The sequence below is a fragment of the Pseudochaenichthys georgianus genome, chromosome 24 (genome assembly GCF_902827115.2).
Source record: "Pseudochaenichthys georgianus chromosome 24, fPseGeo1.2, whole genome shotgun sequence".
NCBI classification, from domain to species: domain Eukaryota; kingdom Metazoa; phylum Chordata; class Actinopteri; order Perciformes; family Channichthyidae; genus Pseudochaenichthys; species Pseudochaenichthys georgianus.
In genome coordinates, this window is record NC_047526.1 from 20,306,737 (window position 1) to 20,378,825 (window position 72,089).

Here is a 72,089-nt window from a genome sequence, read left to right on the forward strand (position 1 = left end):
TGCCATACAAGATACAAAGTCAAAAGTCAGGAAATAAGAGTAGAATAGAAAACACTTCGTTGGGAACATTTAAAAACATCATACTGTATTACATCCGGACACATTCAAACAAAGAAAAGGACAATCAGTTAATTATGGTACAGCACAACATTAAGTACACATCAGACATAGCCAGTGATAATGCCATTGTAAAAAGAAACAAAAAGAAATAACCAAAATCATACTTCAGTATAAACAAATATGTCATTCTGATTTTACATGTGTGAGTTGTGCACCTTTAAATATGTTAAGCTTTTTCTGCACAAGCCCCTATGTCTCTTCCCTCGAGGGTATTAAAAACTACATTTTGTTATCTGAAACTAAATTGAATGAAAGGAGCCAGTGTATGCAAATTCACAGTGTAGATTGAGTAGGAAGCCTGGGACCCATGGACTCCTTGCTAAGGATATTTGCATGGGTGCGATTGGACAGGTTAAGGGCAGGTATTGTGATGGCCGCCCCCTTTGCAAAGCATTGTGTGCACAGGTTGGCTCATTTGAATGATTTTTAATGATGGCTTCTGGGCCTGAGATGTCACCCCACCATGCTTTCAGATCCAATATTGGGAAGGCCAAACATGCGCATTGTTATGGTCTGTGTGCAACCGCTGCTGTGTGAGAGTGTTTGTCTATGTGTATGTAAAGGCCCGTGTTGGAAAAGGGTTGATCCCAAGCCAAATAGGGAACTTGATCCTGTATGATTATGTGGTTAAATAAACCCATATGTTGACTTTTGCTAATATATTTATATAAACATGCAATGATGTAAACATTATACTGCAGTACCTTTTAAATCCAGCATAAATATGAGGAACATTATGACTTTTGCATTATTTTAAACCTGCTTGCTAATAATCTATTGTAATGGTCAATGATATTTAAAATGTGTCATGTTGTTCAAGCAATTCACTACTTATTTTAATTTAGTTTCATAATTATAACATTTAAATTCTATAAGCTTTTTTAAGGACTTCATATGTGTTTTTGTGTTGACTCTAGTTTGGACCACCTGTAAAATACTCCCAAGTTGTAGGTTTTGCATTTGCCCAGGGGGTGAGGTCCTGTGAAAGACTTTTCCTATGATGCCTGGTGCCCTTGGAAAATTATGGAAAGCATTACCTCATACCCACTGCCAACTTTTGGGCTGGACTTCACCCCTCACCCAGTTGCACATAAGCTTTGTCTTCTACAATTACACCAGGATTAATCTGTTTTCAGATTTGCATGCTGTTGTTGACTAATTTGCAATACTATGCTTTCACTTAATTCCCTAAACCATGGCCACCCACTTGCTCTCTAACATTTTGCACATCTTTTAGAATTATATTAATATAATTCGGTTACAGAGGAAAACAATTATGATAGCAAACCGTACTGTTTATAAGTCATTCAATTATACCATTTCTACATCATTTAAACAAAGCATGCATCCACTGATCCGCTCATTCTTCTAGCAATCTGTCCATCCATCTGTTTAATACATCTAATCAGCACAACATTAGTTCTCTAAGATATCCTCCTCGCCCGCCACTGATTCATTCTTTCCGTGAAATCTGTGACCACATTATGAAGGTGTGGAATGAAACCCCGGCTTTTAGCCAGAAGTAACTCATGCTTAATTCATCTCTAAATGGGATTGAATTATCAAAGCAGAAAGACTAAATAAATAAATATAAATAAACAAACATATTCATCAAATTCATATCGCTGATGATCACTGTGCTAGAGACTTTTGGTTTTTGTAGGTTATGTTAAACCAAAGTAATGCCAGCTTCTAGTGGAACATAATGCATTTCCATTACATATCAGTTGCTCGTTGCCGCCTTTTGGTTTTGTGTCCTAGAAACATTTTAGTGATGCAAAGGAAGAGTTCCCTCTCTGTCACCTGTGTGACCCTGTAAAGTGAGCATGTTTGTGTCTGTTTACCTGTGAGTGCATGTGTTCTCTGTGCGTGCAGTTGTTTATTTTGACATGTAGATGTGCAACCAAGACTTCAAAACGCAGGAAGTGGAATTTTAGAGGGGAAACCTCCACCCACTTTGAGGCACACGCGCACCAAACACGCACATAAAGAGACGCAAACTCTTAACGAAAGGGGACATTTTGCGACAATAAATAATAAAATAAAATACTACTGATATGAATGATACCCCTCATGTTTTTACATGATTGCTCCTTTCAATTAAAGCTTTTCTTGTCAAATTGCCGGTTGTAATATGAGCCATTCATTGTGAAAAGGTTTTTACAATTACCTAAGCAGACGTCTTTCTTCCTTCTGCTCTATTTTTAGATTGGGGTGACACCCCAAACCTCATATTCAATTTCACTGGTGCAGATGTGAGAGTGCATATTTCACCTAGATCCCTGATATCAGATTATGTTATGACATTTTCATCTTCTTCTTTTTCATCGGCACGCAGGTTACTAGATGAGATCAGGACAACATAATCTATCAAAAACCACAAATGCACACACCTGCTGCTCACATATGCGCGTGAACATACTGTATAGGACATGTAGAAATGCAAAAACCAAGTCAGAGATAAACATGTACACCAAAACAAGTACTTCCCTTTCGTGGTAGGCTATACGTTTCTTGTGAAGATAGTAGGAAAAAATGATGTTGTTTATTGTGTTTGTGTCTGGGTAAGGTGTGTAGAGTGTGGGCTCAGATGGGTTGATCTCTAACCATAGGGCATAACCTTTGACAAAAAATGGTTTAGAAATTCACACCTCAAAATCAGGATTGGCAATGTATTTTGTGCAGACACACTGTCATCTAATTTCATTGCACTTCATTTGAACTCTTCAAATCTTATTTAAGGTTGTGCAGAGAGGAAAATCTCTTTACTAATTTGTCTTTGTTCTTCAAATGAATTAGACATGGCAAATATGCATTTCAAGTGTTTCCTCGTCCATTAAAGGTGGGGTAGGTAAGTTTGAGAAACCGGCTCGAGATACACTTGTTGTTATATTCCATGGAATGCTCTTAACATTCTTAAGTGCTTTGACAAAAAATCCATAAAAAAATGTCTTCTGTGGAAGCCGTAGTACTGTAAAAAGCACGACCAATCATTTTAGCCGGCAAGGCTAAAATAACTGGATGGCCTCCCTGCCTGTCAGCCTTCCATCTGTGCACAAACTTATCTCGTGCCCTCATTGGTCATGTGCGCATTCGTGTGTGTTGGAGGAGGGGCTCTGTAAGGAAGTGGCAGATTTATTCCAGCTGTGTATTTTCAAATTCTAGCGCACTCGAGCTGGTTTCTCCAAAATTACCTACCCCACCTTTAACCAAGACAGCATTACATTGATGATTTTTGATAAATTCATACTTTTCATGTCCTTCATACTTTTCTGTCCCTAAATCTAATATCAGTTGAAAGCTCTACAATAATCAACTGATTGGAATTCACTTTATATCTGACATACATGGTGTTTCATGAAGTCTGTTGGGGAGATCCTCACCTCAGGCCGCATTAGAGGGAACTGCAACAGGAAGTTACGTCAGCAGCAAACAAAACAATTGTCTGAAAGCAAGTTTGTATTTAATTTAATAATTAGGTTGCTAACCATCGAGCCACAGAAAACCAAACTTGGAAATTAAATTCGTTTTTATACCTCAGTTTTAATTTATCTTTTTTTTCCGGGCTTCAGAATTAACCTGCTGTTGTACTTTCACCGAGCAACACCAGCCGCAGCCGCAGCAGCAGCAGCCTGGCAGTGAGACACATGTCACAACAGTCTGTGAGCCGAAACACATTTACGCTCAAGCCGAGAGAAGAAACTTAATTAATTAACTTAACAAAATGTCAAGGCACAGAAATGTTCGAGGTTATAACTACGATGAAGGTAGATACCCTCAACTAGGTGTTGTTAACCATTTAGGCGTTACGACAAGGCCTAAAATTCGTTAGCCTGCTAAGCTAACATGTACTGTTGTTGATTGTAGCTTTAGCGGCTAATACTAGCTACTTTAGCTGGCAAGATAACATTGCAGTCGTGTCACTTGGCCCCTTTCTCAAGACACATTGCTATTTAATACTGTTTTCTACGTATATCAAGGTTTCGGAGATAGGTTACAACGTTAAAACATGATGTGATGTGCCTATAACTAATCATCTTTATAAAAGTTCACGTTAGCTGACTTTGCTTCGCTAACAGGCTAGCTGTCCAGTGTTTTGAAATAAACGTTACAAGCTTCTGCTACTTTATTGAATATGGTATATTGAAATTACCTGACCGTATTAATTTATTAAGCCTAATAATATCTAAAACATACAGTGAAGTTGATGGAGATGATTTACTGTTTGTTATACATTCTGTAAAGTTGCTGACCACGCAGAGTGACAGCTGTAACAATGACTCATTATCTGTATTGCTGCATTATATATCTATGCTTGTGTAAACTGAGAAAATGGGAAAACATTTTAACCTTAATTATTTTTCCTAGACTTTGACGATGATGACGTGTATGGACAGTCTGTGGATGATGACTACTGTATATCACCAGCAACAGGTTAGTATCATTGGAACCAATATTATAGCTCAGCAAGGATATGTTTCCTAATGGACAAGATTCATCTGTAAGAACATTGATTTGTAAAATAAAATGACAGTTAAAGATAACAGTTATTTTTCAAGTAATGAAAATATCTTTCAATAAAGGATTAGTTTAAATTCTGCAGCATTAACCCGGTATCATAAATATTAGTTTGAAAGTGTCCAATAAGGTATTTGTGTTTTATACAGCAAATCAGTTCATCTACTCACGTCAAGAGAGGCAAACACCAAGGGAGCAGCCGTTGGAAGAGGAAGAATATGAAGATGACGTACCCATGTCCCCTACCGTCAGCCTCAACCTAGACCCTCTTGATCAAGGTAATATTATGAATTCCCTGCAACGGTCTGACATATGATGGAGATTTTCTGACCTTTACATTTGTTCTTGAAAATGTGCTCATTGAAGACATAATGTGTCTGTTAAAAGTTAACATTTTTTTAATGTATTATTTATTTTCTGGATTGCTAATGAAATGTCTGTCTAATGTGTGTGTTGTTCTTTATAGCCAAACTGTTTTCCTGTCTGGATCATATGCGGACTGTGTTGGGAGATGCAGTGCAAGACTCAGTCCTGACCCAGGCAGCCATAAGCTGTGGATTTGACCCACAGAAGGCCTTGGATGCAGTCCTCTCTGAAGATGCTAAGACAGCCCCGGTTACCAAAAGCACCAATGAGGAGACAGCTTCAGCCGCAATAGCAAGCCAGGAGAAAGCGCCGCTTCCACAAAGAATCAAGAAAGAGGCCGTTGCTGAGAAAGGTACGCTTGGACCAGATCAAATTATGAAAATGTTATGAGTCAGGGATTGTGATCAGTGATCCGCTGTGAATTAGAGAATGGTTAATTTTGACATTTGAAATTTGTCCCGACTTATTTCTCAAACAAAGCGCAACATCTGATAAAGTTATTATCCACTACGGAAAAAAGATTCATATATTTCTTATGAAATTAATTTGTTTACTTTTTATTTTCTTCTCATGTAGCCACTTAAATAACTAGTTCCCCTTTTTTAAGGAATAATAATCAATTACCTCTTTTCATAATGAATACCAACTGTGTCAATAATTTGATCGTTTTGAATAGACATCGCTATGCGAAATAAAAACACCCCAAATGTAAGCATTTATCTTGATGTTCATGTGTGCAATGACTAATTTCACTGATGCAACTGTTTAACAAAGTGCCTTCTTCTGTTTTTCTCCCTCTTATTTCCGGCATGATTCATCTGACTCCTGTTCTGTTGTCCTCCTGTCTCTTCTCTTCGACAACTCTAATTGGCTTTTGTAAGGTAAGGAGCCCACACAGACATTACATCCAATGCACACAAACCCCAGACTGATTGTCTCAAACAACCGCATGCGCAAGCAAGTGCTTTGCGTGACTTCAGACCGCAATATAAGGCTGACCCTGTGGTTAGCAGCTCTGTAAATCTAAATGTTATCAATCAAAACGGGGGTTCAGGTATTGCCAGTCTGGCACAACTTATGTCTGAGCATGAGCACAAGAGTAAGGCGACAGGAGTAGGTGACGCAGGGCGAGGTTTTGGAATTCCCTCATTAGGTGCTCTCGCCATCGGACATAATTCACCTCCGTCAATTATGTTCAATCAGAAGGGTCTTTCATTGGGAACACTGGCATCTTTAAACATGACTTCAGCATCTCAAGGCCCAGCTCCATCCCTCCTCTCAGTTTCCCTCAGTAGTATGTCGCTAATCAACCCCAAGATAACAACTGCAAGCTCTTCTCTGGCGGCTCCTCCTGGGTTTGGGAGTCTAATTTCTGTCCTCTTGAGCAATCAGCCCTCAGTGGGAGTTGCGATTGGAGGCAAAGCCAAACAGGCTGATCCTAAGGGAAGCCCATCCTTGGCTGATTTAATCCAGGAATATTCAAACCGCAGCCCGACCCTCAGTAACTCCTTTCCTACTCCCCTGAGCTGCGTAACTTCTGCGACGTGTCAGGGGATGGCTGCATCAACACAACTATCCCTGTCTGGGCTCGCTTCACAGCACCAAAACAAAAATACGCTCATTCAATCGCAGTCGCAGAGCACTAAACAAACAGCAAACATTCTCCCCTTTCCTAAACAAACCAACAATACTCCTGGAGGCCTTGTTGCTGGGACTGTGTCATTGTCTCAGCTAGAACTGCAGCATCAAACCAACAGTTCCTTTGCTTCCCCTCAACCCTTCAGCGGTGAATCTCCAGCAAATGCACTGAAACACCCACCTGGCATCTCTGAGCTGCCCTCTTTGACACATTTGGCGACTGAACACAAAGGCAAAACCTCAACCACCTCAAATGGGTCACAGTATCCCCTCAGCTCTCTCCTTTCACCAGCAAAACTAGAGAGGGCTGGTGTGTTAGCAGAAAGTACTGCAGAGGGTGGGACCAGGCATAAGGTCGACCACAAACCATACCACCAAAGCGTCAGGCCACCTAAGATGAAGCATGCTATTGATTTGAGTGCTCTCATGGCCCAGTCGGATGGAGCAAGCCCTTGTCACTTCGACAGCGACCCCCCTTCACCTTCTTCTCCAAATTCTGTTGCCACAGGACTGGATCCTTCAGTTTTTGCACAACCATCAGTATTTGCGATCACTTTGTCGATTCCAGGCCGCAGAAAACGGAAGAGGAGGATTAATATATCCAAGGGAGGAATAAGAGTTCAGAGGACAGGGAGTGGTTACCAGGCCTTCCTGTGTGAATCACAGGACAAATCCGAGGAGCCGCACTCACCACTCTCGCCAATTGTACCATTCGGCTTCGAATCGCCTTCACCTGACGACGTTGTCCGTGCTAATCATACAAAAGCTTTCACCAGGTAGAGGAGAGGAGGAAATGAAAAGCACTTCAGTCTCCAGGTTGGTGCTAAATTGACTCGTACTGGGATGAGAACTGTTTTTTGGCAGTTCCTCCACCAACGGAACTAAACCCAACGTTTTAACGGTGTCCCACTATTAGTGGTGTGGTTTGAAGAAACGTTTGGGACCAACAATACGACGGAACTTGCTGCTGATCACTGCGTCATAAAAACAGTATTACTAAAGAGCCAATGTATTTCTTTTTTTAAAGATTCAAACGACTGCTTGAAGAACAACAATAGTCTTTTAAGTCAAGCAGGATAAACTACTCCTTGGCATTTTGTTTCTAAACACCAATAGTATTTTAAAAACTTTTAGATCTCCTGATTGAATGTATTTACTTTTTTTTTACTTTTAAAATTTGAGTCTTATTTTTCTACGCTTATATGGCAGTTGGCTTTTTTATCCATTTTTTTTGTGGAAAGTAGTTTATTCTTAGCCGTTCTCTTACTGAATGGCCTCTTTTCTAGTTTTGATCTGCATGAACCCTCAAAAGAGAAAAAGAGGTTCATTTAGTTTGCAGGTGTGCTGCAGCTATTGGAATATGGATCAGTTAACCATTGTTCTGGTTTACTGCTGCATGTGTTTTAGATCATGGGGTAGACATTTTGGTTTGGAGAACACCTGGAGATTTTCCCATGGGGTTGCGAGAACAAACACATGCACGTGCATGCACACACAACACCACAGATACACACACAGACAAGTGAACACTTTTAATTTTTGACATTGAAGCAATACGTTTACTTTAAATGGAAGCAGTGTCATATAAGAGTGCAGTGAATGGAAAATGAATGACTTCACTGCTGAGGTGAAAGAGGTTTTACCTGCTCTTAGAACAAGCTTTTAATATTACGATGTACAAATGAGTTTATTTTACACTGGGTGTGTCATGAAACTCTGCCAGAGGATTTGTACATTTTGAAATAAAGATGACTGATTGTACATGCTCTGAAAGCACCTGTCTCTGGGTGTGTCTCTGGTTGTGCTTGGGTTTGCTTCTGTGTGTCTGAGTGTAAATATGTATCTTTGTTGTATTGAACCTATTTGACATAACCAGTTAATAGTGCTCCATTCCCTTTTTGGATCTAAAATGAGTTGAGTATTTATGTTTATACAGTGGTAGGTCTATATTTAAAGATAAACTATTGGCCATACAATATTATGGAGTCGAAACAAGCGCATGCCAATTTTAAAATATAAAAAAAATTATCTGTATCTTGTATGCATTTTTTTAATGTTGGCCCAGGGTTTCTCGTGGCATGTCTAATTTTTTGTGTGAGTCAAAGGTATTGGTTTGCATGGTGAATCTTGTCCTTTAAGAAAAGCATGGTTAATACCTACGATTAGACAAGGACCGGTTGTTTTATAATGGGGCTGTACCAAATAGTTGGAAGCCTCATTTGTATTCTCAATCTATATTCTAATTCCTCTTTTTGCATGATTATTCGTTCTGCGTAATGAACAGGTGACACTTATGTTATTTGTTTTGTGCTATTAGTAGAATGAGATTATATTGGTGACTGCGTAGGTTTGTTTCCAATGAGTCCAACCAAATATTTTTGATAACTCCACACCATTTAAAGTTTAAATTTCAACATTATAAAAGAAGATAGCATTTTTTCATCTAGGAAATATTCTGCTTTAATCCAACACAATGTCTGGCCTACTTGCCGCACACCCCTCTACTAATGGGACAATAACACAAACATAATAGCTCCAACAAGAAAGATATTTGATTTACTAAAAAAAGACTGATTTAATTAGATAAATAACTTCATTTAAAGTGGACCTATTATGCTATTTTTGAAACATATATTGTAGGGCCATACCTATACAAAACATGTCTGTGAAGTTTTTTGCTTAAAATACCAAACAGATCACCCATTGTAGCCATGCCTCATACTGCTCATACCCCTCTTTTGCAGCCCTGTTAGAGAAACGCAGATGTTGGGTCCTTGGCTTGAAAAAAGAAAGAAAAGGAGGCGGAGCTAATGCCTGATCAGAATTCTACCGGAGATAATGTTAAATTCTGCTGTGATAATATGCCATCCTGTTCTAAACCACATCAAGGATTATTTCTGAAACAGTATGGAGCTCAAATGCTTTTTCTCTTGCGGGTTTATCACAAGGTGAGTTCCTTTTTGTATTTCCTGCTTTTTAAACACATGTGCTCTCCAGTACAGGTTAGCTCTGAGTGTTAGCGAGGCTTGCTAATGTAAACAAAGACGAGATTACGTCCAAAACACGTCAGGCATTGTTTCTGATAGCAACTTTCTGTGGGTCCGCTGCCGATTTGACGTCATATCTGATCAAATCTGTATCCGCTCGTTGTACACCCGTTTTTAAAAGATGTGGGTACGGAGGAAAAGAGAGGGTTTTATTTTCTGACGCCGCGTGAGTTCCCCAACGCACCGGGGACACATATTTATGTATAAAAGACATCAAAAAGTGCATTTTGCATGATAGGTCCCCTTTAAATTACGTTTTGTTCGAGGGATCTTTTTAGGATGATGACGTAATAAAATATGGTGACAAGCATTCAAAGCTTCATTTAAAAACCTCAAAAGAGGCTTCAAATGTGAACAAGCCCTAGTAGATATTAACAACATGTCTTAACAGCTGTTATATACACAGTCTTGTTAACCCTCAAAAACTCCCGCCTAATCTTCTGACTGTCGGTACACTTTTGGTCAGTATTGCATTTATGAGACAGGAGGAGATGATAAGGGCTGATGTCACTCTTTCATTGCTGTTAAGTTATGTTCTTTGTCTGTCTCATTGTTGTTTTTAATGTGTAAATGCTCTTTGAGTGAAGGTGTAGATGTGTGTAAACTTTATACAGGTGCTAAAGAGATGAGTGGATTGGACCCTCGGGGTTTCCAAATGTCTGTGTGCCTGAGGGAAGTGTTAGATATTACAAAGCAGATGGTGGCAATAATGACAAGTCAAACATTAGACGTCTAACAGGTTTCTGAGTGTATGTGAAGTCCTGGGAGGATTATAATGATTGGAAATAATAATGTCTATTAGAGATGTTGTGGTTCAATTTTCGCGATATGTATCTTCATCTTTCTTAGTTGTGAAAATCTAGAATTGAATAAGTTATTAACAAGTGGGTTTGTCCAGCAACAGTTTTGTCCTTTTTTCTCTTAAGGCGAGCCAGTGTGGGTTTGAGCAGGAAGCTGCACTCTTGGAGAAAATGTCACCCCAAGCACACACCGAGCAACCGATCATCTTACGCTCTGTGTCTCACACACCACCTACGTAGGAAAATCTGATCATGTTAAGACTTTTCACAGCTTTGTCAAAGGCTTTGACAGATCAAGTCATTGTGTTTCTTTACAGGCTCTGCACCTCTGCGAGGCATACATGTTGCACAAACAGTGTGGCTGTGATGTGGTGTCAATACTGGAAAATACCATTTAATTCACAACAAGTGGTCAAAGAAAGTGCGTGCATTTGGATTGACATGCCATCAATAGCACCACTTTGTTGTGGTGTGATATATGTACAGGAAAAAAAGAGAGAAATGGCATTCTTTAATGGAAAGAAGCAGCTTTCTTATTACAAAGAAATATAAGAGTTGATTTCTGCAAGGCACATACAATCTTAAAGGGCTCTATAAAGCAGCAATACATTACTTTGATGAAGGCATGCAAAGTCGCTTTACAATCTGGTTCATTTATCATCTACAAGTTGTGGCTGTGCTGCCGGAATAAAAAAAAGAAGTTCTATCACAGCAAACAATGTATCAATGGAAGTCCAACATTATCGTATTTTAGTCCGTTTTAGATGTTTTTGTGTCCACTTGGGAGCATTGTAGATTATAGAATTCACCTTTTTATTGTTTGCAGTTGCCTTTTGAAGTTGGAAGTTAAGCTTGTGCTGACTGAAATGAGTCCCTACAATCACCACTGGCCGATTATAATAAGTTATAGTGAGGAGAAATTGAGATTAAGGAACTTTCTTTTGTTAGATTATCACCTTTGCAGCATTATGGCAATTTGGTAATTTTCACACCTAGCAAAGGTAAACTTGTTAAACAATTAATAACACATTAACACGGTCATTAATAACTTGAAACAGAGAAAAAGAAAGTCATTTTGGGATTGGGGATAAGTAAAAGACCAACAAATATTTAACAAATATATTCGACTTTTAGCTTGATTCTGACATATTAAACAGTAGGGGCAAGATGTTCTCCAATGTGCCCTTAAGGATATCTTGTCTTTATATCAGGGTGGACGATGATGACACGTCTTTCATTAACGTCACAGTATAATCACCAATGACTTATAAGATGGTTGATCAAGTTGTTCCAGTTTTCCAGCTTACAGGTGGCCTTTCTTGAAAGCTAAAGACTTAATGTTTATTATTATATCTTTTTATAAAAAAAAAGCAAAGCAAGCACTGGACTATATCAGTAGGTTTTCAGCAGAGATCTGAAGATGAAGGGATGCACCACATACTTTAAATTGGTTGACTTTGTTATTCATTTTGACCTTTACACTAAGGTTATCGTGCTGTAAGTCAGACATAAATCCTTCACTAGTTCTAAATCTAGTTTGAAATCTGTAAGCCGTGGGTGAGAGTTCTCAGTCATGTTGCTGTGACTGAAGCTTCAGTCTGCTAAGTAGATGGTAGTGTGCGAGTCATCCTGAAAAGGGGTCATACATTCCTACCCTGAGTGTTTCCCTCTGTTGGCACAGCTCACTTTTTAAAGACATATTGACCCAGATGAAATGCTCTCATGAGTCAAAACGTGCCCCCCACACTCACTTTTACCCCCCAGGAGATCTATGAAGAGTTGAATTATGTCTTAAAAAATGTATTGTCTTTTATAGCCTTTAGCGGCCTCAAGTGGTTGGGAGCCTCTATCCAAAACATATTTTCAGATATAATTTTGTTTCTATTGTCATGGCCATCAAAGAAGTTCATTACAGGGAAGCTTTGAAAGGTATACCATCTGACTGCATTTATTTTCATCTCTTTTTGGTCTCTTATGCTCACTTTAACAACTACCATGCCCTGGGAGCCTGTCAATCACCCAATAACCTGCTCTTGCACTCTTTACATGAGCTATTTTAGTTTTGCTTGCCTACTTGTGTGTGTGTGTCAGTATTTGGACGGAGGGGAGGTTTTGTATTTGCATATCCTGGGCGGACTCCTCTTATCCGGTGCTCAGTTGGGCCCTCAGGCCAAGGTGTACAAATTACTCACACACTCTTTAGTCATCGCAAGGGTCCCGTATTCCAGATAAATCCTGGATGGGAGGAAACCAACTGTTTACCTGCCAGTCGTAACAGTGTTAAGAGATCCTGCTCCAAGCCTCATAACCTGATTGCGCTGTTTAGCTGTTCTCAGGCCGCCCTCCTTAAAGCTGCCCCTAGGCCAGCCTAAAAGAATTGATCAGGCTCGGGTTGTTTGCAGAGGTATTACACTATTTGGACAGATCGGCAGTTCTGGTTGTTAAAAAGTTGTTTATCACTAAAGACCCCGAGGGTGTTCCTGTCAGTTTCACCCCAGGTGAAAATAAAGAGGTGATTGAATCTTAAAGTAAATGCAACATCCTTCTGCTACTTAATGATTATTTGTTGGGGATGCAGATGCTTCGCTTATATGTTTGGGTTTATTTCTAACATGTAAATTAGGTGAGGTGAGTGTTTAATCATCTTATCCTTAGGGCGACTGTGGCTGCGAGGGAGTGCGGTCGTCTTTCAACCAGAAGGTTGTGGGTTCGATCCCAGCCCATGCAGTCAACATGTCGATGTATCCTTGGGCAAGATACTTAACCCTGAGTTGCTCCCGATGGCATAGCCAACGGTGTGTGAATGTGTATGAATGTTAGTTCCGAGAGTTAGGTACACTGCTCTGTATGGATGGGTGTGAATGGGTGAACGACATGTAGTATGTAAAGCGCTTTGAGGGGTCTTAAAGACTGGATAAAGCGCTATATAAGTACAGTCCATTTACCATTTACCATATCCTAATGATCTTAAAGTGTGGTGCAGGGCCCTACACCTCGTAATGGGTTAGCATTTTAGCCCTTTTCAGGTTCCATCGTCAAGTCAGTCGTTTTTCTAATACGTTTTTGGTGCCTGAAATAAGGTCTGTGGTTAAAACAAGCTTACAATATATTTCTACGACATTAATTGCGGCAGTGAATACCCCACTGGTGAATGTCTGAAGCTTTTACATGTCTAAAAAAAGGCGGTTGCTAACAAGTGGTCAAATAGGACCATGGCCATATAATGCATTTGTGAAGTAGTTGATATCATGACGTTAGCTTTTGACTTCTGGCTATTGTCTTTACGCTTTGACTGTTCGAAAAGTAGAGGTAATATGTGGAGATAATCCTGCTGAAAAAAACGTGTTATCATAAACATGTGAACAGATCTTATTCTATACAATATCCCTTTTTGGACAACATCCATTGACTCTTTGTCCCATGAGCTTTTGCGATGCCAACTTCTGAGTTGGTTTACAAAAATACGTAATCACTGCACCACTCTATTGTGTTAAATGTGATCTAATGAGTTCATTTTATGCACAGCTGATTCTCCATAGAAGTGAATTGCAAGCTGTCTGCTGTTAGTTAGCTACAGGTGGTAGAAACCCCACTGTAGCGAAGGACATGAAAAGGCTCCAGCTGCAGGAAGAAGCAACATTCCCCAGAGAGAACTTTGACTGACTGCAGGCCATGTAATGACAGCGATTGTGCAGATTTTAGTGAAGACTTTGGTTGAAACTTTAGGGAGCATTAAAACTGTTCTTTGTAGAAAAACATGTATCAATCGTAATTTTGTCGTGTAACTTTTTTATTGAGAATATCTTTAAAGCTTTGCCTTGGTTGTCCCCCTCTCCCATTTAAAGATGCATCACAGCAGCATGTGAATGTCATTGTTCTATACACTATAAAGACTCCTCTGGGTGCAGAGAGCTGCCTCAGTTGTGAATCAGCGTTTCAGAATGAAGGGTTTTTTTTCTAACGCAGAGCCAGTCATTTAGAGAAGGATTGGTTAGAGAAAGTCCATTAATAATTCTGTTGCTTCACATCTAGTTTCCTCTCATTTTCCCTCAGGGTATTTTTTATGATGAAGAAACTGCATGAAGCATACAAGAGCGAATATAAGAATAGTTAGCTTTATTAAATGCATGCTTAAAACCTGTATAATATAGAACAATATATTTGTAAACCTGAACGAATGAAACTTCTTAGCAGTATTTTTCGTACTTTTCTTCCTTGATAAACATCCTATGACTGAAATATTGTATCGGTGAGGAGAGTGTGGGTGTTTGCCCTGTTTTAAAACTACAACAAATGTAAAGGCAAAGCGACAAGACCTGCACTTGCTGAACTTGCTAAATTGACACCTCAAGACTCATTCTGGGAAATGCTCTGTCACCCTGCTCTATTTACGTGGAGACGGGAGGCAACGGCCACTTCTGAAATTAACCCTTTCTGAACCAGGACGTCAGTGCCAAACACATGCACTCAGGCGCTCAGGCTTGGCTGTGCAGCCCAGTCTAAATGAATCAGTAGCAGCGTGATATGACTGGGACCGGTGGCCATTCGGGACTGCGATGACAAAGCAATGACCTCAGCACGTCTCCCTGCTGCACAATATGTACATCAGATAAATGGAGGCTCAAGGTGCAACTGATTGTATCATATCCTAAACCTAAAAATATGTACTCTATGCCAGTAAGGGCAAACAGCTATGCCAAGGGAAGTACTCATAAACTATACATTGCAGTATGTCTGTCTAAATCAACATATATTACATTGTATTTTACAATATGTGACCTTTTCTGAGGCATGCGTTGTTTCAAAAAAATATTGTGGAAAATCCCCATTAGTCATACGTTATTTTGCTGCTATGGGGATGCATTATCACTTTTATTTATAAATAACTTCATTCCCAGGGCTAGAAAAGCCACAATATTGAGAATCAGGTTGGATAAATCCTTAATTTGGTGCTTTTACACTGACTAAAAGTGTAACAAACAAGAAAAAGGGACTTGTGAAAATCTGCTTTTACTTTTCTTTTTGTCTTTATACAATAATTGTCTTTACTGAGACTCAGATACATTGTTTGGAGACTCTAGCGTGAGAAAGCATTCAGTGTTATCCAGATTATGTGAGATAACATCAACCTGATAGCCAGCCATGTAAACCCTTTATCACACCTTGAAGGTCATTTCTATTTGCCTTCTTTGAATCAGAAAATATGTTTCTCATGTCATGGGTACTGGCCACAGTGAGTCATGATTGCCTTTTGTTTGTGAGCAAGTGTATAGTTGTATTCCTCTCTTCCTTGTAGCTAAAAGCAGAGACGTGTCCCACAATAAACTGGACTCTGAAGTCGTCCCCAAAGTGGCCCGCATGACCATCTCAGGGAAGAAGCAGACCATGGGCTTCGATGTTCCAAGGTATCTAACACACAGCTGTACACAACATTCTCATTAAACAATGCAGAGCAATTAAGCTGAAAAGGAATGTATTTATCGTTTTTTTACATTTATCACATTACACAAACACAGCCGAACATTCCCCAACATTAGACATATGGCACATTACAAAATTATGCTTAAAAAGTTTGCAGTTACAAGTTTAAAGTACAGACCAAGAATATAATTACATTTGCAAATTAACAAATTCAACAAAAATAGAATACAAGCACATCCACATACAGAGCAGAGTACAGCTTACAATTCTCCAAATAGATGAACTACATTCAACATTTCCTCACAGTATTTAAGTGAAATATTTTCCCTTTAACCTTCCATAGCTTCTGCAATGTCCCCATTTTTTATAATAGTAGTTGTATTTAACATGAAAGTTATATAGTCGCAGAGATGAGCTGTGTTTCATTGTGATTCAACTCCTCCACATTCTCCCCTCAAGTGTGAATGGTGTTGTCGGGACCCCTGAACGCCCCACAGCAGCCTCGGCCTCCGAGGCCACGCCCAAGCGTCCAGAGACTCCATCTAAAGGCTCAAATGGAGACGAGCCCTCCACAGTTTCCACCCCGGGACGCTCTGGAAAGGCCCGGCAGACGATCAACATCAAGGAAGAACTGGAGAAGAGGCAGGGCGGAAAACCTCTGTTAAATTTGGTGGTTATAGGTAGGATGCAAATATATAAAGACACTCGTACTTTAGAATTTTAAATCAGCACGTTAACCTGTTAAGCCCGAAGGTCCCCGCCGACGGGGACCCTGATTTTTTTTATACACACTCACACAAATATTTTTAATATTTTTTTAAGAATCTTTTTTTTTATTTACATTTTTTTAATTTTTTTTTTTTAATGGAATGAATACCTATAGTGATTATTCAATGTAATACAATGATTTTTATAGTCTGGTATCTGAAAAATGTCAAATGGCACTGATGGGCCCAAATGGGCCCAAATGTGCCCAAAGCTTATTCCGCCTGGACTTTATTTTCATAAACCTCTCTAAAAAGGTCAAATGTCATTTGTTTTGCCTCAATCTTGATACAGGGTACTTATTATATGTTATAATTTGGATTCCTAAAGCTTTTAGGCTACTAACCCATCATTCAAGGTTGGTCTTCACTATAAGTAATGGGTTTTCTTTAGGCGGAGACAGGAATTTACATTTTTTTGCTATGTTCCATCTGAATTTACTCTGACACAGAAACATCTATATTGATTCTGACACTTCTACATCCAACTCACAGATGTAACCTTGCTTTGATAAGAAAGATTATTCATATAAACCTTTTAGAAGTGAAGTTACAGTCATTTGTTCTGGGCATGTCATTTTCGAGCCTGAAACCTGAAAAACAGGCTCGGGGTTTAACAGGTTAAGGGATCAGACCAATAACAAGGGATACACAATTAGATTCTGCACAAACAAAATTATAACAGAATTATTCTCATTATTTCTTTAACACCTATTATCCTACATATTGACCTACAGTGAAACAGTGCTGTTTGAGTTCATTCAAAATACAATTACAACTATCATTGTTGTATTATTGGACTTTTTTGATACATTAAACACTAAAGCTAGAGACTAAGGTGGAGTTCTTTCTCTAGACATTTAAAAAAAAACGTTTTTCTTCTTCAAATAGTTTCTTTCAGCATATCTAATTGTCCAGACATTGCAACATATCTGTTGTTAAAGAAAATTGAAAATAAGCTCTCAGTTTTTCCCACCACATCCCCAAATGTGTGAATCTACGCCATTTTGTACCCAAGTCTAATGTTAGTAGTAGAAAATGAGGCGAACTGCAGACCAGTGCAGTTGCTCAGTCATGTTCTCTCATTCTCAGTTCGACCAGAATAAGTGACTCTGTAGTTTCAGAAGTGCAGATGATTCTAGTTTCCCACAGGCTGCGAAACCTCTCGAAATACCACGGCCCTCTCCCTTCCCCCTCTCACCCTCCATCCTTGTTCCCATTTCTGTCAACCTCCCTTTGTGCAATGCAGCTTCTTCCTTCTACCAGCTGTGGCTGCCCTTTGCAATACCTTATCTCCTCTTTTCCTCCACCTGTCTTATCACTCTTATTACACTCTTCCTCTGTCCTCACTCTTCATCCCTCCCTGGTGTCTTCTATCTTACACTGAGCTCCTTTTTCTCTTTATCTCTCTCTAACATGACTACATTATCATTCTGTGCAGGTCACGTGGATGCAGGTAAAAGCACTCTGATGGGCCACCTGCTCTATCTGCTGGGCAACGTCAACCAGCGCACCATGCACAAGTATGAGCAGGAGTCCAAGAAGGCGGGAAAGGCCTCCTTTGCTTATGCTTGGGTCCTGGATGAAACTGGCGAGGAGAGGGACAGGTACATTTAGAGCGTGAAGTTACACACACACATCATTATGCACGGAAATGACAATTCCCTGTTGCCACATTGATTACAGCTAGACAGGAACACTTGATTACCTCACTGACGTCTCTTCCTGTTGTGTGCTTGGACTGATAAGGAATCATGAGTCAAACAATATGTCCCTCACCCATGAGAAAAAACAAATCTTTTGGCTTTTCAGTAGATGTTTGCTTGCTGTCTATGTTTTTTAAATAACAGAGTGAAAGGAAAGCATTAAAAGCCAGAAACAGAAAGTGACTTGGGTTGTACTCCCTAATCAGTACCTTCTAAAGCGCATGCGTAATAAAAAAAAAGCATCTGGACGGAAGCCTCGCCCACTGGAAGACATTGCAGTCGAACTGAAATTGACTGAGGGTTTAAATCTACATGACCTTAAAAGGAAGTCCAACTGCTCAGCAGTCAATCCACATCCAATTCATCGTTTCATTTATAGAATGAAACCTTACTTTAACTTCTACTAGAAAGTGTGTACACGTGAGAAATGTTTTTTTTTGTGGGTGAAGTGATTGTTGAAAAACAGCCTTCTCATGTATCTGTGTTTGCTCCAGAGGTGTGACGATGGATGTGGGCATGACCAAGTTTGAGACGGACTCAAAAGTGGTGACACTAATGGATGCGCCCGGACACAAAGACTTCATCCCCAACATGATCACAGGAGCTGCACAGGTATTTCAAATATAAGTGTTCAAGCAGCCTGCGCAATGCATGTTCCCACACAGGAAATGAGATATCTATCGCATAAGGTGTTGGTACGTTTAGAGGAACGGTCAATGAATCATAGAATTGGCGCGGTGTAAGAAACCCAGTGTGTAGTGTGGTTAACAACCTAAATAAGTCGGATCTTTTAGCATTTTGTTTTGTTTTCTGATGCCTTGGATGGAAATGAATGTTATAATATCACAAAAACAGACTAACACCCCGTCTACACTACAGGCGTCGAAAAATGCTTTCAACGCTTCGCCCATTCACTTGAATGGGGTGACGTAGTTGATTTTGAATCTTCGCCGAACTGCATTGTGGGGAGCATGGCATGGCTTTGCAAGCATCACGAGCATCTATCGACATCAAAAGTTGAGCAATGTTCAACTTTTGAGGCTCGATGCTTGGCATCAGCCAATCAAATCCCGTGTATGCAAATCTGACAGTACAAGGGCTAGCCAATCAAACCGCGTGTATGCTGGGAGAGACTACGCAGGTCATTTCCTCATATTCAAAAAAATGGAGCGGTAGTGAATCACCCGGTGCTGTATGATCAGTCTCTGTTCATCTACCGGGATACAAACCGGAGGAGCCAGGCATGGAGGGAGGTGGCAGAGACAGTGGATGAAACTGGTAGGTTTTCGCCTGTTTGGGGATTTTATATCCAGTTTACTTCGTTTTAACATTGCTATTGCTTTGCATCCCGGGGGCGGGCGGGAGATTCCTGATTGGTTGTTGGTCGCCTTGGGCGCGAGAAATCGCCAAGCCTCAGACACGCCCAGCTTCAAGATTTTTTGATGCCTGTAGTGTAGACGGGCCGTAAGAGGAGCAGGGAACAGATGATTACAAAAAACTAGAAAGCTACACGCATACGTACAGTCCCTTACTCTACATACCAGTGCGCATTGTATGTAATGCATTTCTCTGGTTAAATAAATGTCCCAAAATTAAAGTAGATCCTTTCCCTTTAGATATACCATGAGCCGGCCACACCCGTCAGCGGGATTTGAAATAACTTGTGCGGTTTTGGGTGTTGGTGTCAAAAGGTTTTTTTTTGCACCATGGGTGTGCTTGTCTCTCCCTGTTTGAGCCACTAATGTAATTTCTCTTTTAACCATATGACTGTCCTCAGTGCAGACTCATCATGTAGTGACTAAGCGTTTTCTGCTGCAGTATTGTGACCTACTCTGATGTTAAAGATGGTTTCACAGCTCACCTGTCCTTCCTGTTGAGCACTTGGTCAAAACGGAAAAAACCACATTTGATATATAATATAATGTAAAAAATAAGAAACTGATTTCATGCATGTTTAATGTTATTGCTTAAATGTTTGAATGTATTATTGTTCTGATGAACTTCAGACTTTACATGGAACATGAACAGTTCATCTTTTGTATCTGTTTTAAAATATAACTTCATTTTGACTTTTTACAATTGTATCTAACATCCTATTATTGGTATTTATAGTCAGAAAAATGCAATTAATCACAGATAGTTTGATATACATTATTGAGAACATCCTCTTGTGAAATAGCAATTTATTTTACAAAATCAGATGATGTTTTTAATCCATAGGTTAAGGGGTCTGATTTGTTTTCTTCTTCCATTTAAGCAGTATTAGTTGTCCGGCTAAAGACTACAGGAACAACTTTTTAGTTTTTCCGACATCAGCTGTTTGTGTATGAGTGTAGTTTGGAAACAGATGGACGCAGTTCTTATTTTCCCCTCCCATCTCTCTCCAGGCCGACGTGGCGGTGCTCGTGGTGGACGCCAGCCGGGGGGAGTTCGAGGCAGGCTTCGAGGCAGGGGGGCAGACCAGAGAACACGCCCTGTTGGTACGCTCGCTCGGCGTCACTCAGCTCGCTGTCGCTGTCAACAAGATGGACCAGGTCAGACCCAGCTGCACTCAACTGACGCACAGTGGGGAAGCATGTGTGATTGACTGTTTAACACATGGATATATAGAGATGTTCTTGCAGGTGAAAGTTTGAAAAAAATGAAAGCAATGTGCTTCACAAACCCCCCTTAAACAGTAAAACACAGGCAAGCAGCAGAATGTCTTAAATTACATCATAAGCAGGGGTGCACATAACTTTTTTGCCCTGGTTCTCAAATGAGCACCTGGAGATGTTGCTTGGTGCTCATCCTTAAAATGAAATCAACCGTAACTTTTGAGGGGGTCTTGACTTTATTTGCCAGACACACGGCACTGAACACATGTGCAGAGGTGAACACAGAACACACATGCAGAGGTGAACACAAGACAACATTAGCACGACCAGTAATCCTACAAGCTGTCATCACTACCCTCCTGACTGTTCTCCTCACTGTCCTCCTCTCTGTCAGACATGGTAGCTGATGATGTAGGCCTACTACTTTCTCTCTGGTTGAGTCTGCGATTAGCTGCTTGCATCCACAAGTCAACAGCTGGTTTTGGGTCGAAAGTCTCTGTTGTCATCTTAGACAAGTGGATGTAATCAAATAAGTATGTGAACATAACCAATAACCTACCATAGCCAATAACAAATTAATGTAACTTATTTTATTTTTGTTGTTCATTCATATCTTATTTTACCTTAACATTTATTTATGCATTTTTTTTTATCTCTCCAGTTTTAAAGGATATTTGTGGTTGCTGTCCTATAGTATACATTTGAATGATTTCAAACCTGTTTATCCCAATAATTATAAAGGAGTGCCTTGGAAATATACATAAAGACCAAACCGTTTGAACTTAGACTAAAGTGAACTATCTAAACACTCAGAGTCCTTTACCTCACTGAGCTGTAGTTAACTTATCAGCCTCTCAGTCTGACTGGGAGGACTCTCCCTCCACATTATTGTTGAAACATCTTCTTCTTCCGTTAGAGCAGCTAGCACCAGATTCTAATAACAACAGCGCCGGAACCGGTGCACCCTCCCTCGCTCACTCGCTCGCTCCCACGCATGCGCACCTGCGCACCAGTTATGTGCAGCCCTGATCATAAGGGAAAAAAGCTGATTCATAGTTTACCATTCACAGATGTTGCTCTGAAAGAAATGAACCCTGTTTCTAAAGACTTGCCACCTTGCGATGTTAGTAGAAAAGAAGGCCTAAGGGAACCGTGTGTGTGTTTGATTGCATTCGTGTCTTTTTGTTTACTATAACCACGAGCATTTCTCTCCGCAATGTGTGCCAAAGGGGAAGCTTTCTGTGTGTATTTACTTTTTTCTTTATGTGTATATTCAAATCAGGTAAACTGGCAACAACAGCGTTTCCAAGACATTACTTCCAAACTTGGACATTTTCTCAAGCAGGCAGGATTCAAGGTGAGTTGGAACCAAATCACCCAATCCTACATCTCAGGATAACGAGCAACTCTGTATCGATATATTAACTAATTTCTTGTATTTCCTAGCTTTTGTTTGATCAAGTGTTAACGTGTTTTTCCAGGACTCTGATGTTTACTACATCCCCAGCAGCGGCCTGTCAGGAGAGAACCTCACCACCAGGAGTTCAGTGTCGGAGCTCACATCCTGGTACTCTGGCCCCAGCCTGATGCAGCAGATTGGTAATGCAAGCTGCCTAAAGCATTCACCGCCTTTTGAAAATGTTAAAAAGATAAATCAAATCAAATCAAGTTTTATTTATATAGCACATTTATAAACGATTTTTGGTCGAGCCAAAGTGCTGTACATATAATAAAAATAGCCTAGAGTAGAGACACTTTACAGCAAATACAACAGCACAGATTGTTCAGAATATCAGTATGAGAAAAACGACACCCTCTATCCTTAGAACCTCACATCGTACAAGGAAAAACTTCCAGAGAAAACCCACAGTTTAAGGGGAAAAAATGGGGGAAACCTCAGGGAGAGCAACAGAGGACATACTAGAACATATATACTAGCACAAGCTGTAATTCAGCCCTGTTTTCATCATCCGTCTCTTTAAAATATATGATCAAAAAACACCTTTTCACAGAAGTGATATAAGATGTTTCTAAGAATGTTATGGTGCTTTAAATCCAGACAGGCTGACTTGAAGCTGAACACAGCCATGTTGTTTTTTTACAAATGTTGGGGTGGAATTTTACTTGAAACTGACTCGGCAGCACTGATCGACTTGTTGATGCTTCTTCAGAGTTTTGTGAATGGGTTACGCTCACGGCCAATCAGGCGCCTAAAGCACATTTCGTCTAGTAACAATGAAAATGATTCACCACCACCGGTTAGAAGGCATCTGGTAATATTATGTAAACTTTCTCCATCTCATTGTTTTCTTCCTCTTTTTTTTGTCCTCTCTTGTTTTCCATCTCTGCTGAAGACGCCTTCAAAGCCCCTCAGCGATCTGTAGAAAAACCGTTCAGACTGTGCGTTTCCGATGTGTTCAAAGGTAAAGTCACTGACGCATACTTGCAGTTTATGGGAATGTGTGCACGGCCCTTGTCCTTTCTCTTTTTCTAAATTAAAGCTGATGGTGCATTTTTTTCTTCCCAGACCAGGGTTCAGGCTTCTGTGTTACCGGGAAGATCGAGGCTGGTTACATTCAGACCGGAGAAAGAATACTTGCTATGCCCCCCAATGAAACCTGCACGGTCAAAGGTGTGTATTAAAGGTGGGGTAGGTACGTTTGAGAAACCGGCTCGAGATACACTTTTTGTTATATTCCATGGAATGCTCTTAACATCCCGATAGCAATGAATATCTTAAGTGCTTTGACAAAAAATCCATAAAAAAATGTCATCTGTGGAAGCCATAGTACTGTAAAAAGTACAACGGCAATCCAATCGCCCTGTCTGTCAGCCCTCCATCTCGTGCACGCACAAATGTATCTCGTGCACTCATTGGGCGTGCCGTCATTGGGCGTGCATTGCAGCAGTACTTCAATGACTCGCCAGCAACAGGCGGCCACTTTCACCAGTCTGCTGACGTCATGTGCGCGTTCATTTGTGTTGGAGGAGGTGCTCTGTAAGGAAGTCTGAAGGAAGGGGCGGATTCTTTTCGGCTGCGTACTTTCAAATTTTAGTGCACTCGAGCCGGTTTCTGAAACTTACCTTCCCCACCTTTAAATAAATCCATATGAGCATGATGGCTCACTTTGGTAGTTCACGTTTCACTTTCATGCAATCCTACAGAATTGTCTTCATAGATGGCAATGAGAAAAGGGCACACAAAAACTTCGAACACCATGTCAAAAACATATTAGTCATGAGGGCAAGTAGCAGTTGCAATGAACTGCTAAGATGCTGGCAAGGATGCGTCTACACTGGTGTAAAGACTAATCTTTTTTCTAATTGTTTGAGCACACAAGGTATTGTTTCAGGTTTGGACTGTGTTCAAAATGTCACAACTGTTTAGTATTGAGCTGAGTTTTTCACTTTTGTCTGTTTTAAAAACATTTCCATATTGGCCCAGTTTTAGTTTAGGTAGGGAATGATTCTGAAATGTCTCTTCACCCCAAAATACACTACAAATTATATTTGTATTAAAGAAGAACAACCAGCACAGGGCACATCTTCCCACATCTACTGTAAATGAATCTCCTTGGCTTTGCTGTGTACATTGTGTTTATAAAACACTTTTCAAAATGTGTTGAGAATATTTTAATATTGCTTATTTATGTAGTAAAAGTTGTTTTAACCGCCTTCATCACAGGTCAGTATTGTAGGCTAATTTTAATTTCCCAGAACATGTCATATTGACTAATGCCTGTTCAGCCAGTTTGCTTAAAATTAAAAGTTTAAAATCTACATACACATACACTGGACTGGACCTACCTGTGTCACTCTAAATTTAGTCAACATCTAACAGCAAAAAAAGCAAAATGCACGTAAATGCAATGCAATTAGTCACAACATTTGAATACACTTAGAATGCAGTCTTATATGTTATAAGGCACTCTCTCAGGCAGAAAAAGTTTTTGAGCAAATAAGACATCTGCTACAAACTCACCATCTGAGTGCGCCTTTTTGTGACTCTGAATGTTGTTATCTGAGTGAATGGTGATACACGCTGCCATCCTGTGGCTGCTGGGTGGCCTACACTCTGTGTTTTTGCTGCAGGTATCACTCTTCACGATGAGCCTCTAGACTGGGCTGCAGCAGGAGACCATGTCAGCCTGACGGTCACCGGCATGGACATCATCAAGATCAAGTAAAAAAATATCTCCAGTGTGTATTTCATATAAGCTTAAGGGTCTGATTTGGACACAATATATTTACTAGTGATGTCTGTTATGTATATGTCTGGTCTGCCCACATGTTGCTGCATATTTAGTGATAACTGCTTCCTTCCAGAGTGGGCTATGTGTTCTGTGATCCCAAGGAGCCTGTACGAGTGTGTACTCGGTTCAGAGCCCGGATCCTTCTCTTCAATATCGAGGTCCCCATCACACAAGGCTTCCCAGTGAGTGCAAGCAAACACAGTCATAAACCAACTGTTTTTTTGTAAGCATCTATATTGGATGCTGTGTCTATTTCATTCTATGTGCATAAGGGATGTGCATCTCCATCACTGAGTGCGATGCGCATCTTGATACGTTGCCAACGATACGATACATTAACAATACATTTGAAGCACCGAGTGATGAGATACAATACGATTCACCCCTATTGCGATACAGTTCGATACGATTTGATTCAACATTATGCGAATCGGGGCGATAAGATGCGATTCAACACGATGCAAAATAATGATACAATTCAATATGGTACGACAGAGGATTTAGTTGTATTCCTCATATGCAGCAAATCATAAATCAACAAAAAAGTGCTTCACATATTTGGTTTTCTCTACTAGTACTGCGCATCCCATTATGCGGATTCTTTTTTACCTTAAAAAAAACATTGTATAACACCTCACAGTTAAACCATTTAAGGATGCATTGCCCAGAATTAACAATGTGCAAATAACAGCTACCATAGTGCAATGCCCATACAGCGGCCAGCCTGATGTGCATAACACTCATTCATAGGCTAACTCACCAGTGAGCAGAAAGCAGTGGTTTCTATATGAGCAATAAAGAATACAAATAACCTTTCACAAACAGGTCTTTCATAACTGCTTACAGTAAGTAAGACATTTAAACTACACTGAACAAAAATATAAATGCAACACTTTTGTTTTTGCTCCCATTTTTCATGAGATGAACTCAAAGATCTAAAACATTTCTATATACACAAAATAACCATTTCTCTCAAATATTGTTCACAAATCTGAAAAAATCTGTGATAGTGAGCACTTCTCCTTTGCCGAGATAATCCATCCCACCTCACAGGTGTGGCATATCAAGATGCTGATTAGACAGCATGATTATTGCACAGGTGTGCCTTAGGCTGGCCACAATAAAAGGCCACTCTGAAATGTTCAGTTTTATCACACAGCACAATGCCACAGATGTCGCAAGTTTTGAGGGAGCGTGCAATGAGCATGCTGACAGCAGGAATGTCCACCAGAGCTGTTGCCCGTGAATTGAATGTTCATTTCTCAACCATAAGCCGTCTCCAAAGGCGTTTCAGAGAATTTGGCAGTACATCCAACCGGCCTCACAACCGCAGACCACGTGTAACCACACCAGCCCAGGACCTCCACATCCAGCATGTTCACCTCCAAGATCGTCTGAGACCAGCCACTCGGACAGTTGCTGCAACACTCGGTTTGCATAACCAAAGAATTTCTGCACAAACTGTCAGAAACCGTCTCAGGGAAGCTCATCTGCATGCTCGTCGTCCTCATCGGGGTCTCGACCTGACTCCGGTTCGTCGTCACCGACTTGAGTGGGCAAATGCTCACATTCGATGGCGTCTGGCACGTTGGAGAGGTGTTCTCTTCACGGATGAATCCCGGTTTTCACTGTTCAGGGCAGATGGCAGACAGCGTGTGTGGCGTCGTGTGGGTGAGCGGTTTTCTGATGTCAATGTTGTGAATCGAGTGGCCCATGGTGGTGGTGTGTTATGGACGACGAACACAGGTGCATTTTATTGATGGCATTGTGAATGCACAGAGATACCGTGACGAGATCCTGAGGCCCATTGTTGTGCCATTCATCCACGACCATCACCTCATGTTGCAGCATGATAATGCACGGCCCCATGTTGCAAGGATCTGTACACAATTCCTGGAGGCTGAAAACATGCAGTTATTGCATGGCCAGCATACTCACCGGACATGTCACCCATTGAGCATGTTTGGGATGCTCTGGATCGGCGTATACGACAGCGTGTTCCAGTTCCTGCCAATATCCAGCAACTTCGCACAGCCATTGAAGAGGAGTGGACCAACATTCCACAGGCCACAATCACCAACCTGATCAACTCTATGCGAAGGAGATGTGTTGCACTGTGTGAGGCAAATGGTGGTCACACCAGATACTGACTGGTTTTCGGACCCCCCCAATAAAGCAAAACTGCACGTTTCAGAGTGGCCTTTTATTGTGGCCAGCCTAAGGCACACTGTGCAATAATCATGCTGTCTAATCAGCATCTTGATATGCCACACCTGTGAGGTGGGATGGATTATCTCGGCAAAGGAGAAGTGCTCACTATCACAGATTTTTTTAGATTTGTGAACAATATTTGAGAGAAATGGTTATTTTGTGTATATAGAAAATGTTTTAGATCTTTGAGTTCATCTCATGAAAAATGGGAGCAAAAACAAAAGTGTTGCATTTATATTTTTGTTCAGTGTATTATTGGCCGTCACAGGCTGCTGTAAACTAAACACCACTCTCTGACAGAACACCTCACTAAGTGATTTAACTATGTCTTACTTTCAGGTTTTACTTTTCAGCCGCAGACCCCATGTCGCCTCTTTATGTGCGTCGCTAAGTTCCTCGTACTACTTGTCTACTTTAAAGCGGCACGGCATCGTTTACAATTTGCGAGCGATTTTTCAAGTTGACTGTCTTTCTTGAAAAATCCGAAGTGTTGCCAAACGTTTGATTTGTAGGTATTTTTCGGTGCGCTGTGTTTCTCTTTCTCCTCGACTTCCATGTGTGTTGATAACTGAGACTTTCGGCCTCCGTAGTGCGAAGCAAAGATCAAACATTGTCTCTGCTGAGTTTGACAGGATGAGGATATTATATGAATGAATCGGTTTTTCACCGATGCAAAGACGCTACAATCGATGCATCACGAGTTCAACCCAAACTGTAGCCGATGTGCACTCTTTCAACCGGTGCACTCGCATCTTGAACGTTTATGCCGGTGCACCGATGCCAAAAGGTGAATCTTAACATCCCTAATGGGCATGTGTTTTAATCTTGTGTTTGTGTGTGTGTGTAGGTATTGCTGCATTACCAAACAGTGAGTGAGCCAGCCACCATTAGGAAACTGATAAGTGTTCTACACAAAAGCAGCGGCGACGTCATCAAGAAGAAACCAAAGTGAGTGTGGATTTGATCAATATTATGCGAGGTGGACCCTGAAGGTGTTATTTTTGTATTAATTACCTCCTCGCTGCACTTTATCCCACTTATTACACGGTTACATACTAAATAAACCAATGACTTGACTCACAACATTGATTATAAATTATTTTATTGATTTCAAAATGATGGTATAGCTTCCGCTTAAAAAATAGTCAGTTCCGCTGCGTACCAACGGCTAAGACTCCAAGTTGACCAATCAGAATCAAGTATTCAACTAAGCCGTGTTATATAAATGCATAGTACACAGTAGTTCTAATACTGTGTGCTGAAATAGTCACCTTGTACAACTTTCAAATGTCCCCAAGAAGGGCATCGTGTTTCCTTCTAAATATATACTTGATAAAACATCATTTGTAATAATTCTTAGAAATTGCACAAAATCCAGGTTATCCTCACTTCCTGTTTGTGTTTGCTGTGCAGGTGTTTGAGTAAAGGTATGAATGCCATCGTGGAGATCCAGACGCAGAGGCCGGTGGCATTAGAGCTGTACAAAGACTACAAGGAACTCGGCCGCTTCATGCTCAGATATGTCGGCTCCACCATAGCTGCAGGGGTCGTCACTGAGGTAAAATGGGAATGATCGAAGGACAAAAACAATATACAGATGTGTGCTGTTGTTTTTATTTACGAGCGTGATTTTTCTTTTTTCCACGGCAGATCAAAGAATGAGGAGCATTTCCATGGACACAGAGCCGGTCTGAACTTGCTCTACAGGCTGCCTGCAGCCAGAGACAAAGTGCAATTCCTCCAGGGTCTCAGCGTCATTTTCATCCATCCACCGCTCCATCCAGCTGCTCCGACCGACTGCTCCAAACAACACCAAACTGCATGGATATGCGGCAAGATGATCCAGCCTCCTGCGACAAACAGGCGCATTACCCTGCCACCCCATAACTTCAGATTTATTTTCGTCTGACTTTGTTTTTTAGTAAAATCAGGCCAAATTAAGAATATAATCCGACTTTGAAAGACACTTTCACCAACAGGAGATTTCCACAGTTATTTATGTCACTGTACTTCCCTCTAAGCAACCTTTTCTTGACTGAAAAAGCATGAATCCTGTTGGAACAACTATTGAAACTAGAGCAGTCAACAAATCAGCTGTGGTGTAAGCAGAACATTTCTTTCTGCTGTAACAGATTTCCAGATTTCTCCTTCGTGTAAAGGTTAAGATGAGGATATACACCCCAGTTTTTTTGCATAATAAGTCCCTCCTGAGATTTTTAATTTAGACAGAGATGAACAAATGAAATTTAAGTTATTAGATATTATTTTTACCATAGTATGTTGACATCTCATACAACATAGCCAATGGGACACAGTTCACTCTAACCAAGCGAGAATAGTTTTTGAGCAAAAAAGGGAAACTAAAATCTTCACCACTGGACAAAGACACATATGTCTAATTTAAGTTAACAAAATACTTGAAATGCTTCCACAGTAAAGCACCACCATGCTTTTTGAAGTACTCATCTGTGTTTTGTTTTTTCTTTGAAAGACTTGGTTAAATGAAGAAGAGCAGCTGTGTTTCTGTTTTCCCCATGTGTTGTTGAAGGTGTTGTTGAAGGAGGACGATGCAAAATGAACATGACGTCAGTAATCTGTGGTTTGAGTTTTGATTTCAGCAGTGTTAACTTTATATTCAATTGAAAAAAAAAGTGCGAGGATTCTTGATAGTTTAAAATACATACGCTAAGTAAAGTAAGAAATGAAAATGTAGAGGTGATAGTTTCCTGTCGGGTTTGACAGTGACACGGCTGGGGTTGTTACCGCTGGAGTGGAAAGCATCAAAAAAAAAAAAGAATGCACATCGAAGGGAAAATAGGTCAGAGATTTAGAAAAATGCCCACAACGCGTTTCCAGTGGTGGACTCTGAAGTGACAAGCATGTGTAACCGCGGCTTACAAAGTTCCACTTCACAGAAAAAGACTTGAAGGCCAAGGACAATTAAAGTCATAATGGTGTGAGAACTTTAAGGATTTTATGGCAAAGAATCCCAGGCTCCTGACATAATATACTGTAGTCGGTATACTAAGACATCAAGAGTGCAATAAGAATATTGAAAGGGACATAGTGCACGTAAAGTTCAGGAATAAGTAAACTATACTCATATAAACCATAATGAGATTATAGGGTGGAAAGTTATTACACAACTGTCACAAAATGTGGGTCGAAGGTGTTAGGTGGTGCCTCTGATTTAAAGTGTATATAGTCCTTGTATGCATGCACAGGAAAGAATGTGTGCATTGAAGATACACACTGAATGAACGGAAATATAGTGTAATTGTATGCTTTTGGGATTTTTTTAATGTCTTTGAATTGCATAATTTGGAAGGTTTTGTGCTTTTAGGTTATACTCAGGTATCTCTGTTAAATGTGATGCATACCGCTAAATAATTTTAATTAAATCTAATCTGGCTGATTATATACTATGACTCCCTGCAGCTGAAGTTGCTGGCTCAGTCACAAACACTGCAAAACTATAACTTGGCCGGGGCAAAGGTCTCAAAAATACATGACTTATTTCAGTATCCAGAAACAAAAAGCATCGCGCAAATCTAAGATGCTTTAAGACATATTTGCTCTACACTGTAAGTTTATGCTATATTGATGAAGTATAATGTCATTGCTGGGTCTCTTAACTACAGTCTAACCTCATGAAGAGGATTTCCCACCAGTGTACAGTGTAGGTCCATAGGATGGCAGTGTTCAGCACATTTCCTGTCATCTACAATAAGAAGTGTTCATGTTTTGTGAGGTTAGCAACGTGTTCTGCTACAGAAATGCATAAGAAATAGCATCATGCAGTGAAATTGGTGTCAGTCACCTAGGGTCCAACTTTGACACAGAGAGCGGTAAAAGCCTTTTGGTCTCCAGACCTTTGACCTGAGATAATGAATAACTTTCTCTGTAAATGGATTGGAGTATTGCTGCTTCGCCAGTCTCCTTTCTTCATTAGCCATTTCTAAAACTGACAGTAACTGTGTTGTCACGTATATGCAAAGCCAAAACAAGCTCTTGAAAAAACTATGCAGTAAGTTTATTTCTGCGTTGTCATGATAGACAAGCGGAATTGTTCATGGCACTTTGTGAGATGCAGGCCACACAACCTTGAGCTTTAGAAAAAGGTTTAATCTTTAACATTTATGTAGGAAACTGTCTGTAAACAAAAATACCTGAACTTGTGCCTGCTGCTGCTATCCTTTACCTGCAACAAAGCAACCTCACCTCGAGGTCCATTAGGTTGCCGTTATGGAGCTTCTGATCTCATCGCATGTAGTCAGGCCAAGTTTGTCCATGCCTTTTGAAAAAACTATTCCCACCCAAAATGACTGAAAAATACGTTGGAAAAGTGATACAACTTTACTTTCATCATCACACAACGTCGCAGTATAGATGCAAGCAAATGTACCATTTCTGTAGATTAGAGAAAAAACATTGGTAAGTAACTATAATGACAAACTTTATGAAATAATGACTAAACAAGAGGCAAAAATAAGAAGTAGTCTCTAAAGAAGTAGTACGTTTTGCTATTATTTTTCAAGTTATTTTGAGATACTTAGATAGGCCTACTACTCATTATCTTGAATTAATATGCCATTGTATTTTAAGAAAGTGCAGGTAGGCCTACTCATCATTGGCATCTTCGAGCCTCTTTACGTGTCAACCTTTGTAATAGGGCAGGCTATTAGTTCTCAAACTGCACTAAAGGGTGTAATAGCCTAGAGACAAAATAAAAGATATACAAATAGGTATTTAGACACCTGCTTTTCAAACTTTATTGATATATTATTTCACTTGTTTCCAAGACCTTTAAATGCTAACCAGTGCTAAAGGGAATCATTAGCCTAGTGCTGCTCAGTGCTCACCATTTTGGGTGTTATAGAGAAACGTGACAGAGGCCGCTGTCGAGTGGGAGGGTCGGTCCAAAGCATGGTCCAAAGTAACTTCATATCGTTGGCTTAATATGCTCCAGACCTGCAGCAGTCTGCTGTTATTCTCTCAATTTGTAGCAATAGTTTGATATCCTCGACGTGCAGCCATGCCGAACCCCTCTGAGCAGAGCTCTTGTCTGGTTCTGGAGAACTTCATCGGAGGGAAGTTCGTCCCGTGTCGGACTCACATCGACTCCTACGACCCGTCCGTCGGAGAGGTTTACTGCAGGGTGCCGGACAGCGGGGCGCCGGAGGTGGGTCAGCCAGCCTCATGCTATATGACTAGATTTATAACTATAACCGTCTGCACTGTTTTTCCTACTTACTCTGGAGTAGCATTATTTTTATTGAGAATGTAGTGCAAAGCCTACAACCCATACCTAGGCCTTGATGCTTCCTGCTGCTGCAAATCACGCCTTTTTAAAGATAACATGTTGAGATTTTGTTGAGATTTCACAAAAGTGTGGTGATTTCTGACCACAAATGTTAAACAAATAATGGCTTTGTTGGTGCATTTGACCTGTGAGAGTTTTTATCTAGTTGTTGTCTGTGTATCTGTGTTTTTTGAGTTAATCATTTCCATGTTGTGCTTATGCTCTCTATGATCCCAGACTTTACAATGACATTCTTTATGGCAGGCATATTGACCTGGATTGCATATTTGTTATATAAACACATTAGGCTACTGCATTTAAACCAGGGTTAACTTTTGCATGGACTTGCAGAAGTGTCATATAGGCTATATTCTTCATGTTGAATATCCAGGTTCAGATGCTGCATGTGAAACACTGCTCGAGAGAGAGACCTTTACTCTTTGTAGAGTAAACAGTGAAGTAATCATTAAACACATGAACGACATGAGTCAATAATTGTACTTTTCATATGAGATCAAAGTTGTTAGCCATTATATAAATATACACCCAGACTCCCCCCAGTGTATCCCCGACCACTAGTCTCGGGGGCAGTTTAATCTCACAGGCCTAAGACTTTACAATTCCTGAGCTAAGTGAAGTTCCATTACAGATGTAAATATCACACACGCATGTTCCACATATCTAAATCTATTAATATAACGTATAATATTTGAATCCCCCTTTTAAATTATTTAGTTTTATATAAAGTTTTGTCTAATTCACTTCGTTCCTGCATTTTACTTGCACAATTGATGGCACTATATTATTTCTTATAATATAAGTTTATTTTATGTGTCAAGTTTGCTGTGTGTCTCTTTACATTTCCATTTCCAACCATTGTGCCTAAGCTTTTTTGCTTTGTACAAGAAAACCTTTGAATCTCCATACTTGTGATGCCTGTGTAAAAGTTGTGGCCTCACTTGCGACAAAAGGGATTTTTATGATGAAGGCATACAGTACTTTACAAGAACAATACAGAAAACTTAATGCAAAAATAACAATTGTATGTCTCATTCGGATATGTCTTGGTCCCATGTTGGTAACTGCTGAAACCTCACACAGAACTATGTGCTAACCTCTCTGTGCTTCCCCTCTGCAGGTGGAGGCAGCGGTGGCGGCGGCTAAAGAAGCGTTCCCCGGGTGGTCCGCTCGCAGCCCGGAGCAGCGGGCTCAGGTCCTCAACAAACTGGCCGACCTGTTGGACGCCAACGTGGAGGAGTTCGCCCAAGCTGAATCCAGGGACCAAGGTGTGCTATACTGTTGTAAAACCGGTGGTATCAACCCAAAAGTCAGTCAGATTATCAGCCAGTAGCACATTACTGCATGCTCCAGTTATTGGATTTCATATTATTAGAACCCAGATTTCAAAACCCTCATATGCAGGTCCTGTTGAGGTGTAGTATGACTGATTACATGCCTAGGGTTGTAACTTATTACAATTTTAATATAATATTAATTATTAATTCAATTATAGATTAATCTCCAAAACAATTGATTCAACACAAAGTGCCTAAGGTCAAAGGTCATCTTAATTATGACCAACTGTCAAAAACGTAGACAATCAGGTTACAACATTTAGTAAGTTGAGTAAAAGCCATAAGAAGCAGCACATTCTAATAATTGTATGGAAACGTGTGAGTAAAGTCTAAAACTGATTAATTTTTTTGGTCAAGATCTTTGTTCTAAGTAACTTCTTTCTCATAATTAAAAACAGTAAAAATGACTCACTTGCCTCTCAGAACTTCTTAACCTAGAACAAATAAATGTTTGACTTTAGTTCTTGAAAATGCATTTCAAATTCAGTTGATTTCTAATCAAATAATGTATTGATTGAGGCAGCTGTAAACATATTATACATGAAAATATTTGATCATAATAAGCAATATTTATTGTTAGTGAACATAAAGAGCTTGCGAGTACTTTACGCATGTTTAGTTCACCTGTGTATTAGATTCATAATATTGTGAACTAAACTGACATTTGGCCTGTGGGTGGCACTAGAGGACCGCTCAAACATTGTACAAAATTAAGTGATGATGACCTGGGGTTGATATTGAACTATTTTGAGTGTAAGCAGGTGCTGTTTTATTATCCCCTGTCCACTATTATCCCCTATGTTGTTGTTGTGACTTTACAGGTAAAACAGTAACATTTGCACGGACTGTTGACATTCCCCGATCTGCGTACAACTTCCGCTTCTTTGCCTCATCACTGTTGCACCACACCAACGACTGCAGCCAGACGGACCACATGGGCTGCCTGCACTACACCATCCGCTGCCCTGTGGGAGTGGGTGAGAGCTCAGTATCTCTGCATTAAAACCTGTTATTTTTTTCGTGCTTCATATGTTTTAAATCTGTGTTTTGGTTTTGTGCAGCCGGTCTGATCAGCCCCTGGAACCTCCCCCTGTACCTGCTGACCTGGAAGATTGCTCCTGCCATCGCTGCAGGCAACACAGTGGTGGCCAAACCCAGCGAGATGACCTCTGTGACTGCCTGGATGATGTGCAAATTGATGCAGCAGGCTGGTAGGACTACAACACCCACAATGCAATTGGAATCCATTTACATGCACAGAAGATATACCAGAATCAGAATAAGAATACCTTTATTAGTCCCACGGAGGGGACATTTACATTGTTATAGCAGAAAAGAGCCAAAGACAGCTTAAGAAGCATGCATAACAAAATATTAAAGATAACAAATAAAAAAATTAAATAAAAAAAATGATACTTCATAAATCCTATAAAAAAATCCCATGCTGCTGTAAAGACATTGCTTGATTTAAAAATATATAATAAAAAACATTATAAATCATATCAACAGTCGAAATATATATATCAATAGAGTATACAAGAAACATAATACGTTAGAATACACTTAATAGACCAACCTGCTTCTCAAACATTGGATACTACTGTATATACAAGTTATTACTTATTATTCACTATGACCTATAACAAAAATGAGTTTGAAGAATTGCTGAAAGCTTTCTATCTCCACAGGTGTTCCTCCAGGAGTTGTCAACATTGTTTTCGGCACCGGGCCAAAAGCAGGCGACGCCCTGGTCGGCCATCCTGACGTCCCATTGGTCTCCTTCACTGGCTCCACGGCCACTGCCCAGTGTATCACAGAGCGGAGCGCCCCCTACTGTAAGAAGCTCTCTCTGGAGCTGGGAGGGAAAAACCCTGCCATTATTTTTGCTGACGCAGACCTGGACCGGTGCATCGAGACCACTGTTCGCTCCAGCTTCTCCAATCAGGTGAGAGAAGAGTGTCAGGAAGGGTTATCGGACTCTATTCAAGTTTTGAATTGAATTGCTGTCATTATTTTCTTTTGTATTACACATGCTTTTTTAAGGGTTATTATCAAGGCTGGCCCCAGTGTGTAAGCTAAACTTCTGGGGCTCCAAGAATGTCAGTTTTTTGCTAAATAATTTGTAAATGTTTTTGGGAATATGCTCTAAATACATCCACTGACAGTGAAATAGTTATGGGTCCTACTTGGTTTGATATGATGAGGATCTGTCTTTATGGGAATCTATGCATCAAAAGCATTTTTTTGTAAACTAAATTACAGCTTTGTTTAGCTCATAATTTATTTTTATAGTTTTATTCTTATTATGTGTCCATGAGATAAATGCTTCAGTGACCAGACTTGTCCACATGGGGGAGATCACAGTCCATATGTTGTCATGAGGCAGCTGAATAACAACAACGTCCTGAACAATGTCAAGTTACCTTTCCCTTCCTTCCTTTCCTTAGGGGGAGATCTGCTTGTGCACCAGCAGGATTTATGTAGAGGGGAGTATTTACTCTGAGTTCCTGGAAAGCTTTGTGGCTGCGGCTAAGAAGTGGAAGACAGGTGCGCCCTCTGACCCCGGCAACGACAACGGAGCGCTCATCAGCCAAGAGCACCTGGAGAAGGTGATAATTACACATTGAAATGGTGTGGGATAAAGCTGCAACCCACAATAATTACATAAATTATCAATTACCTGCTAATTATTTTATTTCTGACTATAAAATGTCATAGAAAAGTCCACGGTGTCTCTAAATTGCTTGTTTTGTCAATCGGAAACCCCCCAAAATCTCTATTTTATATAATATTAAACGTAGTAAAGCAAGAAATCTCCATGTTTGAGAGGCTAAAGCAGCCATTTTGCATTAACATTTCCTTTGACGATGAATCATTTATCAAAAATAATATCCAATTATGTTTCTGTTGTTTAACTAATCAATAAATCAACTCATACTTGCAGCTTTCGTGCAACAGAACAAATTATCATTCTCTACATACCGTATCCACTTTAAATTTGAATCCGTTTGTCCCGGTCCCTAGGTCCGTAGCTTCGTAGCACTCGCCAAATCTGAAGGAGGCACGGTCCACTGTGGGGAGGGGGTGGATCAGCTCCACCTCCCTGAGCGCAACACTAAAGGCTACTTTATGCCGGCCACCGTCATCTCAGGCATTTCTGACAGCTCCCGCGTCATGCAGGAGGAGATCTTCGGCCCCGTCACCTGCGTCTCCCCCTTTGACTCAGAGGAGGAGGCCGTTTCCAAGGGCAACGGCGTGCGCTATGGTCTGGCGGCCACCGTGTGGTCCCAGGACGTGGGGAAAGTTCACCGGATGGCCAGGAAGATACAGGCAGGCCTGGTGTGGACCAACTGCTGGCTGGTGAGGGATCTGAACCTGCCCTTCGGAGGGATGAAGAACTCTGGTGTGGGGAGGGAGGGGGGGAAGGACTCCTACCACTTCTTCACCGAGGTGAAGACCGTCACCGTCAAACACTGAGGGGGGAAAAAGAGATGGCTACCTTCATTGGAGAAAAAGTTTTGTAGTTAATCGTAACATTCATCAACCTTTGCTGGCATCTTTTGTGAATTCCAATGAAAGCGTTCTGCTCGGATTACTGGAGCCTGTAATTAAGTCTCATCATAGAATACAAAAGTCAGAGGAGGTCACAGAGGAATAAACATGCATCTAAAAACAATGTCAAGTAAAGAGCAAATGTATTGCACTGCAAAACGCTGTAATACATTTTTTATTAGTTCATCCCTTAATATTCTAAACTGCCTTATTCTACTGTGGAGCATTTTGGATGCATAGGGTGTGTTAGGGCTTCATATTTAAAAAAAGGAACTGAGCAAGTCGATAGCACAATTTATGAATTAAGCAACAGCAGCTTTAAGCCGCATTTTAAAGTTTAGACTGCAGGTCTGTCTCCTGCATGACAGTAAGTCATTCTGAAAAGAATGCATGCAGCACAAGCACAGATAGAATGAATGGAAAAGCTTCTGGTTAAGCATGGTAAACAAGTGAGAGTTGGTATGTGCCTCAGGAGAACCCAAAAAGCAAATCATTGTCAAATGTAATGTTCTGGTATTTCTTCAGATTTTTTGTAACACCGCATCAAATTAAAACACTTTCAACATGCAGTTCAGTTTGTTTTTATACTAACTTTCTAACATTATGGAATTGCTGTACTTAAATCTTCTTAGTATCTGCATAAAACGTCTTTAAAATATATATATATGTAAACAGATCTGCAGACAGGTCAACATTCACTGGGAAAGGTTTTGCTTTTTTTATCAGCATACTTTGTACTTTTCATATGTCGTGGCGTTATCCTTTATGGCTGTGCACTTTGTCAAAGTCTGCTTGGTCATAGACAAGTTATACGTCACATAAACCCTTATGCACTCAGAAGTTAGTGATTTACATCAAGTTGTTTTTATGTCCGACCTGCTGACGTAAGAAAGGAGAATAAATGCCAAACTGTCCTGTGCTGTGGTTGGACAACATGTTTGGAGAGTGGAATAGGAAGGTCAGCAAGCTAAGTGACTGTCAGACCTCATGCTAACATTAGCTCATGTTCCACTAATGACAAAGTACAACTAAAACTGATGGGAATGTGATAATAGTTTTGCAGGTATTCAGTCTTAATCAAAGTATTGGTCAAATTGAAATACGCTATTACATTCAATCATGCGGATTGAATATCCGTACCAAATGTTATGCTAAACTATTCAATTGTAGATTTTAAAGACTGGACCATCTCCATATACAGTCTATGGACCAAAGTTGCAAACTGAAATCATACAAAATCTGACAATAGAAGTAACAGTTTAAAAGTTTATTTAGATTTAAATATCTTATACAAATCTTAAAATGATGGTCATGAACGACATGCTGTGGGAATGGCAGGAGTGGAGGGGTATTCAGCTGGTTGCAATCTTCATCCTCACCACTAGATGCCCCTAAATCCCACACAGTAATGATCAACATCTGCCACCCACAGCCACCTTGACACCTTGTTTCATCTCCTTGTGCTCATGTTTCTCTTGCTTTTCCCAGCACATTACCCCTCCCCTCTTTGCCCCGGTTTAAACATATCTCATCACCTTGCTAAATATCTGATAACGGATGAATGCAGTGTGAGATGAGACTGAGGTGTGCAGGCAGCACATCATGCATGCATATGAGGCACCGTGCCAGTTTAGGATAAGAGGGTACACCAGAGACCCACCCTATCCGTAATGCGAGTGTGTAAAATCACGTCCCCCCTGGTGAAGTGTATGTGACATTTACCACAGAAGCAGTGTGTGTGTCCCACCCTGTGTTTTGGCTAGAGAATATGTATTGTGCTAAGTCACGCTGCATGATTGCGCGCACACACACACACACACACACACACACACACACACACACACACACACACACACACACACACACACACACACACACACACACACACACACACACACACACACACACACACTGCTGTGCTGCCTTCCTTAAATATAGAGTTTGATTAAATGGATACCGTCCAAAAAACAGGTTAGGAGGTCTAAAGTATCGTGTTTTGTGGCACCAACCCACACACATATACCAAGGCAGTGTCCTGCAAACAGAATAGGAACAAAGTAACTCAGCAGCTTTTCCATTTCCGCTCTTTTTCTTGATTTATCTTTCATCTTTGCCTCTTATGAATGTTTCATTCAGAAGGAAAAAGCTAATTGAAGCAGGTCTCGCCCTGCTGTACGTGACTTTGAGGACTCCGCCATTGGCTTGCCAAACCAAGTACTTTCACCTCACTTATTGGGCACAGGAAGAAATGAAAATAGAGCATATCTTTGTATAACTCTGAGGAAACTGCAATATCTATCCCGGCAGAATGAAAGGATCTGTTTTCATTCTGGCTGCAGGGATGTAATGGGCCTCCTGTAGAGGGCCTTCTCATTGATATATATGTGGAGACAACAGACACAGCCAACAGCCGTTTTCTCTCTTCTTTTGGACAAAACCCAGCACAAAAGGTCTGTGAAATGCTATCTTTTTGTACGTGTTTTAATTAAAGAAGTACACACAGGAATATTTTATTTTCTGTTGAGAATAGGGGAGGTGAATGTGTGTGTATTGAGAGAGATACAGATAAGGATCAGATAACAAGAGAAAGAGCAACAGACTGAGAAATCCTATCCGGACTTGACCTAAAATCATTATGTTTCCTTGTGTCCCAGATTCAGGTAATAGACAGCTTTGTTTACATGTATTACTTAAACTAACACAATCTCCTCCAGTATGCCAATGCATCTGAAATCACAGTTCAAATAGCAGGCTTTTGCCTTGGTCATTGAAAATAAAGGTATTTTCCTGGTCTTATGAGAAGCAAAGCATATGATATGGAACAGTAGAAACAAAACCAACAATCAGTGGTTTCCAGCCTTGCAGTCTATTTCCTTATTCCTGGCTGTGGCATTTTCAGATTGTCTTCCTCTCCTGCTCTCTCTTTGAATGTCACAGAAAGTAGGCTTTCCCTATTTCACAACCACTTATTTCACCATGCTCCTGTCTCTCAAGGCCGTCAGCCACATTTAGGTTCAGGGAATTGTCCACAGCGTGCGGCATGGGTTTTGTGATAAGCCCTGAGATGAAGCTCAGTCCTGAGAAAATGCTGCAGTTGAAGCAGGTTAAGCAAACTCAGCTTGGAAGAGGGAGAAAAAGTAACTTGGCAACAGAAAGCTAAATGTTTCAGCCCAACGACAAACCCATGTAAACGAAGAATCAGTCTGAAATGACAGCTAAGGCTGAAGTGACATGCATTATCTACATTTCAAAGAACATAAGGACATGAGTGATGGAATGAGTAATGGGTCAGATACTTACCATCCTTCGCTGCTTTTCACAAATGCACTCGTACATTAATATTTGTTTTGGTTGAGAGCCGCATTCTATAAGTTACTCTGTGTTGCACTCACATGGTATCTCAAGACTTGTCAGGCTAATGTTGACAATTTGGCTAACAGGCTAATATGATTCTGAAGAACATCACTGCACTGTCGCTGCCAACATGTATTGGCATAGTCTTCCTGACAAATTGAGTGAGTGATTTCTTTATTATGATTATATATTAATTACAGCGTTATGCTTTTCTCTATCTGTGAGGACTGCATTTTTGATGGCCAGTAATTTAATAAAGAGTCCCATTTTATCTGTTGGCAGAAATCCACAATAAAGCTTATTTTCCCCATATTGTGTAAATGTAGCACAGGACACTTATTGGATTATTTCCACTACTGTGCTTTTTGTTATTTTTCCCAAGCAGCAGGGTGTGTTTTTTTATAGCATTTATTAACTACACTCGTTTGAAAGTGCATGAATGCCAACGGGTTATATAGGAAGCCTTTGGCTCTTTTGAACTTTCATCAACAATTGAAGTGAGACAGTCCTCTTCCTGTTGTGATAGATGCTCTGGAGTGCTGCATGTTCTGAGCCAAATCACACCAATGTGTAAAAAGAAAGAAGAGCAAAGGGATGATACTTTGATTTGGTTTAAGTGGAGCAAAGTGTCAGAAAGCCCCAGGTGACGTATGACAGCATGTCCAAAATAATTTGTCTTTGTATTGGGTTTTACATATTGCCAATCCTTCCTCACTCTAGATAGCAAAGTGACATTGAAATAAGATAATGTTTGATTTCAGGGAAGATGAGTAAAACAGGTTGGTAACCACAGGATACTTTGGTGCAAGAATGATGACATATTTTAGGGTTTAAAACATATGAAGCATAACTAATACAATGTAGACTGTTGAGAAGATAATAATGTTACACCTCTTGTCTAAATATGGCTATAAAATGCAAGCACACTTTCAGTCATTACAATTCAGCTCCAGCAATGATTCATGCTTGAATAAATAGTTCCTCTAACTTGAAGTGGTTCCCGCTCATTATCTTTCGAGTATTTTACCTTCGGGAATACTTCTCACCCATTTAGGAAGAGCTCATTCTCTCAATAACATAACACAGGTACGGTTCGCTCCGAGGAGATTACACTGAGCTGTGATGTAGCTGTTGAAAAGAATATCTCAGAGCTCGGTGACGTTTGTGCTCTTGCTATCATATCGTTGTCCTTTAGGTGCCTGAAAATTAATGAACCACTGAAGAGGGATGACCTACTTATTGTCCTTTGCACTCAGCACAGGATGTGCTTTTGCTGCACTGTTTGCTCATTTACATTGCAGTCCCATTACAGTACATCACTATACTGAGGCTGTTTCCGTAAGAGAAGTTTACAGTACATAGCTGTAGAGATGTAGAGATGTTAACAAAGGTGTGTTGACTAATACAATGCTCAGTCTGAAATAGAGTCCAGAAAAGAAATCATTATACATTATTGTGACTTTTCTGATTAACCTTCACTGAATTATAGGTTCAGTTCCACTGCATGGTGTTGTTTTTCTTTCATGCCACTTAATATTTGCCATTATTAATGCTTTAGAAAAACAAAGACAAATATAAATAAATATCGAGGAAAGATGGGAACAGCAGAACCAGCTAATTAATATGTGACTTGAATGTTCGCCACGTCAGAAAACATTTCAGAAAATGCATTTCAATATTCAATTTAATGCATCAACATTTTTTGACCAAGGCAAAAACCTCCTGAGTGTGGAAACCTTTTTTACACAATTAACTAAACATTTTCAAATGTCACAGTTTCTATACAGCCTCTCCAATGCTATGCATGTTTATGGAAATATAGCTATAGATGCAAAACGAAAGAATGTGAATCGTTGGAAGACACCCTTTAAGCAAGAAGACTCTATTTAATTGTCCTTGAGCAAGACATTGACTGCCAATCAACTGTTCGGTCCTTCTGATATCATTATTCACCAATTGTGTTTTTAGAGAACTGTTTTCTAGCATCTTGCTTTTATTTCTAAAAGATGTCCCAAGGATGTGCGGAAACATCCTGGAAGGCACTCCAGCACCACTTTCTTGTGATATTCTGAAGAACCAATATTCTTTGTCAGATTTGTTGAGGTTTTCATTCCAACATCAACCTGTTGACCAATGTTTGTTTATGTAACCTGCTCTCCATCTAAAGCACAGTGGCACAAGGTAATAATAATAATAATAATTCCTTACATTTATTATAGCGCTTTTCCAGATGCTCAAAGCGCTTTACAAATACACATTACACATATGATACATGCAATGGTCATGTACTGTGGACAATACCCATAGGAGCAAGTTCAGGTGAAGTGTCTTGCCCAAGGACACACCGGCTTTACAGACGCAGCAGCGGCGGGTTTCACACGCAGTGCACTGCGCCACACCGTCCATCTTCACGCCTCAAAGTCATCGAGGCGCTTTTACAAGTACACATTAGTATCATACATGTACTGTGGACAATGCCCACAGGAGCAAATCCGGGTGAAGTGTCTTGCCCAAGGACACAACGGCCTGACGCAGTGGCGGCAGGAGCGGGTTTCGAACTGGAGTTCCCCAGTACCCCCCTTGATCTGATGATCAGATGCACAGACCACTGCGCCACCCGTCCCAAGCTAGGCTGCAGAGTGAGAGTCGACACCAGAGCTGTAGGCCAAGCTGCCTCTCTTGGTTACCTAACTGCTCTCATCTGACACCGGGTAACAAAAAACTGAACAGGTTGACACTAACAGTACTGTATAGGCCGTCATTCGGGTGATCACTCATCTGGAGAGGAACCGTGTGTGCTCAGTGTGGGACGATCTGCCCCAGATAACTCACATTCAGTGTTTGACATGTTGATGACATTATCCCCACCCTGCTCTTCTGCATTTAATACTTTTGTACTTTAGCCTGTAGGTTCATTTGCGAGTAACCTTATCTGAGAAATGTTTTTTGTGTTTTATGTTATTTCTTGGACAGTTGATGGTGGAGGAGGTGGACCAAACAACCTCATAATGCCTTTTGAAGCCTGGTAGAATAGAATCCACCATTAATGGGTACTGTCTTTGTTAGTCCAAATGTCTGTCTGCCAAATATAAAGTCACATTGTAATTAAACCTTCCTTTCATTCTCTCCATATTCAGTATCTTTTATCCTTGTTCTTTTATCCAGTTGGATCTATTCTACACTGAGACCGAGGCCCGAGGTGATTGCTTTTTCCAGATTGATTGAGCCTTTATAAAAGACTTGAATGGAAGCAGACGAGTGAACTTTCAGGTGAGTGTGTTTGGTTCAGGAGTCTTTTCACTGGGACTCACTTAATATGCAAAGGTGAACATGCAAGATGCAAGGTTAGATAGTTGATGGGATGTTAAAATAATACTTTTATTTAATTTAAAATGTTTTGTAGGTATGCAATGTAGATGTTTTAGTATTTCCAAAATAAGTTTGCTTGTGTAGTTCTGTTATGTCATGACTGCTTTGAAAAATAGGATGTAACAATGAATCACATCTCTTGTAATGGTTTTTATCCAGTTTTACACATAATAATAATAATAATAATAATAATAACTTTATTTGTATGGCACCTTTCATACAGGGGATTGCAGTTCAAAGTGCTTTACATCAGTAAGAAATAAGACATAAAATCAGTGTAAAACAAACAGCAAGAGCAAAGCATAAAGTGGGATAACATAATTAAACAAAACAACATGGGGAATAAAACATAGAAAAATAGTGCAATGTCAATCACAGAGAAATAGTGCAGTATAATAGTGTCAGTAAAATGCTTTGCCCGAGACCGGGGGAAAAAACGCGTCATCTGCAGGAAACAGCGTCGGAGGGCATCTTAATATTCAATAAACTATGAATGTTTTATATCCTTGTAACGGGAAGAAACTCAGCTAACTGATCTTTTTTTTTTTTTTTTAAACCCACAAAGCTAGCGCTGAGCCTATGAATTAGCCACGAGCGAAAAAATGCTAATGCATTACTGCACAGAAACTCACTCATAACACCCTTATTATTTATCGTAGCTGCACGTCCAACCCATCGATTCACATCGTGAGAAGGCACAGAATCGATCGGTACATATCATCACTCCATGATAAGAACTCGCGAAGATATTAACAAGAACATACATCAAAACATGTGGCGCTAGGTAGCTAAAAACGGCAAAATGGCTTACCTTTGTCGTTGTCTGGTCAAAAGTGGTCTTCAATGGCATTCAAACGATAAAAACGCTGCTGAAGTTAATCCAATGTCTAACGTATTGGCTTCCCTAATATTGTTGGGTAACGTGTTCCACAGTTTTGGGGCGTAGTTTACAAAGGCTGCATCACCGATCTTCTTATGACTCTTTCTGGTGACCTCTAATAGACCTGCATCTGATGATCGTAGTGTTCTGGCAGGTGTGTAGTTTATTAGAGAGTCAGCAATGTAGCTGGGTCCTTGTCCATTTAGAGCTTTGTATGTGAGGAGACGCACCTTAAAATCAATTCTGAAAGTTACAGGAAGCCAGTGTAGAGCAGCTAAGACAGGACTAATGTGTTCCCTCCTTTTGGTATTCGTCAGTAGTCTAGCTGCAGAGTTTTGAATGAGCTGGAGTCTTCCAATAGCTTTCTTGGGGAGACCAGTGAATAGTGCATTACTAGTCGGCTAGATATAAAAGCATGAATTAGCTTCTCTGCATCATTTTGATTTATGAATGGTCGTACCTTCGCTATGTTTCTGAGATGAAAGAAAGCTATTTTGGTCACTTTGTTTAAATGGGCGTTGAAGTTCAAATCTGAGTCCAGGATGACACCGAGACTTGTCACCTCCAGTTTAATCCAACTGAATGAAACAAGGTTGAACAACACAAACTAGTTCTGATATAGAGAAAAGTAAATACATCTACACTCACTAATTGCTAACAGTATTGTAAGTGAACCTGATGAGGCTAACATTAGCCTGTAATCTATTACCTTTTTGAAGCGTTAAACTAAGTACTTAATACAATGAAATTATTAAACAAGTCTTAACAACATTTACAAAAGAAACATAAACTGTAATTTTTCCGTAGTTATGCTACAGCTCATGCTACGGTTACTTTCTGTATGTAATTGATTGCTTTTGAGTGGACATACAGTTTCTTTTATTTAAGAAAGTAATTTACATATTAGAAGAGTTCTTACCAGCTAAGACATTTCTTAAGCTTAAATCATGCAACCTAATTTATCAAATCACTAGCTAACTAATGCTAATTATTAGCTACTACAGATTTACTGTAGGATCTGATTCACTTGATGTTTATAGATTTAGATTCTAACAATCTCAATCTGAGCTTCTCTGTGCTATAGGCCTACTGAAGAACATCATTTCAAATTCTCTACAATAGATATTTTTGAAATATATCTCATGGCATTAATGTCTCCTTGGAAAAGGCTGACAAAGCTTGATTTCATTTTCCATGCAGAGAGGGGGAAGGATGACACCATACCCTTCGCTGAATGGAGAAATAACGAAGCCAACATGTCATGGTGGAACAGTTTGAGCGCAGGCTTGTTGCCTCCAGCATGGCTGCCTCTCAAAGGCCATCAGAGATCCGCTGAGACCACACGGAGCCACGGCCTGTCTGTCAGTGCGTGGGAGGATATGTGTATGCACAAGGGAGAGAGAGACAGAACGAGCCAGAGAGAGGATGATATGCCTACCTTAGTGCTGACGGGTCAGTTCCATGCTGAAGGACCAGATGGCCCATTGGCCTCTGATTCCTCAGGCCATTGGCCAGGTAAGCATTTGTCTGCACACACATGCACATACATAAAATAAACACAACTTTACCCCGAGCAAATGTAGTTTTCAATATCTTCCTATAAAACTTGAAGTTTCAGTTTATAGCCTGATCCTCCTGTCAGTGTTTGGAGATTGTAACTTGGATGGTAAAGGGAGGAGTCTGGAAAACAGTATCTATAGACAACAAAACAAACATGTTGGTATCTGAAGTGCTCATGTTTCCGTTTGTCGTCCGAGTAGTACTGACCAATCACGTTTCAGTGAGCCAAAATGCGATCTCTCAACCTATTGACTATCGGTGACGAGCTGGTATGGTTACTTATTTTATAATCCATTAATATTTGTCATCATCGTGCAACTCTTACTCCATTCCCATGTCTCTAAGTTTGTAAATGGACTGGAAACATTGAGTATTTTAATGCAAAGGAAGTCTTGGCCTGGATACCTGCTGGCTGCACCGTAACCCCCAAAACATTGCTTCTTATCTTCTTCAAACTGATAGGTTCTCAGATTGGCAGTGCTTTTATTTATATTTTCAATTACTTTTTTGTTGATAGTAAAGATAATACATTAGAAATAGTTAGAGAGAGGGGACGTCATGTAGCAAAGGGTTGAAGTCGGATTTGTACTCATAAACATGATATAACATACAATACAATACAATACACGTAAGTTAACAAATATGATGTCTGTGTATTCCTATCTCCTGTAGATAGGTGTAACCTGTCTTTCAAATGGCATCCCTCCTTTTTCTGTTGCCCCACTCTACGCCCCCTCCCGTTTTTCTTTCACTCTACCCTACTCAGTTTTAGTTTTGGGGCTAGCACCCTTTCCTTCCATTTGATTGGTTAGCCGGTGACACACCACCTCTGGGAACACGGCCATAAAAGATAAAAAAAACGCCTAACTACACAAAAAGTGTCTGACCCTTCCTGGAGCATGACAAAAAGGCGCCATGCGAACTCTCCATCTGTTTACATTTGCTTCCTGTCCATGACCCACGGTACAACCAAACCTCTGTCTGACAGCATTGATCCCTTGTCACATGGGTGACATGGATAATAAACACGGGAATTCCTAACATAACTCAGGTTTTTTGTTATTTTCAAAATATTAAATGTTCTAACCCTTCATCCATCCCTCTATTCCTTCAATAGTGCGTCCATATGACCTACACTTTAGGGAATTGTATTATAACCCACTTAATATTTACCCATCAAACTAGTTCAAGACCTGCCACACACACACACACACACACACACACACACACACACACCCCCCCCCACACACACCCCCCCCCCCACACACGCACACGCACACACACACACACACACACACACACACACACACACACACACACACACACACACACACACACACACACACACACACACACACACACACACACACACACACACACACACACACATACACACACACACACACACACACACACACACACACACACACACACACACACACACACACACACACACACACACACTCTTCTTGCCGCCTCGTTGAAGCTTTTGATGACAATGGGCCTTGTCTCAGTGCATTTCCTGACTCAGTACGGAGAGAAAGGGACACTTTCCGGGGATTCTTCTGCTGCTGTGTTGGCCTTGACCATGTCCATAATTCCAAATACATACACAAACAAATAGCCACACATTTGGGCCGAATCTGCAGCGAAACACTCCCAGGGGTAAAATAATTTGATTTAATTGCACTAATTAGCTTGATGACATCATAACTGGCTGTGACTTTGAAAGCAGACAATGAGCCTTTTTCGTGTCCTGTGCTTGTTGGCTGGAGTGTAAGTTCTGATATGATCAAATCTAGTTATCGACCCATAGGACATTTAGTAAACATTGGACAACGGCCGTTTATTTTTGCTGTGAATACAAACCCAGCCCTTTTAACAGGATAGTAACGTTTTAAGTTGTGATCATGTGGTTTGCTTCTGTGTGGTGATACTATCTAGTCCAGGGGTTCCCAACCTTTTTTCCCAAGAGCCCCCCCAAATGACTCCTGTTGGAAGTTGCGCCCCCCCCCCCCACACACACACACACACACACACACAAGGGGGGAGGGGGGGGCGCAACAGCGGTAATTAAAGTTTATAAGTCTCAAAATGCTACAACAACTGTCACAAACTGGATGAATGTGAAGTATTTTGTTAAAGGAGGATGAAAGCATAATTAAGGAGCACTATTGGAGTGACTTTGATGGTTATTGAAAAAAAAAAGTCTAAATATGATATTTGGCCTCAAATCATCTGAGGCCTGGCGCCCCCCCTGCGATCTTTGGCACACCCCCAGGTTGGGAACCACTGATCTAGCCTATAGCCAAGTTTATTCTCTGTGTGATGTTTTGAATCGCATTAAATATATATTGTTAGCATGATGTATTGTATTAGGAATTAGGCTGGTCATTTAACTTTTATATTCAATTACTATTTACCTTAACTGCTGGGTGCTGTACTCGTTAGCAAAAGTTATTTAAACTGGAATAAATTGTGAATTCATTGGGGACTTTTTTCCGCTGTGGACTAATGCACATTTGATGGTCTAGTTTAGTGAATACAAACTACTGTAAGCAACTGGATCACTGTTTGGAGATGTTGGGTATCTATTTCAATGTAAAGCAGAATGAATTCAAGGGGTCGATAAGTTATGACTTGGAGGAAATGAAATCTCTCTTTGAGATTTCCCATGAAAAATAATGAACTGTTTTTTCTCTTCATGTTCCCAAATGTATTCAAATGTAACATGAGGGAAAATAACATTAATTTGGCACACCTTATTCATGTTTTGTTTTTTTATTCTCCACTTCTGTGCTAATTGGATGATTTGGCATTAAGTATGAAAGTGTGTGTTGCGTAAGCCTCTTTTTGAGGAGTGCTTGAAAAGGAAGCAGAGCACTTGTCCTTAGGTGCTCTATTGGCCCCCCTGGGATGCCATGCTCAGGATGTAACAAGACCAGTTGGGAAGAGGAGGAGAGGAAGGCAGGCAGGGACAGAGGAAGAGGCAGAGAAAAGAGTGAGCTGGAAACTTAGAAATTATGTAACAAAGAAATAATGAAAAAGGGGAAATAAGATGAGTAAATGTGGTGTAAGTAAGTGCGTCATAGTTTGAAATTGTGGATACAAGGCTGAACTAGAAGCCAGTGTAAATAATGTAACTAATACGAATTGGATTGGGTGTTTTTTATTGGCTTTTCTTTATAGCTATCTGCAGTTTAGAGGAGGTGCAAAGCTTTTATATTTGGCCCTTTATAGCAGTATTAGTAACATCCCTCACACTGAGGATTCATGATGCCAGAGAAAATGAAACCGGTTTGTCATTTTAATGCTAGTAGCATCATAAAGACAATTTAAGCCTGCCGTGCAGAACACTTGTCCAGAGCACTATCTCGACACTTGTAATGGCCGTTTTGTAATGAAATAATCTTTCAAAATGTATGATTTCATATAGGAAACATTTTAATTAAAGCACCTTCTGGAATAGCAAATAGTATATTGTTTGTTTTGTGTAATGTGCGGTTTAATTTACATAAAGGTGTATGTTCTCAATCAGCTTTTGCTGTGAGTGATTGAGTCTGATTTAAACACAACATGTTCCAAAGGTTTGGAGAGTTATTTGACATGAGAGATTTATACTATTATGTTTTTGTTCTTGGTTTGTTTCATTAGTTTGAACATGGAAACATGTGATCAGGTGACACATTGTTTTTGCTTGCGCTGCAGGGCCAATTAAAATCTAAACTAAATTAACCACATCCATACAGAGTTGTTTTTTGTGTTAAACTTGTGACGGATAACCAAGGATGTTCTTTTCCTTTGATCGTGGCCTTTCACAAATAGTTATTGTTGTAGAGGAGGTATTTATTTAAAACCAAGCTCTCTGGGTCTTCAAATCTTATTAATGATTTGGGTTATTTTTCTGCATACATTTTGGACATTATTTAGCGTATCCGTAGCTTGCAGTATACAAAGAATCTGCCAGTTACATAAAGAACAGAAAATCACAGGTGAGAATAAACATTGCATTTTTCCATAGTTTCCATCCTTCTTCCAGGCTTGGTGTGGCTTCGTCATTATGTTCCCAACTTTCCTGGGAGGTCAAGATGAACAAAGCTTTCTGTGTCTTATTTTACTGCACAGCGCTTCACAACAGTGCGATGTGTGAGTGAGTGTATCAAAGAAAGGGAAGGCAAGGTTACAGGATGTGGGACAAGTCTAAAAGGTGGTGTTTATAGGGGAAAGTTATTTAACCTCCATGCAGATTGTTGCAACTACCACCATGACACATGACAGAGTGACGAGGCATCAACGTCACATCGCATCCTTGACCTGTGGCTTTGTGCTGTGTTTTTCACATGACAGACACCATATACATGTTTTTCACAAGGGGATGTTCAATCAATTGACCTTGTTTCCTCAGACTGACCTTGGATTGCCTCTAAATGGTTAAATCCTATTGGCTAAGTTGCACAACAAAAACAGCTCTCACATGCTTTGAACCGGTTGCTTATACTAAATGTTTTTAAACCCTGTATGTCAGAGAAGGTCTGATTTGATTGGGTCGACCTCTATATACTTGCATGTGTGTGGTAGTGCGTTTGTGTATATTTATATATGTATGTGTGTATACATATTAAAGCCTATCCTCCTGGAATCCTAATGGATTATTAACTTTTCCATACAGCACAGTCACAGTGCTAAAGACACAACAAACTGCACTGATGTAAATATTGACAGTAATGAACAAATGTTTATGTACACGTTAAGATAGAAGATGTACGTACATACAAATAGAGAGGGGGAGGGATGGAGGGAGGGAAGAGGGGGTGGAGAAAAAGGTAAATGTTTTCGTCTGGAGGGAGTATGAGGAAAGGGTGCGTAAGGTTTAGGTCAGCATGGAGCCAAGTCACACTGGAGGAAACAATGGGTGTAATGTTACTACACACACACACACACACACACACACACACACACACACACACACACACACACACACACACACACACACACACACACACACACACACACACACACACACACACACACACACACACACACACACACACACACACACACACTGAACATGGAGCTGTTTGTGTGATAGATGGATGCTCAGGTGTCCTACTGACGGTGTTGGTGCAGTTGTATACATAGATTAGCATAAACCTCACAGAAGGCCATGTTGTCTTTACCTTCAGTGACAAGACGTGACACCTTTTTATATTATGTGTTTTTCAAACCAAAACACACTAACAGAAACATCGTCTGCATTATTCATGTTCTGATTTACTCTAATTTGGAGGCTTAATGTCCCCGGCATGTCATTATTTTTGCAGCAGAAGGTGAAAGCAAGAAAATAAATTAGGTAACAGAAAAACCAGTGAGGCTACGGCAGGATTAGGGTTTTATAATATTTCTTTAACTGCACAAGTACAATCCATATACTTCAGCAAACACTAACTAATTGTTCACCATAAAGAGGATGTTTCCCCCTGTTGGTATTTCTCATATTTGTTATTTCGAGCCATGGTCACTTAGAAATGAAAGCTGATCAATAATGATACAGCTCATAATTGACTGCCTCATGAGGTTCCCATTTACACACTTAGAGTTATTTTGCCTAGCTTCTACCCACATAACACAGCATAAGATACTGTAGCTACATTTTCAAAAACATCCTGTTCCACATGCTGCTGCAGCATCGACTTAAAATGTATCGATAATAAGTGGGGAATCCCAGAGGAAAGATCAAAAGATGTTGAGACAGGAGAGGATAGAGATCGGGTCATCACCTCCACATGGACCGACAGAGGCTTTGTTCTTCATCTATTAAAATAGCTCTGTTGAACTCAGGGTTGAGTGAAAGTGTGTTTGTGTGCTCTGCAGTGGTTAGAGGTTATGGTCTGTAAAAACAGGGTTTTGTGCATCAGTCGATTTCTGTTTCTAAATCACTGCCTCTTCCATAGTTGGCATCAGATTGCGGGTGTATGTGTGTGCTTGTGTTTGACCTGCAGGACACCAGCTCAGACTGCTGTCTCCATGGCGAGGGCTGCTTCCTGTCATCGGAAGGCTGGAGCTTCCTGTGCTGAGGGCGCTGTTACTGTGGGTGTGTGTACTGTAGATTTCTCAAATTGGATACTTTTCAGCATCGAGCAGAAGAGTAGGTCCGTACATTCATGTAAAAAGAACAAAAATACTATAACCATGTGCTGGTGATGGCGGTTTATTTAATGTAGCGACAACAAAAAAGGCCTGAAAGTACGTCTGTTTTACTCCTGACCCGAAAACCTTGCTGGCCTTTCTTATCCCATTGTTCAGATGGCAGCAGGTCCGGGATACATAAACAGCTTCCAGGAAACTGTTTCAATCCACAAGAAGTCCTGCACACTGTATGTCTCACCCTGTCATCTAGATTAGATTCCTTCTAGCACGAGACCAACAATATATTTCAACTGAATAAAGGCAGGTGGTTAATGTTTGGGGCGACGCTAAAGGTGGAGGGAGCCTCTCGAAATAGCAATGGCAGGGACAGAGCCATTGTCTGAACTGTTGCAGTGTCTGTTCTTTTCCTCCTGTAGACTACTCCTTCCCTGTCTGCCACACCCCCCTACTACACTGCCTGGACAGTAGACATACAGGCACCAGGAGGGAAACCATTCCGCTGCACGCTATTCTTTGAGGATGGCTATTGTAAAGCGTCAAAATTACAATAGGTGCTTTCAGACAAATACAAACTTTCAGACAAATACAAACGAGTGTGCCGAATGTAAACCTTAGCATTTGTTATCGTATGTCAGTACAAATAGACAATTTAAACTTCAGCATTTCAGTTATCAATCAGTTATCATCTTGTACTTTGTTACTGTGTAGATCATTTAGGCCAGCAGGTACAATTAACAGTAAACCTTTATTTGTACAAATCAATACAGACTATGACTACTTATTTCAGTTTAGTCATGTTCAGTCGCATAATGGGAAAGGCCAGTGCTGAGGACACAGTCTTAGGGCTTTTGTGACTATTTGAAATGCAGGTAATTTATGGTTGAAGATTCCTGCTTAAGGGTTGCAGAGTTGAAAGAGTTGGTCATAATATTTCACTATCAAGTTTGCTATAATTTAATTCAGATTGCAAAGTAGACATACATTCCCTCCCATAATATCATATTTGGATTACACATAATGCTGAAATACTTAAGGAGTTTTCAAACACTAAGTGCAATGGTCTAATTCTTTAAAGGGGGCCTTTGATGGTTTTTGGGGATAGTCTGCTAAGGCTAAAATCCTAAAGTTCCCTCTAGAGGGCGTTCATCTCCGCCTGAAACGCCTCCAATGTAGTCCTTTGTTTAGTGACATAGTGACATCACTACGTAACACTTGCGCTTATATCAGCTAGTCCTCCAACACATTGTACGTGATAGGCTAAGGGGCGGGACATCTCTAAGCGGTTGTTCAAAATGTACAACAGAGCCGGCCAGCTTACCAATAAGAGCAGACTGGGCTCTGCTTTTAGACAGAGGGTGAAAAGAGATGCTGCAGCACAGGCAGTATGAGAAATATAAAGAGCTTTATGAACATTAAAGCATGTAAACCTGTCATAGTAGAGGCAAAAAATACAAATATGAAACCTGAAAAGGACCAAAATGGGGCCACTTTAAAGAATGTGTTTCCTCACCTGCATGTGGTAGTTCAAGCTACAGTAGGTGTCTCCAGAAGCACATTTGCCATGCTGACACACACATAGACTCACAAGGTGAACACAACTCCAGTGTTGCTGTTACAGCTGGTAGCTTCCCTTCCCTGGACACCAGGCTGTTGGTTTGCCTATAATGCTGTCCTTAAAATACTCACTGCCCAGCTGAGCCCTGTGTTCCCTTTTCAAAGTGTCTGGAATATTTTGTCTCTCTGCTTAGCCTTTGTGACAGACAGAGTGAAAGGCAGAAAGTGCCAATGGCCATCTGACCTTGCTTTAGAATCTGTTTTCCTGTTCTCTCCAACAGCCCTGTGGCATACAAACAAGTTTTCGTCAAATAGTTGGTGCTGTGTTTGACAGAACTGAACAGAGTTTTCTGCAACTGATAATTTACCAAACAATATTACCTTTGTACAACATCTGTAGCTCCACACAGGATAAAGTATACCATGACACTTATTTGACCCAGGGCTGATAGTCATCTGGTCAGGAGAGACTGTGACTGCAGTATCTGATGAAACGGTGCTTCTGACGGCACTTGACATTTCAGTCAGCCAGTCAGCACAGCAGTGCTCCCTGCACAGTGAGGGCGTCAGCATCTTTACGTAATAGCCGATATGTATCAAGCAGAACTTAGGGAGAGATACAGAGTGGCAATATTGCAGGGAACACCCACACAATCTGAAAAGCAGTTTGTGTGTATTTGTGTGTGCTACAACATCTAATATTTTCTATAAGAAGCATTAGATGTAACAGTTAAAATATACAGAATGCAAGAGTTAGAAAAAGAGTAAAAGTTGCTGCCTACTCAGAGGTTAGATACAAGAGAATACTCTGAGCAGAGAGGCGTTGTTCGGAATTAGAAACCTACCACTCAAACTTGGGCCAAGCTGCACTGAAAATACTTCAGTTTTTATTAATCTTTTCTGAGTGCAAGGACAAAGAAAGGTGCAATGAATTGACTCTCAAATACTTTCCTGTGATTGTCCAAACTTTATGACTCAATGTATTGTCCTGCGAGGCAAACTCTACCCATCTGGCGCTTGAGGAGGATAAATGAAACGTCGTAAAATGATTAACAAATAGCATCTGTCCCACTTTGGCAGTTAACTTCAAAACTGGCCTCCTCTAACAAGCCACACACACACACACACACACACACACACACACACACACACACACACACACACACACACACACACACACACACACACACACACACACACACACACACACACACACACACACACACTGAACATGGAGCTGTTTGCGTGATAAATGGATGCTCAGGTGTCCTACTGAAGGTGTTCGTGCATTTGAATACATGTTGCTTGGTGTTAAGTAGATATTATAATGAAAAATTAAAGTATCTAGCGCAATATCATTAAAGGAAATCACTCTCAAACAAGGCACCATTTATTAAAACAACTAACAGTGTTTTCAACAGGTTATAAATCATTAACTAATCCTTAATTAATTGAATATAAATATATATTGAATATATTATTATTATTGAATATAATTGAAAGACATTATGTGCTTGCTGCTGGAAACTTCTTGTTTTTCGTGTGCAACTTAGAGGTTGCTAATTAAAAAATTCACAGCAGAGCGACTGCGTCCACATGCCACAGCTAACGGTGCTAGCAGCTACTGTAACGTTGCTAACAGCGAGAAACAGTGCAAACATTGGCTACATTGCTGACAAAGCATCAAAGTTAACCTAAAGGGAAAATCAAAGGGTGGGTGTTGCGATTCTTTCAAAATAAGGTTGGTTGGGAATCATTTGCGAGACAGTAGGGTACACAAACAAGGACTTACATGCTCACCACGCTACAGTACATCAACAAATCACTGAGAAAAAGGATTACAACACACAGGAGGAGAGTGACATACTAGAGATAGACAATACTTTCCTTTATCTTCACAAAAAATGTGGTAAACTTCGCTGCTATAGTAATTTTCAACCCAGTCTCACGACATTTCATGTTATAGTGACGACATTTAATCTAATGATTCGTGTTCACCAACATGATTTTCCCATTTTTTACATGTCACACAGAACGATTTTAAAAGCAATGTATTTCTATTGGTACAGTAGTATGTTTCGTGCCTTCACAACGTCTTTTTGTCCGGTCGGGTCTTGGAAGACCGGAAGCTGTGTGGTTCATAAAAATATGTTCTTACTCAATATCAAGCCACGATTATTGTTTATATTTTAAATCGTATAATGTCTGACTTCTTTTGCTGTCTGTGAGGAAAAGAAATGGGTCTCAGAATACCAAAATATGTATTTTTTAAATCTTTTTTTCCTTCTAATTTGTTATTCTTTTCTAAATAACACACTGTTATTTACTCAACAATAACACACAATTATCCTTGTTTTTATTTATTTGTTTAATTCTATAATATCGGGCTTTTTTGCCGTCCGTCAGGAACTGAATTTCAAAATAAAGTCACCGGAAACAGACGTAGGCGATACACACCCACTTAACTGATTACCCAAGATCCTCAGCTATGATTGAAGCTCGGTGATTGGATGTTTTAGCCGCAATGCACGTTGGGATATGGTGTTTATGCAATATGAAATCCGAAAACATAAAAAAAAATAATACTTTATTCCGAGTGTACTTTCTTTTCTGTTTGAAAGTCATCACATAACAGCATTGTAATACACGGTTCAGTTGCATTACATATTACACATCTGCCGTACTTCTTTATTTATAGAGCCCTGATTAGAAGACCTTTGGACAAACTGGAAGAAATGCCGCCGAAACTGAATACGTGACGTGGATCATAAATATATCAGCAATTAAACAACATCTTCAATTTCTCTTCACACAATATGTCTCCTTGCAGTATCAGTAGTAATTCGGCTGACTTTTATATTTGAAACTAAAGTAGAAGGTCAATGATAGAAATATAGAATCAAAAATATCAAGAAGATACTGTAAGTAATCTCTACAATAAAACAGTTGAACTGTAATAGATCTAAAACATTTTCTATATACACAAAATAACCATTTATCTCAAATATTGTTCACAAATCTGAAAAAATCTGTGATAGTGAGCACTTCTCCTTTGCCGAGATAATCCATCCCACCTCACAGGTGTGGCATATCAAGATGCTGATTAGACAGCATGATTATTGCACAGGTGTGCCTTAGGCTGGCCACAATAAAAGGCCACTCTGAAATGTGCATTTTTGCTTTATTGGGGGGGTCCGAAAACCAGTCAGTATCTGGTGTGAGGGGTAGGGGTAGGGGTAGGGTTAGGGTTAGGGTAATGTTGTGAATCGAGTGGCCTGTGTTCGTCGTCCATAACATAGGCCTGCCCATACCATAATAATTTTTGGGGATAGTCTGCTAAGGCTAAAATCCTAAAGTTCCCTCTAGAGGGCGTTCATCTCCGCCTGAAACGCCTCCAATGTAGTCCTTTGTTTAGTGACATAGTGACATCACTACGTAACACTTGCGCTTATATCAGCTAGTCCTCCAACACATTGTACGTGATAGGCTAAGGGGCGGGACATCTCTAAGCGGTTGTTCAAAATGTACAACAGAGCCGGCCAGCTTACCAATAAGAGCAGACTGGGCTCTGCTTTTAGACAGAGGGTGAAAAGAGATGCTGCAGCACAGGCAGTATGAGAAATATAAAGAGCTTTATGAACATTAAAGCATGTAAACCTGTCATAGTAGAGGCAAAAAATACAAATATGAAACCTGAAAAGGACCAAAATGGGGCCACTTTAAAGAATGTGTTTCCTCACCTGCATGTGGTAGTTCAAGCTACAGTAGGTGTCTCCAGAAGCACATTTGCCATGCTGACACACACATAGACTCACAAGGTGAACACAACTCCAGTGTTGCTGTTACAGCTGGTAGCTTCCCTTCCCTGGACACCAGGCTGTTGGTTTGCCTATAATGCTGTCCTTAAAATACTCACTGCCCAGCTGAGCCCTGTGTTCCCTTTTCAAAGTGTCTGGAATATTTTGTCTCTCTGCATATTACACATCTGCCGTACTTCTTTATTTATAGAGCCCTGATTAGAAGACCTTTGGACAAACTGGAAGAAATGCCGCCGAAACTGAATACGTGACGTGGATCATAAATATATCAGCAATTAAACAACATCTTCAATTTCTCTTCACACAATATGTCTCCTTGCAGTATCAGTAGTAATTCGGCTGACTTTTATATTTGAAACTAAAGTAGAAGGTCAATGATAGAAATATAGAATCAAAAATATCAAGAAGATACTGTAAGTAATCTCTACAATAAAACAGTTGAACTGTAATAGATCTAAAACATTTTCTATATACACAAAATAACCATTTATCTCAAATATTGTTCACAAATCTGAAAAAATCTGTGATAGTGAGCACTTCTCCTTTGCCGAGATAATCCATCCCACCTCACAGGTGTGGCATATCAAGATGCTGATTAGACAGCATGATTATTGCACAGGTGTGCCTTAGGCTGGCCACAATAAAAGGCCACTCTGAAATGTGCATTTTTGCTTTATTGGGGGGGTCCGAAAACCAGTCAGTATCTGGTGTGAGGGGTAGGGGTAGGGGTAGGGTTAGGGTTAGGGTAATGTTGTGAATCGAGTGGCCTGTGTTCGTCGTCCATAACATAGGCCTGCCCATACCATAACCCCACCACCACCATGGGCCACTCGATTCACAACATTACCCTAACCCTAACCCTAACCCTAATCCTTTTTTCTTCTGTGACTTCAAATTTGATTCACAGATGCGTGGATATTTTTATACAAGTGTAAGTGTATGCACACAAGCTAAAAAAATAAATCTGCAATTGCTCACATCAGGTTTTACAAGCTCTCGCATTTTGCACCATATCTACCTTCATACGAAACATACTACCAATAGAAATACATGTACATTACAATGTAATGACTATAACACGAAATGCCGTTTGTACTGCAGCACTGTGACACTCCTGAGCTGCTTCACAATTGACCCTCATCCTTTCACTCCACAGACAAATCAAACCTGCTCCCATGATGCAACCCTGACGGTAGTGATGTAATGTCAGCGTAACTGCAGCGATAGCCTTTGGCATTGGTGTTCCTTTCACAACAAAGAAGAACACCAAACTGTGATGTTAATATTCACTGACAGAGAGACAGAGCAGACTCACAACATGATTGAGTTTAATTCCTACACCATGTTTTTGGTGTGGAGTGTGCGGAAGAGAGATTAAAATAAGAGTTTTTACAACTTATTAAGGAGAAAATAACACACACACACACACACACACGCACGCACGCACGCACGCACGCACGCACACACACACACACACACACACACACACACACACACACACACACACACACACACAGTTTCCCCTTTTGACCTCTTTCTCCTCTAACATTTAATTTCACCCAGCGTGATGTGGCTCCGTCTTCTCTTCTTTCCTCTTATTGCTCATTTCTGCAGCTATCTCTGCGTCCTTCACACATCTAAGCCCACATTTGGACACATTGTGCTGTGTTCCTCAGTGAGGGTACAAGTTAAGTGAGCACACTGCTGATTAATGAATGTGCTGCTATCCTTGCTGGGAATACAGGCCGATCGCCAGCCCAGAGAAACTAATTACTCTGCCAGTTGGAAGCAATATGTCAGACTAAGGAGGAGGGAGAGGATAAGAGGATCGGAGATTAGGAGCCTGGTGAAGAAGGAGGCTAATACAAGGAAGAAGTATAAAAAGGAGGGTAAACTAAAAATAATTTGTCTAAAAGATTAAAAAGAGCTAATGACTATGAAGAACAGAAGGAGGAGAATTATGGAGGATCACTTGGGGAGAATTGGGCCCTGATAATAAACAGTATGGAGGACAAATGAGAAGGAATATAGAGAAAGGATCAGGGTAAGGAGAGAAATGCTTGCTGACAGAGGAGTCAATTAGTAGGGGGTGATAAGAAGAGCAGTAAAATATGAAGAGACAGAGCAGATGGAAGACAGAGAGAGCACACAGGGAGACACAGAGTCGAGCAATCAGTAATAATAATAGTGATGTCACATTTCACCCTATTTTCTTTTGATATGTCTTCCTCTAGGAGAAAGATCTGCCTGCTCTGTATGCAAGACATGTCCCATTTCCCCTCATCTGCCCTGTGTGTGTGTGTGTGTGTGTGTGTGCGTGCGTGCGTGCGTGCGTGCGTGTGTGTGTGTGTGTGTGTGTGTGTGTGTGTGTGTGTGTGTGTGTGTGTGTGTGTGTGTGTGTGTGTGTGTGTGTGTGTGTGTGTGTGTGTGTGTGTGTGTGTGTGTGTGTGTGTGTGTGTGTGTGTGGGCTCTTGACTGGCTGTAGCAAGATTATTCAGTCACTGAGTAGTTTCGGCATTACCCAGACCTGTCCTGCACTCTAATTGGTTCAAAGGATGTGCGGCCTCAGCCAATGAACTTGCAGCAAGGTTTTATGGCATTACTTGTGTGTGCAATCAATTTTGGCTTGTGTGTTTGTGAGAAAATAGAGAGAGAGCGTGCGAGAGAGAGAGAGAGCAGGATAAATGGTCAAAAAAAGAGCATTACTTAACGAGCTTGTAGAAAATACTGTTGTTGTGTTATTTTCCTCAGGCTATAAAAAGAGAGGAGATGATTCTTAATAAAACATTAGGAGCAATCTATTCTTTCTCATGAGGCACCAGCAGCGATTAGACACACAAGACAGACATTTTATCATTCTGTCGGACTTTCTACCTCTTTCTTCTTCTCCCAGGTAACGGTTGAAGGAGCAGAAAGAAACCCCTTTAAGAATTGTAGGGGTTGAAGAACCAGTTTGCTGCCAGTGTTGTCAATCAGTGCATCATACTTTTTGATATTCATGGGTACACCTTCTCTCAGCTCTATTTTTGTATTATAACTAAGCTTTAGCCGGGCGGTGGTGGCAAAGTCGATAGGGACTTGGCTTGGCAACTGGAAGGTCACCAGTTCAAGTCCCGGCAAGACCAAGTGCTACCGAGGTGTCCCTGACAAGGGACCGTTCTACATTGCTCCCCGGGTGCCGTTCAAAATGGCAGCCCACTGCTCCTAACACTAGGATGGGTCAAATGCAGAGAAACAATTTCCCCACGAGGGATTAATAAAAGTCCATCTTATCTTATTTACTGAAGTGGTCTTGTTAAAATATTCAGCTTGGTCGCAATGCATTGTTGTTAAATAGCGACAGCCCTTTAGGATCTGTATGAGAAACGCCAGACTTTTAGGTAAATCCAATGTCATTGTAAACACACTAAGACACTAAGACAGACGGTGCGTAAAACCATAACTCAGTGTCAATTACATAATTTACTGCATTCTGACAACAACAAAAGAAAATCTTTCCTGAAGTGGTTTTGCTCAATTTACAACGTTAACCACATGTTTACTGCAACTTTAGTGAAGTGTAATGGTTTGTTACCAAGCCCCCGTATGTAACACATTGGGAATAAGAAGGGGTTTAAATATTTTCTAACACTGTAGTTTCTTTTATGCAGTAGTTTTGATTTGGAGGACATGGTATCTTCATGTTGTGGACACACAGAGGGGATTAACAGGGAATCATGCAGGCAATTATTTCATGTAACATAAAAAGCTATTTTTGCTATCAATTTGCTTTTTCTGCTGCTTCTAGTCGATTTATTTTCTTCCTAATTATTATATGTTATTGCCGTAAAGCATTTTCAACCTTAGTCAATACACAATACGCCGTCAGAATCCACTTAACTGCCTTTGTTTACTTCTCATACATTTATTACTGCTTGAGAAATGTCACGTCAGCTGGCTTTGGAGTTAGTTTAAACTCGTCTGCAGGGTCACAGTGGCCAACATTAGAACGTTTGCTTCTTCTCTCTTAGTCTTTGTAAACTGATGTCTAAAAATATGTGAATGATTCAACTGAAATATTTTGCGTACTTTGACAAACAAATCTTGAAAATCTTACAAAGTCACATTGTGAGTTTGGGAGTGATTTGTTTCCTGGCACCAGTCTTTTCCTTATTATTTTGGTTTTTCAGTGTTTTTGTCAGGAGAATATATATATTGTTTCTCAGCTCAGTGTTCCATTTCAAAGCAATACTTGAGTCTCTGCAAGTCAGTGCATGCATATGCGAATGTGCGTGTGCGTGTGTGTGTGTGTGTGTGTGTGTGTGTGTGTGTGTGTGTGTGTGTGTGTGTGTGTGTGTGTGTGTGTGTGTGTGTGTGTGTGTGTGTGTGTGTGTGTGTGTGTGTGTGTGTGTGTGTGTGTGTGTGTGTGTGTGTGTGTGTGTGCACATCAGTGCTTGAGCTTGTTTGTGTGTCAGCTTGCTGAACTCCATGACGAGGACAGCTTTGGGAAATGTTCTGCTCAAATGTTCGGTGACATCTCTATTTGCCTCTTACCCAAAAGCAAAACTGTTATCTTATATTTACTCTTCAAAGGCTCACAAATAAATGCCTGCAAAGGAAGTTGGTGGGGTGAAAGTAACAGAGAGAGAAACATAAACAGATTCCTCAGTCACTACCTGTCTATAGTAAAACTTTTTTCACAACATTTTCATCTGAAGTTTGAAGTGTGAGCAAGTAAAGTCACTTTGGCTACAAGAAATACACCTACAGTAATAAGTGGTTAATGTTGTATCAATTTACAATCATTTAAAATGACCATACCTTATTTTGTAAGGGTGATATTCTATTCAGCAATGACTTTCAGTGATAATCCTCCATAAAGTACAGGATGCATTATTTAAATGAAGAATTGTTATACAAAATAATGCTAACATTAGGTGTCAAGGATAAGGGTAAAATACCATTAAACAAGTGTTTACCCTAACTCTTCAATACAAGCTATGGTAAATATCCCTAATCTGAATATAGATAAACTTTCAAGGACTTTACAGGTATTTATTTTTAATATATCCACAGTTGGCTTAAGTTTTGGTTAAGATTTTGGTGGTTTCGCTAAAATGATCTGGTGCAGAACTGCACAGCTTAGCACAAAAATAATTAGACTGGTTGAATCCAGGTCACCAGAAAAATAAGCAATTTGTAATCCCTTTCCTCCTGACTTGCACATGTGTATTTATTTGCACACTACTTGCTGCAAATGCAATTTCTAAGGAGCAGGTGATGCATTTCTCCTGCTACATTATTGCTTCTCTTTGCAATTTTGGTGCATTTAAAACTCAAAATGTGCACAAAAAAGGATCTATTACGATAAATTGGAGAAGAATAAGTTACTTCGTGCTGACATGTTGAGGCTGAGTCTCATATTTCTTTGAATGTTGCCTTATTTCCTTTCTCTTAAAAACTGAAAATACACATGCATGAATGATGAATTATTCCAAATAAATGTGGAATTGTGCGTGTGTGTGGGATCTGAAGTAAAATAAGACATGTGGAGATGTGTACTGGTGGTTGGAGTGGGTGTAATATGAGAGCCCAAAACCCCTCATTACAAAGATAACAAATAGATGTAAAACAACACGGCTGAAAGATGAAAGAGAATAAGGAAGCGGGAGGAGAGGAAATGTTTCCCACTGGGCTACAGCTCCGCTCGCTTTTCCCCGTGCAATAAGTTTATCTTCTCAGATTTCTTCACATATTTGAGAAGCAGTAGCTCCATGCTGTGTATTTATCCTAAATAATATATTAATTGTCTTTATATAGAATTATTTTCATTAATATGGAACTAATGAAAGGCTTGCACTTAAAAGGATGTCTCTCCATTAGCAATGATAAATCCGCCGGGGCACCGGCAGTGATTTTGTCCTCCTCAGCTGTGGCGTTTAACCTGAAAGGAATTTAAAGGACATGAAATACCAAGAAATAGAAAGAAAGCTCCCCCAGAGTTTTAGGGTCATCTATCCAGACAACAGAGAGCACCACTGATAACTTATCACAGTCTGTATCCGGGTGAGTGGGCCGCAGAAATTCAACACAATACATCCGACTCTGGCAAGGTAACGCTGAATTCTTGATAAGCCTCCAAAGGGAATTCTACCACATTACACTTGTACCCGTTGTGTAGCCATTTCCTCTCCATCTGTTCAACTTAAAACAATGTTTTATGTTTCCCCAATTGGCTTTTAACAGTCTAAATGTAATGCTTGTTTGCATGTTCAAATGGTACGTCTCTAGTGTATTTGTGAACAAGCCAGTGGCACCAGCTCTGGTAAATGACTAAGTCTAGTTAGTATTTAAGAATTAACTTAGTGGAGATTTATGCTTACCTCATTTTAAGGACCAACTGACAGTGTTAACATGACCTGACAGTGCCGAACGCTGAGGCATAACTGCTGCAGTGCATAGCTACTGAATACACAGTCAAACAAACATTAGCTTGCTAGTATATGACCTGGTCACAAAAAAAGGTTTTTAAACTATGTTTCACAGAAAAATAACACAATATAGGGTTAACTAGCCTATTATTAGATTAGCATAATCATTCTGAACTGATTGACCTCTGAAATACAACTTTTTTTTGGAGAAGTTCAGTTACAGCTTGTGTTGCGGTTTTAATTCAGCTTAGAAAAATCACACATTTGTAACATATACTGTGTAATTGATGAGGTAATTGGATCATCAGTGAAGTTGTGGCAGGTCGGGTGTCACTGACTGAAAACCCACCTGTTTCACTACACCATAAAAAACAAAAAAAGAGAACAATAAAACATTTCCATTTCGGTACTTCTAAAACGTTTCGGCCCGTTTGAAGCTGATGTACTTGAGATATTCTTGCCGTCCTCTGGAGCCGAAGTTGTGTTTGTGTGCTCTTGTTTAGTGTAATATCGTGCTAGCTCCTACTGACAGTGTGTGTGAAACATTACTGCGTGCGTGTGTGTTGGGAAAAGAGAAACCAGGCCACATCCCCTGGGGAGACAGACTGAGGCTCATATCCAATGCTCTTTAAACAAGAGAGCTGTCCCCCCTGTCAGATCTCTCGATCTCTCTCCTCTCAGTGCCTTCATCTCTCTCTCCTCTTTATATTCATCTTTTTCTTTTCTCTCACATCTACTCACCCCTCCAGCACACTCCCCTGTATTTCATTCATCTGGCTCTCCCTATCTTTTCTCAGAATCTATCAGGGTTTCACTTTGAACTGGTTTCCCCCCCTCTGTACATGTCGACGGGATTCATGATGAAATTGAAATTCTAGCCTTAAAGCTAAAGTAGAACCCTTGACTCAGGATTTATCTTTCACATCGATTAAATCACTCCGGAAAGTCTTGGACTCTTGCTAGTAATATCAGTTCCTAAGTTCATAACCCATGTCATTATTAACGTTGACATCAAGTCTGTTGTTTTTCTGTGGACAAAGGAAAGTCCTCTGGTTTTCCAGAACAAATGTTCCTGTCACAATGTCACGCCTTTTATGGTTGAAGCACTTGCTGCAAAAGCACTCTGACATTTCCCCAACATACTCCAACTATGAACACGGGAATGTCCCTTTTTTGCCTTATCAACAGTTTCCATCTTTTCTACTTCTGCTCCTGACCCCCTCATAGTGTTACCGTGGCGATGGGGGGCCGGCGGTCACTCATTGGTGTGGCGCCAGATAGGAAGCAGCTGACCGCTGTGCAGGAAATGGACAATATAAAGGACACACTGAACCTCAGGCGAGCAAAGAAGAGAGAGAGAGAGAGTGTGTGTGTGTGTGTGTGTGTGTGTGTGTGTGTGTGTGTGTGTGTGTGTGTGTGTGTGTGTGTGTGTGTGTGTGTGTGTGTGTGTGTGTGTGTGTGTGTGTGTGTGTGTGTGTGTGTGTGTGTGTGTGTGTGTGTGTGTGTGTATATAGACATCATTGGTGTTGTAGTGTGTAAATATGTAGACCATTGTTTTTATTTGTGACATGCATCATGATGTAAAGGGGAAAACCAAGCTGAATCCACTACATCATCTTAGTTTAATGACTTACATTTTGGTAACACTTTATTACAACATTTTAAATTATAACATTTGTTATTGTCTCTACTGTTGTTGTAAACAAACTGTACAGTATATAACATTGGATTTAGCTAATGCTTTTATCCAATGTGACGTACAATAAGTGCAGTAAACAATAATTTGTCTTAATATAATTTGGGAAATGTCATTATAGCACTTACAAAGCTGCTGGTGAATTATTCGTTTATACAACAAGTTATTTATGAATTATTATCTTATGCTATGAAATATTGTGTTTTCAAGCATTCATTAACTGTTCATACATTGTATCTTATCAAATCCAAGCTTGTGCTAATAACTTCCTTTTGGAGTCTGTTATAAAGATGTCGGTACCACTTTACAATAAGACTACCCTTATAAAGGGTTTACGAATAGTTTGTAATTCATTTATTAATTAGGTTGTGAACACTTTATAAATCATTGATAAGCTTTTATAAGACATGAGATAAACAGGGCAACTGTGACCGGTTGCTTGCCAAATAGTGAGCCCACATTTATCTGTACTGCTAAGCCTTATATTGGCTACTTAGCTTACTTCATGTTCTTCATCAGCCAGCATCCTTGGTATCTGTTGTTCACTGAGTTGGTTCTCGCTAAGTAGCCAATAATAAAGTGTTTACAACCTAATTCATAACCTAATTATAAACCCTTTATGAATCGTTTATAAGGGTAGTCTTATTCTAAAGTGGTGTAACATCCCAGACTGAGATCATAGTGTTCTCTTTATACCGCATGACATGGCCGTACCACATAGTATTACCTTACAGGGTAGAGTGCAGATATAAACTGTGATTTCACTTCCCAAGCACAGATCAGGGCAGAGAGAAATGATTGGCATGCCATGAGCCTCCTGAGAGACGAGAGGCAGAAACAAAGCATGTCTGTAAATAGAGCTGCTGAACGTCTGCATGCTCTCTGTGGCTCCTGCACACTTCCTTATCTCAGAGGCATCGCTCCATCGCTCCTCTGAAGTCAACGCTTCCCATTGTTCCTGGAAAGGCTGGAATTTCACAGCTGGTTCAATGGGAGTGACGGAGAGGGGCGCACAGGCAAAGCAAAGGCTCCTTTTGGGCCATGTGTGGAGGGAGATCAGACAATGGGAAATGTTTTGAACATCATGTTAGTTTACCAAGTAGCCGGCTGTGTGTCAAAAAAGCTTACATCACTCATTTAATTACAGATGTATGCTTTGCCATGATTTGAGATTATTTGTAAACATTACTCACTAAAGTAATGTAGAGTAAAACCTTATGATGACATTGAGATAATGCCCACACATTGTATTTGACTAGCCAACAGAAAGAAAAGAGGATTTATCATTCACTGTATTTTCAAAGGAGAGACACCAGCGGCTGGATATCTGCTCCCCAGTCAATACGCTGACATCCCCCTTGAAACTCTGAACAGACTTTCGGAGGTTCAAAAACTACAAAAGAAAAGTTTCAACAGTGAGAAAAAAACATTTCCCATGTGAATAAAGGAAAACCTTGCAGTTTTAGAACTTTTTCAGAAGTTGAGATCAGTTAAAAATCTGAATTTTACTCAGAAGAAGGACTTCATCTTATTTATAAACAGTGAGAAATGTGGCCGGTTAAAATTGTAGTTCAAGTTATTAAAGAAGCAGAGTTCTTCAATGAAAAGTGAATGTAATTATAATCTCTTTAAAAGAACTGCTTTTGGAAAGATTGCCTTTTAAGCTAAAGGGAAAACATGCAAATCGCCAAAACTACAGATGTAGCGTGCTTACAACAGGTGTGTGTGTGTGTGTGTGTGTGTGTGTGTGTGTGTGTGTGTGTGTGTGTGTGTGTGTGTGTGTGTGTGTGTGTGTGTGTGTGTGTGTGTGTGTGTGTGTGTGTGTGTATATAAATAAATAAATGTGTATCTCTTTATTTTTTGCTTTTGTGTTTCCTGCACAGAATAAGATAAGTATCAAGACCAAGATGAAAATAAATCATAAAAATGCCCTTCACTCTTTGTCCTTGTAGACACATGTCTCAATGAGCGTATGTAAGCTTCAACGAGGCGGCAAGAAGAGTGTGTGTGTGTGTGTGTGTGTGTGTGTGTGTGTGTGTGTGTGTGTGTGTGTGTGTGTGTGTGTGTGTGTGTGTGTGTGTGTGTGTGTGTGTGTGTGTGTGTGTGTGTGTGTGTGTGTGTGTGTGTCGTTAATATGTCCCCGAGTCCCCCCGGCTTATTCCTGTCAATCGTCCATTGAAGACTGTAATACTGAAAAGGTCACAAGGCGTCTGCTAAACAGACAGGCTGACGAAGAGAGAAAGGATTGAATATTTTAAATAGTTATTGGATCAAAGAGACAGGATGGGAAGGGAATTAGAGGTGTGCACACGAGTCTGCAGCATAAAGCTCACATAATAAATATCTCACATTTCAGAAATGCTCCATAATGTTGCTTTTTTCCAAGAATTTCCTGATGACATGTCTTATCATAAATATTGATTTGGAGGTCATTTGACAAGTTTCTCATCCACATTCCTGGTTTGTCCAGAACAAAATGTCCTGCCCTGCTCACTCTGCAGACCAGGTGAATCACTGTCTCAGCTATTTGGCAGCAGCCAAGCATGGCTCAAGGAAGTGTTGCTTTTTCAGAGTTATTTCAAGAGATTGATCGGTCTGTAGCAGCAGACAAGGTAAAGAGGTGGGGCAGCCAAGTCACGAGCTAGAGAGAAATAACTCAGGTGCAGAGACTGGCACTTATTCATCATTGGATTGTTTACAGTTGTCCATTGCAAATGTCCCTCTAATTCACACATGTTACCTTCAGTCATGTGAACAGCTTTCACTAACACAGCTTCTTCAAATGATTGTTATCAACACATATGCATGCACACAATCCAGATGCATCAAACCATGGTGCAGAATTGTCCATGCAAAGTTATCTATAATAAGATGTACGTGTGCAACATCGTGAACATGCATTGTCTGAAACCAGCAAATGTGCACTAAACTAACACTGTATGCAATGCTTATATGCACTCTCATCCCACATCACATGATATGATATGTTCCCCTGACCTGTCTCATGACAGACACATTCTCACAGCTCCTGTTCTTCCTGTCGCTCCAGCCTTCAGGCAGCTGGCTGGAAATAACTGTGAAAAAGCTATGAGGAAAAACACATTCTGCTTAAACCTAAATGTTCCTCGGAACTCTTTACAGTATTATATCTGTAATAAACACAGAGTGCACTCTCACTCACACACACACACACACACACACACACACACACACACACACACACACACACACACACACACCCCCCCCCCCCCCCCCTTTTGTTGGCTTTGTGTTACCTTGTCTTGAGGAAGAGGAACACATTAATTGGTGTAAGTGTATAATTACAATACACGTTTGTGCAATATCTTTAACAGCTACATAAACGCATTACACCCTTCAGGCATGTATCCAAAACAATGTCATAACTCATCATTTTGTTTGTTTGTTTGTAGCCTTTATTTATCCAGGTAAAAATCCCATTGAGAGACCTGCCGCACATTGGTTACACATGTAACACAAAACAAAAAGGACACATACAACATAATGACAGGGGTACAATTTATAAACATATTCACAAAGACAGGTACCAGGAGTATCAAATGTCAATTCCTCAAGCTTTAAAACGATGCAGGGGAACGAACATTTTCATTTTCAAAATGTTTTGCAGAGTGTTCCAAGCTAGAGGAGCTGCGCACATAAAAGTTGTAGTGCCTAAAACAGTCCTAGCACTTGGGACATGTAATTAAAACACATCCTGGGATCTTAGCCAATAGCTACTTGCGACTCTCTGAGATCAGAGAGCAGATGTAAGGTGGTAGTTTACCCAGCATGGCTTTATATGAACATGTACCAATGACTGAGTCTCCGTACAGTAAGTGAAGGCAGACCTGCCCTGGCATACAGGGTACAGTGATGAGTAAGTGCTTTACTGTTTGTAACAAATCTCAGCGCACTGTGATAGGCGGCATCTAACTTGATCAGGCAATGGGCAGGTGCATTCATATAGATCAAATCACCATAGTCCAGCACAGGTCAAAAGGTCACAGAGACTAGCCTTTTCCTGGCCTCAAGCGAGAAACGGGACTTGTTCCTGAAAAAGAAACCTAGCTTCACTCTCAGCTTTCTAAGCAGATTATTGACCTGAGAGACAATCATCAAGCCAGATACCAAGCCTGTTATAACAGGTAACCACTTCAAGTACTTTCCCTTGCGTAGTAACAATATCTAAAGTTGTCTCCGGTGTCTTTTTGGCTTTTTAAAATAGCATTACCATATAATTATAACCTGAGACGGCACAGCTTTTCCACAAGTATCTTTATTCATATGAGATTTATTTTGCACTCTGTAAACGTTCTGCATAACTAAAGTATAACCAACCAATCGTCCATGCACACACACATACTGTACGCATCACACCATCATCCAGTCACCAGATGGTGACTCACAACACATCTCGCCGCACCTCGTTGTCACGGGTTTTTACATGTTTCTTATCCCACATGTCTTTGTTGTGTTTGTCTGCGCTGAGATCGGTATTTAGCAACACCCTCAATCATTCAAGACACTAGTGTGTGCTCACTTCAGATTGTATACAGGATAACTACAAAACACACGCATAGCTTTCATATTGTACTGGGTATAATTATTAGATTTAGAATTAGTCCTGTAAATGTCACTTTACTTGATGGTAACTCTGTGTGGTGCTGTAACCAGCCATCTGCACGAACACTTGTATATCAAAATATATCTTTAGAAATCTCAAATCAAGGTCAACCTACTTGCTTATTTCCAAGCTATCAACAGCATCACATGGTCCTCATCACTCAATAATGGATTGTAAAGATAAAGTCAACATGTATAAAATAAGCCTTACATTTGAATATTTGAAGCAACCTGTAGCACTGAGGCCCAAGCCCATTCATTTATTCTGACAATGTGAAAGACAGGAACAATTACTGCATTGGTTGGGGACTACTTTCAGCGGCGGATTAATACACAGTTAGTGCAGAATTTAGTTTTAACGACAGTAGGACAGTCTTTTAAGAAGGAACTAAAGATAAACTACAGTGCCCAGGTTCATTTGAATATAACTTGTCATGTGTAACTCATTGATGTGTTTTTTGTAAAGAGTTGTAGACAATAAATGAGGTATAATCAGGCAATACATAAATCAATTTTGGGTTTTAGATTTTAGAAATAAGGGGTTATATATAATATCAGCCTTATCATTTCAAGTCAAACTGAGTTGCAAGTCAGGTATTGAGAGTTAGTCAAGTTGATTCAATGTATGACACAAGTATCAAATCCAAGTAATGTGACTGGACCCCGCAGACCTCAACAAGGTCCCGACAGCTCTGTGTCACGACCTATAAAACATGATGTAAAATGAGTCTGGATGGAGGGAGTCTCACGTGTGGCGCGTTGCAGTCGCTGCTCCTGTTTTAGCTGACTGAGCGCAGTGATGAGAGTCGGCCAGTGAGCCATTGTAATTGGTTCTTTCCTTTGTCTCCACACACACACACACACACACACACACACACACACACACACACACACACACACACACACACACACACACACACACACACACACACACACACACACACACACACACACACACACACACACACACACACACACACACACACACTTCATTCTTATACCTTACTTAA

The 72,089-nt window shown here is 40.3% G+C and overlaps 2 protein-coding genes across 4 annotated transcripts; both read left to right on the plus strand.

Moving 5' to 3' along the window:
* The first annotated feature begins 3,548 nt into the window (after positions 1 to 3,548).
* On the plus strand, positions 3,549 to 30,034 carry hbs1l (HBS1-like translational GTPase). Of its 3 annotated transcripts, none has more exons than XM_034075409.2 (18): positions 3,614 to 3,887; positions 4,489 to 4,554; positions 4,788 to 4,916; positions 5,105 to 5,356; positions 15,786 to 15,894; positions 16,370 to 16,590; positions 18,116 to 18,281; positions 18,875 to 18,992; positions 20,768 to 20,914; positions 22,260 to 22,334; positions 22,459 to 22,576; positions 23,332 to 23,400; positions 23,505 to 23,609; positions 25,070 to 25,160; positions 25,304 to 25,412; positions 28,289 to 28,389; positions 28,855 to 28,999; positions 29,092 to 30,034. In XM_034075409.2, the coding sequence occupies exons 1-18, from the start codon at positions 3,845 to 3,847 to the stop codon at positions 29,101 to 29,103; spliced, it is 2,076 nt and encodes a 691-aa protein (XP_033931300.1). In that variant the 5' UTR covers positions 3,614 to 3,844; the 3' UTR covers positions 29,104 to 30,034. The 3 variants fall into 3 exon arrangements, with proteins under 3 accessions (XP_033931301.1, XP_033931300.1, XP_033931302.1); XM_034075411.2 differs by having other exon boundaries at positions 3,679 to 3,782; XM_034075410.2 differs by lacking the exons at positions 15,786 to 15,894; positions 16,370 to 16,590; positions 18,116 to 18,281; ... (9 more) ...; positions 28,855 to 28,999; positions 29,092 to 30,034 and adding an exon at positions 5,891 to 8,403 and having other exon boundaries at positions 3,549 to 3,887.
* A 2,286-nt stretch (positions 30,035 to 32,320) lies between these two features.
* On the plus strand, positions 32,321 to 38,219 carry aldh8a1 (aldehyde dehydrogenase 8 family, member A1). The gene is made up of 7 exons (XM_034076678.2): positions 32,321 to 32,623; positions 33,882 to 34,029; positions 34,920 to 35,075; positions 35,160 to 35,309; positions 35,787 to 36,043; positions 36,546 to 36,707; positions 37,123 to 38,219. Exons 1-7 carry the CDS (start codon positions 32,477 to 32,479, stop codon positions 37,573 to 37,575), a joined length of 1,473 nt encoding a protein of 490 aa, XP_033932569.1. The 5' UTR covers positions 32,321 to 32,476; the 3' UTR covers positions 37,576 to 38,219.
* Positions 38,220 to 72,089: the final 33,870 nt, after the last annotated feature.

What these genes read in the sequence shown, in the direction of transcription:
- hbs1l (XM_034075409.2), top strand. Translation starts at nt 3,845, where the DNA reads ATGTCAAGGCACAGAAATGTTCGAGGTTATAACTACGATGAAG. An exon ending in CTGTCAACAAGATGGACCAG is followed by an intron (nt 20,915 to 22,259) that starts GTCAGACCCAGC and finishes TATTCAAATCAG; the next exon opens with GTAAACTGGCAACAACAGCG. An exon ending in ATGGACATCATCAAGATCAA is followed by an intron (nt 25,161 to 25,303) that starts GTAAAAAAATAT and finishes GCTTCCTTCCAG; the next exon opens with AGTGGGCTATGTGTTCTGTG.
- aldh8a1 (XM_034076678.2), top strand. Translation starts at nt 32,477, where the DNA reads ATGCCGAACCCCTCTGAGCAGAGCTCTTGTCTGGTTCTGGAGAACTTC. An exon ending in AGCTGAATCCAGGGACCAAG is followed by an intron (nt 34,030 to 34,919) that starts GTGTGCTATACT and finishes GTGACTTTACAG; the next exon opens with GTAAAACAGTAACATTTGCA. An exon ending in GCTCCAGCTTCTCCAATCAG is followed by an intron (nt 36,044 to 36,545) that starts GTGAGAGAAGAG and finishes TCCTTTCCTTAG; the next exon opens with GGGGAGATCTGCTTGTGCAC.